The sequence below is a fragment of the Triticum aestivum genome, chromosome 7B (genome assembly GCF_018294505.1).
Source record: "Triticum aestivum cultivar Chinese Spring chromosome 7B, IWGSC CS RefSeq v2.1, whole genome shotgun sequence".
NCBI lineage: Eukaryota > Viridiplantae > Streptophyta > Magnoliopsida > Poales > Poaceae > Triticum > Triticum aestivum.
Genome location: NC_057813.1, coordinates 596145743 through 596217831, shown reverse-complemented (window position 1 = coordinate 596217831; position 72089 = coordinate 596145743). Strand labels below are relative to the sequence as shown.

The 72089-nt window shown below is 44.5% G+C and overlaps 1 protein-coding gene, 1 long non-coding RNA gene and 2 pseudogenes across 2 annotated transcripts; all 4 read right to left on the bottom strand.

The window, feature by feature from the left end:
• Positions 1-40814: 40814 nt before the first annotated feature.
• LOC123158226 (protein N-lysine methyltransferase METTL21A-like) lies at positions 40815-42660 on the bottom strand (annotated as a pseudogene).
• Positions 42661-50959: 8299 nt separating this feature from the next.
• LOC123162116 (F-box/LRR-repeat protein 14) lies at positions 50960-53777 on the bottom strand. The gene is made up of 2 exons (XM_044579914.1): positions 53609-53777; positions 50960-52754 (listed from the first exon to the last, which is right to left on the bottom strand). The coding sequence occupies exon 2, from the start codon at positions 52739-52741 to the stop codon at positions 51311-51313; it is 1431 nt and encodes a 476-aa protein (XP_044435849.1). The 5' UTR covers positions 52742-52754; positions 53609-53777; the 3' UTR covers positions 50960-51310.
• Positions 53778-56669: 2892 nt separating this feature from the next.
• On the bottom strand, positions 56670-58727 carry LOC123162846 (uncharacterized). The gene is made up of 3 exons (XR_006481503.1): positions 58372-58727; positions 58153-58297; positions 56670-58076 (listed from the first exon to the last, which is right to left on the bottom strand). It is a non-coding gene; the product is annotated as an uncharacterized lncRNA (long non-coding RNA).
• A 2227-nt stretch (positions 58728-60954) lies between these two features.
• On the bottom strand, positions 60955-61972 carry LOC123158225 (uncharacterized; annotated as a pseudogene).
• Positions 61973-72089: the final 10117 nt, after the last annotated feature.

Genomic DNA, 72089 nt, shown 5'->3' with positions numbered 1-72089 from the left:
ATGTGGGTATGGTTTGCAGGCCTCCCGGGGGTACTGTGGATTTGGCATATCTTGTCCAAGATTTTGTTTAGGTTGGATAGCTCGTCGCTGTTCTCCTTGAGAGGTAGTTTTTTGTTGTTCTGCCGAGAGCTTTTGAATCCGGCGTTGACTGTCGTGCTCTTTGGACCATTTCCTTTAGTCCAGCGCTGGTCCTTGTTGCGCCGTGGTTTCCCATTTCCATCTCTGACCTCGGATGTACTTGGGTCGCCGGTGCTGCATATTGCCAGCCAGCTATCCTCTCCCGTGCAAAAGCGGGTCATGAGGCTTGTTAGTGCGTCCATTGTTCTTGGCTTTTCCTGGCCGAGGTGTCTGGCGAGCCATTCGTCTCAGACGTTGTGCTTGAAAGCTGCTAAGGCTTCTGTGTCCGGACAGTCAACTATCTGGTTCTTTTTGGTGAGGAACCTATTCCAGAATTTGCGGGCTGACTCTCAGGGCTGTTGAGTTATGTGACTTAAATCGTCTGCATCCGGAGGGCGGACGTAAGTCCCCTGAAAATTTGCCCGAAATGCATCCTCGAGCTCTTCCCAACTTCCAATGGTATTTTCTGGGAGGCTTTTGAGCCAGTGCCGGGCTGGCCCTTTGAGTTTGAGGGGAAGTATTTTATGGCGTGGAGGTCATCTCCTCTAGCCATATGTATGTGCAGGATGTAATCCTCAATCCAGACTCCGGGGTCTGTTGTTCCGTCGTACGCCTCTATATTTATGGGCTTGAATCCCGTTGGAAATTCATGATCCAGCACCTCATCGGTGAAACATAGGGGGTGTGCGGTGCCCCTGTATTTGGGTGTGCCGTGATTTTCAAATACTCGACGTGTTGTGTTACCTTCTGGAGCTTGCTTTCTTGGCCCATAGATGGATCTAACCAGGCCATCCTTTTTGTGAGGATCCTTATGTTGATCGCGTGCCGATTTGTGTGCGGCGCCCCTTGCCGCTCTTTGTTTGTCATGTGGTCGTTTATCCGACCGGGCGGCCTATTTGTTTTTTGATTTTTAGGGCTCTACGGCCTCCTCGTCAAATTCGGGCAACAGTTTGCGCTTCGGGTAGCTCTTTGCTTGGTGACTGTCGCCGTCTTTGTCTGCGGTCTTGAGTACTTTGCTCCATCTCATTCTGAGTACGTCTTCCGCTGTTTTGAGCTTCCGCTTCTGCTTCTTCAGGCTTCCTGCAGTGGCGACGAGCCTTTTGTGGAGGTTCTTCTGTTCCAACGATGTGTCCGGCATGAGATCATCCGGACTGTTGTTTTCGTCAGAGATGGGTTGCCTCTCCAATTCATCCTGTTCGGATGGTTGCTTGGGGGCATGTTCGTCATCCACTGGTTCGCCCTGCTCTATGGCTGGGTCTTCATGGGTGTTGCCGCTGTCGAGGCGGGACTTTGGGCGGCGCTTGCGTCGCTGTTTCGGCTGTTTTTCGGGGGAATTTTCCTTCGCAGCGTCCCGTTGTTCCTCGTTATCGCTTCCTTTAGGTGTATCCACCATATATACATCGTGAGTTGAGGTGACCTTCCAGTGCCCTGTAGGCGCTGGTTCTTGGTCGTCTCCGGCATCTTCGTCCATACCGTCGATGTCTTCGAAGTCGAAGTCTAGCATATTGGTTAAGTCATCGACAGTGGCTACAAAGTGGGTGGTGGGTGGGCGTTGAATTTCTTTGTCGTCCGCATCCCAACCTACCTGACCATAGTCCGGCCAGTGCTCTCCTGATAAAGAGAGAGACTTTAGTGAATTCAGGATGTTGCCAAAAGGCGAGTGCTGAAAGATGTCTGCGGCAGTGAACTCCATGATCGGCGCCCAATCAGATTCGATTGGCAGGGGCGCGGAAGGTTCGGAGTCCGGAGAGGAGTCCGGCACCTTGGAGTCACAAGCTTCACGGAGGATAGGATTGGTATTCGGCTCTATCGCCGTAGAGGTAACAGCCCCCGAGGCGGTGTCCAGCCACCCGTCCTTGATCGGCGCAGTCGGCTCCGAGCTAAGGGTCGGAGCGGACACTTGTGCGGCCTCCAAGGCACTATCCGGCGGCAGAGCTAGATCATGCCCATCGTGACAGTGCGGCGCGCTTGGCTGTGGCTCGAATCCGTCAAAGATCAAGTCTCCGCGGATGTCAGCCGTGTAGTTCAAACTTCCAAATCTGACCTGATGGCCAGGGGCGTAGCTTTCGATCTGCTCCAGATGGCCAAGTGAATCGGCCCGCAGTGCAAAGCCGCCGAATATGAAGGTCTGTCCGGGGAGAAAAGTCTCACCCTGGACCGCGTTATTGTTGATGATCTAAGGAGCCGTCGGGCCTATGGGCGACGACACAGAGGAACTCTCAATGAAAGCACCAATGTCGGTGTCAAAACCGGTGGATCTCGGGTAGGGGGTCCCGAACTGTGCGTCTAGGCGGATGGTAACAGGAGACAAGGGACACGATGTTTTACCCAGGTTCGGGCCCTCTCGATGGAGGTAAAACCCTACGTCCTGCTTGATTAATATTGATGATATGGGTAGTACAAGAGTAGATCTACCACGAGATCAAGGAGGCTAAACCCTAGAAGCTAGCCTATGGTATGATTGTTGTTCGTCCTATGGACTAAAACCCTCCGGTTTATATAGACATGGGAGAGGGCTAGGGTTACACAGAGTCGGTTACAATGGTAGGAGATCTACATATCCGTATCGCCAAGCTTGCCTTCCACGCCAAGGAAAGTCCCATCCGGACACGGAACGAAGTCTTCAATCTTGTATCTTCGTAGTCTTGGAGTCCGGCCGATGATGATAGTCCGGCTATCCGGACACCCCCTAGTCCAGGACTCCCTCAGGCCCCCTTACACAACATTCATGATTATTAACTCAAACATTCAAAAGAGGATATATTATCTACCGTAGGCGTTCACCTCAGACACGACTAAAGTTCATCCTTTACTCCCCAAGAACTAATAGTTAAACAAGCATGCAGATGAAGAACATAGATGGGAGAGACATGTTACAAGCCAATGATGTCTACACAACTTGTTCTTGTAGACTCGTGTTGGGCCTCCAAGCGCAGAGTTTTGTAGAACAGTAGCGAATTTCCCTCAAGTGGATGACCTAAGATTTATCAATCCGTGGGAGGCGTAGGATGAAGATTGGTCTCCCTCAAACAACCCTGCAACCAAATAAGAAAAAGTCTCTTGTGTGCCCAACACACCAAATACAATGGAAATTTGTATAGGTGCACTAGTTCGGAGAAGAGATGGTAATGAAAGCATAGTAATGATAGTAGATATTGATTTTTGGGATAGGAACAATAAGAAAACAACAAGGTAGCAATTGATAAAATAGAGCACAAACGGTATTACAATGCTTGAAAATGAGGCCTACAGTCTGTACTTTCGCTAGTGCAATCTCTCAACAATGCTAATATAATTGGATCACATAACTATCCATCAACATGCGATGAAGAATCACTCCAAAGTTCCTAACTAGCATAGAACATAAGAAGAAATTGTTTGTAGCTATTCTTTCCGATCGATCTATCCAAGAGTTCCTATTAAAACAACAACAAGTTATTCTTTTCGATCGATCTATCAAGAGTTCGTACTAAAATAACACCAAGTTATTCTTTCCGATCGATCAATCAAGAGTTCGTACTAAAATAACACCAAGAGAAATTCAGATTCATAATACTCAATCCAACACAAAGAACCTCAAAGGATGCCCCAAGATTTCTACCGGAGAAACAAAAGACGAGAACGTGCATCAACCCCTATGCATAGATTACCGCACCTTGGGACTCCATGAGTTGAGTGCCAAAACATATCTCAAGTGAATCAATATAATACCCCATTGTCATCACAGGTATTCATATGCAAGACATATATCAAGTGCTCTCAAATCCATAAAAATATTCAATCCGATAAGAACAAAATCTCAAAGGGAAAACTCAATTCATCACAACAAGATAGAGAGGGGAAAAGAACATATGATCCAACTATATTAACAAAGCCCGCGATACATCAAGATTGTGACATCTCAAGAACACGAGAGAGAGAGAGTGATTAAACACATAGCTACTAGTATAAACCCTCAGCCTCGAGGGTGGACTACTCCCTCCTCATCATGGTGGTCGCCGAGATGATGAAGATGGCCACCGGCGATGATTTCCCCCTCCGACAGGGTGCTGGAACGAGGTCTAGATTGGTTTTTCGTGGCTACAGAGGCTTGCAGCGGTGGAACTTATGATCTAGGGTTATTTCTGATGGTTTCTCTATTTATAGGATTTTTGGCGTCGGTTTCACGCGAAGATGTGCCTCAAGGTGAGCACAACCCACCGGGGCAAGCTAGGCCCCTCTGGCGCGCCGTGGTGGGTTGTCCCCTCCTCGTGGCTCTTCTAACCCTCCCACGAAGCTTCGGGGGTCTCTTTTGTTCCAAAAAAATCGTCAAAAAGTTTCAGCTCATTTGGAGAACTTTCATTTCTACACAAAAACAACACCACGGTAGTTCTGTTGAAAACAACATTAGTCCGAGTTAGTTCCATGAAAATCATAGAAAAACCATATAATTTTTTTGGAAACATGGCATGAATACTTCATAAATTATAGATACGTTGGAGACGTATCAGCCAACATGACATTGGGGAAGGAGAGAGAGGCACGACGGTGTTGATGGTGATGGCACCGGTCCTCCAGCCGGTGTCGGATGTTGGCGGAGCCTCCTCCCTTCTTATCACTTGTCTAGGACCTTCCTCTATGGTGGAGATGGTGTGGTTGCTACAATGGAGGTGTGGTGGCACAAGGTGGAGTAGATGGCACTTGATGGTAATGATTGATGGCGACTAGGGTTGGAGATGAATATATAGGAGGCCTCCTGAGGTCTCCTCCATAGATCTTTTACCTAACCATTCATCGAATGGATCTAGGGATATAATTCCTCTCTCAATACCTCCCTTGGTTGCCAAGGAAGGCGCAGGAACAAACCGCGGAAATTGATGAAGAATCGTAGAAGATACGGTAGATTTCATAGCCTCAAAACGCTGGTACGACCATGCACGGCTATACTAGACATTGTTTTCTCCCGTGGAATCTACGGAAGTGTTTCGTATTTTGGTCGCCATTTGTTCATACAAACTCCAATCTAGGCATTCTTGGGCTTGTTAGGTTCGTCTCAAAAATCCTGATACATCTATGGTATTGGATCTTCAATTTGGATAGTTGAAAAATGTCAGTATATCTAACTCTCCATAGGGACTGAATCTGATGCCAGGAACTTCTCCAGTTTGGCCCCAACTTGGTCCATCTTATTTGAAAATTCCATGAACTTGCCAATACACCTTCAAAAACAAAAAAGGAAACTAATAAAAAACTAAAAGTTGTGCAATGAATTGGGTAAAATGGGTAAAGATTGGAAACTATGCATTATGGACATGAACATTGCTAGATGGATGCGGTATGAGGGATTTTTGGTATTTGAATAGGCCCTAAAAGTGTTGCAAAAGTCCACTCATCGGTACCCAACATGTAATGTCTTCACTTTGTATATCAATACAATAACCATATGAGCTAGTTAATCAGTAGTGCCAAGGGTTGCATTAGTTGGGTGTAATCTTGCAAGTAAACTGCTATAGAGACAAAAAGAGTGGATAAGTCTTGCATTGTAGTACTATCACTAATGATAAATGTTTGTATGAGGAAGGAAATGGAGCATACGAGCAACAGTATGTCATCTTACTTAAGGCAATCATTCATGTTTACACATAATGTTGGATGGTGCAAAGGGCATCTCGACCTGCAAACAAATTATTAGCTATAGATGTAGGGAGGGTCACAATCTATAGATTTATTGACATACTACATATATAATATCAACACGCCACATATAGTCTGGCATGAGCATGAGATATTTCATTCTGCACTTTTTCATATGACTATGTCATTTTTATGTACTCGAGAGATACACTTGATGAACCTATGAACCTCAGTCCAATTTTTCGCAAAAGAATCACTTTCCAACAACTTTTACTTGTAATTCTTCTTTTAGTTATATTTTATTCCAAAAAATAAAATATTATCTACCACATTATGTTTTAATTATCTTGTACAACAAGCAACACTAACAAAGGTTGACACCCTTGTTGGAATTGTTGGGGGCACAAGTGAACTTTTATTTGCGTTGTAGAAATTTACCATTGTTGCAAAACGTCATTACCTCTACAGATTGATACCATGGTTTCGCACTAAGGGAAAATTATCTCTTGCTACAAACTCTGCACTTGGAAGTCAAACTAGTTGTTAGGTTATATACCTAGCCATCAACATATGGCTAATATGATAAATGTAGGATGTGGTATAGAATTAAGTAATTAAACCTAGCACTTATGTGCCATGGCTATGAACAGAGACTTCCATAGAATTTTCTTTTAATATGAGGAAGACCAAGGTAATTTGAAACATAGTGGTATATGCAAAAAAAATCCATGCAATAGTTGTTGACTAGTTTATATGTTATTGGCTACAAAGATGGGATGCTCGCATGGAGAGGATGATGAGTACATGAAATCTTATAGACAATATTGTTGCAAATATGCCTTAGAGGCAATAATATTGTATTATTTATTTCCAAGTGTTTATATTCTATGTTATAACTACTATGATTCTGAAATATGTGATTCAAAGGAAAACTCCTTAACACATGTGGAATGATAAACGGTAAAACCCGATTCCTAGTCTTTCCTCTAGGAGTAGCTCCAGTGTTGTATGTTGACATGTTTTTTCCGGATCTTGGGATTTTGTTAAGTGTAACAATAATACCAAAATAACAATGGGAGTATGATGTTAGAAGAACGATCATATTGAATTGACCCAACTTGTTTGTTATACTTTTAGGCATAATCGTCACAAGTCTATTGATATAACACAGAGAGTTAATGTATGATTTAGTTCCTTAGACCATGAGAGTATTGTAGTCACTTCATACTGGATGATGGACTTTGGGGTTGCTCAAACGTCATCTGTAACACGGTGATCATAACTAAAACTTTCATGTTCATCGGAAAGTGTGACAAGGGGCTAGATAGCTCAAGAGTGGGATTTGCTCATCTAACAATGCATAGATATTCTTAGGGCCCTCTCAGTGTGATGACATCGATCATCGTTTGGCCACACACAAGAGACTAGGTCACAGGGATGCCAGAACATGTCAACGACAAAGAAGAACAAAACAGGTAATGAGGAGACTGGTATAATGAACATGAGAATGACTCAAGAGGATACCAATATATCTCACCTCGGGTTCTATAAAGTATCGCAAAGCAAAGGGAATATCATATGATAACCAAAGGTTCACTCGAATATCATTCGCATATTCATAGGGATCAATATGGATGTCCATGGTTCCGCTATTGACCACAAAATGAAAGGGAGTTTCGTTCATGTCTATGTCTTACCAAACCTACAGGGTGACACACTTAAGGGAATCATGATCTTCTGAGTGTTAGTGGAGTAAGAGTTCTGAGAAAATATTCATGAAATAGTTTTGGGAATATTTGAAATAGTTTCGAGAGAAATCGGAAGCTTTTGGGGATTTACCGGGTAATACCGGGAAATGATATATCGGTGGAAAATGTTTCTAGGGATGTTATATAAATGATAAAAGGTTCTAATATTGATTAGGAGGCTTTTAGAATATATTTAATATCAACAGGCTAAAGAAAATACAAAAATGCCTAGTGGTGGAGAGGGGCCCAATAACAAAGGTGCCCCCCTTAGCCTTTTCGGAGGCCTAAAGGAGGTCGAATTGTAAGGGGAGCCTGTGCTTTCAGTCTTCGAGGGATCATCCATGAACAGTTCGAGGGAATTCATCAATGGTCTACACGAACTCTTCTTCCGCTGCAACTCAAAGTTGGTAACGACCGGATCCAAACCTCTTATGCATCTTCATAGTGTTCCTGGAATCGTGATTGTAGGACGATTTTTTTTTGCTTTCTACTACGTTTCCCAACAAAAATATAGTGAAAAATGGAAGAATAATTGATTGCAAAACCATTGTTGCTTTGTTAGCCAAGAATTTAATCACTCTAACCACATACCATTGCTATTGAATAGTGTACAAGTTAGCAACCAATAATAGAGCGGGCGAGAAGATTTTGATAGTGATGCCAACATAGAAGAAATTTAAAGATGTGGTCCAACATGCATGTTAAGAGGCGTTTCTAGACGTGCATGGGGTTGAAGTGACAGTCAAGTTACGGTTGCTGCATGACATACTCAATAATTGGGGGAAGTTACTACTAAAGAACTCAAATAAAAGTATGAGCCACACCCAAAGAGATTGCAACAAAGTGATGGCCGACTATGGAATGACCACAATCATGAAAACAAAGTGGAGCTTGCAAATATAATTGAGGATCTGGTAGAACAAGAATAAGTATAGTGGCTAAAAATTATATAGGTTGTGTAATAATCATAGAACATGTCATGTTTTCATATGTTTGCATAAGTCCCAAAGAAGCTGAATTTAATAAATAAACTGAAACCATGGTAGTGAGCAAATGGCGCGGACACTTAAAACATGTTGGTTTTGTCGCATTTGACCGATCCCTTTATTTGGAAATAAATAATACATGTCTTTGAGAAAATTCATCCAATGGTCACAAAGTCCATCAATGAGGTGCTCTTGTAGATTGTAGAACAGGAAGTTAAGACAGTAGCGCTTAGTATTGATTGAAAGGTGCTACAACAGGATGGTTCATGGGTTATTTGTAAAAATAATTTGGCATCTTATTGGGGAGGCGATCACATGTAAAGTGGTTCATGTGGTAAACTACTTACTAAGTCTAGGATATTGGAGAAACATGAGGGGATCCTAACCCCTAAGGTCAAGACACTGAATTTTACCACACAATTCTAGGCCAATCGTCTTGTGTAATGTAATCCACAATATCATCTCGAATATGCTACATGTTAGATTGGGGAGGATTCTACCCGAGGTCATATCACTACCCAAACTATGTATGTCCTATGAAGGCTTACTACAATTTACACATAACATACTAGTAGCCTATGAGTATATCCTTGTGATCAAGAGTAGGTGTAGGAAAATATTATCTTTGTTCATGAAGTTTGATATGCACAAATAATATGATGCAATGGATTCTTTTTGGAAAATAGGATGTAGATATTTAAATTCCATCGCATATGGATAAACTTGATGATGGATTGGGTTAGATCCCACAAGTATTTAGGAAGGTTTAAATCACAGGAAACTAATTTCTACACAACACTAAGGGAATTTCACCAACGAATGTTTTATCCTTGATACCCACAACCATAGGGGGTTGCCTATATCCCTTTCAACAAGTAAGAGTGTTTAAACCAACAAGGAGCAAGAATGAAGTGGCTTATGTTAATATCATGAAATTAGCAGCAACCTATGCAAAAGATGGTTGAGTAGTATTTGTGTGTTTGAGATATGCATTTAAAGTTAATACTAATATAAGTAAATGATGTCTAGAGATATCCCGATCCTCAAGATCAATTCAATAACGAGCGGTGTACTGAACTTATTAAGTCTGCTAGGTATTCTCATGGACATATGTACTTGGTTTTTCAATATGCTCTCATGTGTGTGGTCCCAATGCTTATTGCACCACAATACCCAAACCTAATATACTACTTATGATTAATATACCAATGACTTACCAAGTTTCCATTGGAACCAACTAGAGTAAAATTAAATTTCTAAAAACTTACCAAAGTTTCCATTTGAAACGACTAAAGTACATTAAATTTCTAACGACTTGTCAAATTTTTGTTGGCAACAACTAAACTAAAATTTATTTTCTATTGATTTACCAAGTTTTTATCAAAAACAACTAAATTAAACTACAACCATAGTATTAACATTTCTAGGGTGCCCGTTACTCCAATATGCCATGAATCCAAGATTCTCACTGGGGCCTACCCTCTTAATTCATCATAACATAGTGCCCTCCTCCAAAACCATAAACTGTGAAGTAACATTCGGCAAGTGTTCACACATAACCATTAGAGAATTACACAACACAAGCGCAAACGTTAATGCATTGACATCTCATATGCAACCCATTAACTAGGGCTCCCCCAATGTCCTCAACAACTTGAGTATTAAAAATCACAAACATGGGCATTAGTAGAGGTGTAATCTATTGGTGTTAAAGTAAACCATAATTTATTGTCATAATCTACAATTTGAAGTTATAAATACCCACCAATAAATACACAACTTCGATTATAACAACACAAAGAATGAGACATGCTTCAAGATATAAAAATAGCATATGCACCATGTGAACAATGGAGATGAGGATGTGTTTTTTTCGATAAAGACGGTGCTCCCCATGTTATCTTGGTGTTATAGATGAAGATGGCAAAGAAATCCACCTACAGAAAATACGAAGGACATAGAATATACTCTTGTCAATTATGAAAGGGCATTTTTTGTTCCACTTTTGTATCCTTTGGCGTAGCCAAAAATTAGGTGTGGCTTCATCTTCATGTATAAACAATATCCTATTATTATTTAATTTTCATAAATTACATAAATCTCTTGATTATTGCTCCTATTCCTAAATGCCCTGTCCCAGCAATTAGCTAGTGTAATCTTTAAATACAAACATGATTTCTCACACGGTATCTTCAATCAAGATCAACTAATAATTAAGTGAAAATATACATGTTTACCTACTAAATTTATGACATAATATACATGTATCATCATTCCTTTTTTGGGTTGAAGGCCTAGTATGGTTGTTTTTGAAGAAGTATTTGGAGGCATTGACTAGATTCGTATGTAAAGGATTTCAACATCAGTTTCACTCATTTTATTTGTTGACGACTTCATAATTATCATGAAAGCAAATATATTGAGTGCAACTACCTACACCACATATATGGTGCCTAATGTGCATGCAATCTTGGAACAAGTGGTGTTTTTACAAAAAAATGAGCATTTTCTTAGTCATAATACTAATATTAACACAAGAGTCGATATTCACGTAAATTTACATTGAGGCACTAATGGGTCTATTTTATGTAGAGTTTTCTCGGAGATTTCTTATTGCTTACTCCAGCCCTTTGTCGGTTTTCACTCTCAAATTATTATTTATTTGTCAAAAATGGAGAAACCTTGGTTTTCTTATTACACGATATTACGCTTATGAAAGGATTTGGAGCCATATTTAAGTAAATGGGAGGACATCTTTCAGCTTACCTTTTGGAAAAAAATTTCATTTGGGCGAAAGAAAGGGGAAGACAATACTGGTATGAGGGCACCCCACTTGTAAAAATGGTTGTTTCGTCTAGCAATCCCAACAACTTTCATGAAGGAACCAGATAGAACATATCAGCATGGGGAGAAGAACATAAACCATACCAGAGGAGGCGAGATCCAAAAGGGAATTGCTTCCCTTATATCCATCACAGACTCCTCCATTCCACCATCGATAACACCACCATTAGATAGACTCATATTTGTAAGACTAGGGTCATAAACTCCATTTAAACCTTTACTCCAAGACCATGATATAGATATTCATGCATATTGTGGTGGTGATCTATGTATTATCGATATGACTTCCTTTTAAATGAACTACATGTTTAGTTGTGACCCCTCTCTCATCTCTAAGTAATTGCCTATGGGCGTGGGGTATATAGGGGAGTGGTAAGGTGTAAATGTGCATAATGAATATTTATAATTATCTATGGTTACTTTGATGATTGATTGTAAAGTTGATTATCCATGGCGTACTCAATGCTTGTTGCCTAATTTAAAGGCACGTGCAGCACGATCTAGAGACCTACATGGGTAAGCACGTGTTGTCTACAATTGTACAACCTCCATGTGACATGTATTGGTATCCATGCCGAGAGAAGTCAATATGAGTAGCATAAGAAGCCTTGTCACCTAAAGCATTGGTCCGATCTAAGAATCTTAATTCTTGAGCCAACCTTTGATGATGGTAATGAAAAGCAGTATAATGGAGTCAAACATTCGTGACAGGCGGAGTTTGGCTATTCTAGAGTGACTCGCCTACCAAACACTAGATACGAAGGCTAAGACCACACTACCACTGCAAAATGCACTTTCACTATTTAACAGGAACGAAAGTGCTCCGTGCCTAACCTCTTCATTGCAAGAAACATGGTTACTTTACGTTTTTTAATTGTAGTACTTTATTCTCTTATTGTCTTATTATCCTTTGCAACCCACTATTTCTTCAATGACCATCTCAAGTCTTGTAGATACCAGACTAGTCAATTCACTCGAGACTCATCGAACCTCGGGTGTTTGGCCAAAGCACTCACCATAATACTCGCATACGCTCTTCGTTGGCACGATATAAATGGGGAAAATACTCTCCGAAAGTGTTCTTAAACTAGCACCATGCACTTGCAGGACATCAGAAACTACCTAAAAATGTGGGGCTACTTGGTGAAAATTATGCCATACAAAGCAAGAAAGAAAGAGCAATAAGGTTTTAATATGTCCAATCTTTTAACATGGCCATGTTAGCAAGACAATGATATCATCTACACATAAACCAAATTTACTTTGTGCTTGGGTCCAAGGAATAAATGTGAGTCGCAAAGCAATATTAATATGGAAACAAGGTACCATCACTAACCTATCAGAGTATCATTGCAGGAATTCATACCTTCAAGAGAAGATATATATAGGCTTGATATGGGTGATCCTAAGATATGATACATGAAGTTTCATAGCAGTGTCAAGCCTAATTTTCCCTAACATAGTGAGTGCTACAAATTTAGGCGGAATGAGATTTTACAGATTTTGTAGAAGTGTGTGTTGGCCAACAGATAGTATGGAAGGCAACCGGGAACATCGATTAAAAGAATTGTGCTAAAGGGCGAAATAAAGCAACTCACAAGGTAACTAAGGATTGCATCATGTGCAAAACTATATTTACTTGGGTTGAGTGACCCATGTAATTTACTTTGGTTACTTTCATCAACAAAGTAGATATTATTAAAGCATATCCTGATGGGCTTTACTACAAGGAACATAAGTACTAGTATGACGCACATATACATATGCAACTTTATTCTTGTAGACTCGTGTTGGGCCTCCAAGCGTAGAGTTTTGTAGGACAGTAGCAATTTTCCCTCAAGTGGATGACCTAAGGTTTGTCAATCCGTGGGAGGTGTAGGATGAAGATGGTCTCTCTCAAACAACCCTGCAACCAAATAACAAAGAGCCTCTTGTGTCCCCCAACACACCAAATACAATGGTAAATTGTATAGGTGCACTAGTTTGGTGAAGAGATGGTGATACAAGTGTAATATGGACAGTAGATATAGATTTTTGTAACAAGAACAATAAAAAACAACAAGGTAACAAGTAACAAAAGTGAGCACAAAGGGTATTGCAATTCTTGAAAATAAGGCCTAGGGTTCATACTTTCACTAGTGCAACTCAACAATGTAATATAGTTGAATCATATAACAATCCCTCAATGTGCGACAAAGAATCACTCCAAAGTTCTTATCTAGCGGAGAACATAAGATGAAATTGTTTGTAGGGTACGAAACCACCTCAAAGCTATTCTTTCTGATCAATCCATTGAGCTACTCCTATAAGTGTCACAAATAGCCCTAGAGTTCGTACTAAAATAACACCATATGATTCACATCAACCAACTCTCTAATGTCACCTAGATACTCCAATGTCACCACAAGTACTCGCGATTTGATTATACGATATGCATCAAACAACTTCAGATTCATAATCAATCCAACACAAAGAACTTCAAAGAGTGCCCCAAGATTTCTACCGAAGAAAGTAGGACGAAAATGTGCATCAAACCCTATGCATAGATTACCCCAATGTCACCTCGGGAATCCGCGAGTTGAGTGCCAAAACATACATCAAGTGGATCAATATAATACCCCATTGTCACCATGGGTATTCATATGCAAGACATACATCAAGTGTTTGTCAAATCCAACAAAGTATTCAATCCGATAAAAGTGAAACCTCAAAGGTAAAAACTCAATTCATCACAACAAGATAGAGGGGGATAAACACCATATGATTCAACTATATTAACAAAGCTCATGGTACATCAAGATCATGCCAAATCAAGAACACAAGAGAGAGGGAGAGGGAGAGAGAGAGAGAGACCAAACACATAGCTACTAGTACAAACCCTTAGCCCCGAGGGTGGATGTGGCACTCCGATCTGCATGGAGCAAGGGGCTTCGCACGTCAGCCCAGGATAACACCTGACGCACGATAGGTCCATGATACAGCATTCCAGGTACAAGAATGTTCATCAAATACATGTATATAAGATTACATCATTGATGAATACAATCATCTGGCATAGCTCTAAGTCTATCTAAATGGCGGCGGAAGCCTTGGTTTGGCAGCATATCGACTCTGGCTGGGCTCCACAACTCATAGGACTACCAAGGTTACGGCCTCGCACGATGGAACAAGCGTACAATTCGGGCACTACAAAACTGGCATGACACGACAGGTCAGTACATTGAATGTACTTGCAAGATAACCAAATACATAGCATCCAAACAAACAGATGACAAAGCAAGAACCAAGTGTCTGTAACAACCTATCTCATAGCAAAAACTAAGCATGGCATGATATTAACAAGAGACATAGATCAAAATAAGCATGCATCCTAGCATCTACTAGCATGGCAATAAATTGGCATATCAAAGTTTACGTCTAACATGGCAATAGCAAAATATGGCATATCATAGCATTTCAAAGCATGGCATGGCATCATGAAACTATGCTGAAAATAAACTACCATTTACCTCCCATGCAGACATATCGTATTAACTTTATGCAACAGTCTCTTACCCTACCACGGCTCCTCGGAGCAAACTCATGACTCACCGAGATCTCGTCTCGTGATCATATCAAAACATCACCGTGACTTCTCACGACTATCTCATAGTCCACGTCACCATATTCTTTATCACACTTTAGTTATCACATTAGTTATTTCAGGTTTATCCTCCATTTCGACCAAGACCCGATAGTGTGACCTACTACAAACTATGCCCATGACCGAGGACGTGGCTATCAATAGATTAAACACACACTCTGCAGAGGTAGTGCACTTTACCCACACCACGGAACCCATGGCCTCGCACTCCCATTCGGGTGGACCAACGGCGTTTCGACAAAACCGATCTATTGCCCATGACACTCTCCCGGCCACTCCGACCAACTCCCCTCTGGGATAGGTCCTGGATGGCCTCGTGCCTAGCAAAGCCATCAACGACCACCGTTGTGGCAAAACAAAAATGGTCCCAAACGGGGACATGAGCTCAAAAACCAAACATGGGAACATAAGGCTTATGTCCGCCTACCTGATCAGGGTAGCGCGCGCCCATAACCTTCCCTTGTTGGAGGCACCGGCGAGAGGCATGACAACAGACCCAGCTAGGGCCTTCCCATAAAAGGCAAATGTGGCTGCACTGGAGAAAGCTCGATTTGGTGGCACTATGACTCGATCCCATTGATGACAGAGGAGGTTTGTTATTATTAAGTCATATTATTATCTTCTCCACCATCATCAACATTATGAGAATATTTAACAAGTATGTAACAATGAGCATGCAGCATACAAATGCATTAACAAATACCAAGCTTCTCAAGTGAACGGCTATAGCATATGGAACATGACAATACAGGTACTAGCATATTGACAAGGTAACAGAATCATCGTGGCATCAAGTCTACTGACATAAATCAAAACAGAGGCATGATATTACTAACAACAACATGCAACTAGCATGTCCAAAGATATCCTGAAAGCACAAGCATGCAAGGCACACAACACCAATATAAAGCACGACTGAAATAACGACAGACGAAACAGGCAAGAAACTACTGCAAAGTCAACATGCAAGTTCGGGGCTCATGATAAGAGGTTGGCTTGCCTGGGGGTCGAGGAATACTCCGGGAAGAAGTGCGATCACTTTGCGGAAAAATTTGTCGGAGAGGGGTTCGCTCTCAAAGGGGCTGGATTAGAGCAAGGTCAAAATGGGTATTTTCAGAATGTGCAGACATAAAGAAAATAGTCCCATCAAAAAGACCTCGATGAACAGAGAACGTGACCGTTGGAATCACCTCAATCGGGGTCACGGTTGAAAAGTTATGGACGTTCGTTCGATAAGCAAAAAAACAAACAGGATCTGTCCATTTTTGCTACTAACGGGTGAACGTTCACAATATAACCGGTTCAGCCGGCGGGCTAGGCAGTAAGCGCATTCTCCAGAGTACGCCTTCGTGATGAGAAAGCGTATTCCAGCCTGAGGCACAGCATAATACACCTTTTCCCAGGGAAAGCGTAAAGGACAGAATCCGTCTCCACTTATCCGACGTGGCCATCTGGGCCACGCCCTTCTCTCACTGACGAGCAGGCCACACGTCTCCTTCTCTCTCCTCCTTCTCTTCTTCCTTCTTCTCTCCTGGTCCCGACTCGGCGGCGAGGGAGTCCGGCCCCGGCGCGGTCCTGGCGCTCCGGCGAGAAGCTTGACCAGGAGATGGCGCGGGTGAGGTCACCGGCGAGCACCGCCTCCATCTGTGGTGGTCCGGGCAGTGAGGGTGGCTGGAAAGCGCAACATCAAGCTGAACTAGAGCGCGGCGGAGTCGAGCGATTTGATGGCTCCAGTGGGGGAAATGGATGGGCGGCGGGTCCGGGAGGACCGCCGGAGGTGTGGTGGTTCGCTGGTGGTGGAAGCATAGAGGGGGAGGCGCTCTGTGGTTCCGACCTCAACGGGAACCGAGGCGGCGGCCATGGCGATGGCGGGGGTCCGGGAGAGCTGCTCTAGCTTGCTGGAGTGGTTTGGAAGGGTTGAGGACTGCGAGGGAGCTCAGGGGCTTGCTTAAATAGCCGCATGGAAGGCTCGAGAAGGGGGGCCAGGTGGCACGTGGCCCGGCTACGTGTCCGTGCTCCGGCGACGGGCACGCGCGGCCAAGGGTCACGGGGCGGGAAGGCGATGAGGGGGAAGCAGACGAGTGGCAGAAGCTCACGGAGATGAGCGGCGCTCGGGTACAAGGGGAGGAAGAGGACACCGAGGAGGAAGATGACGATGCCCATAGGAGCGCACTATTCGGTGATGGCGACGGCACGACGAGGAAGAAAACGAAGGGGAAAGGAGTCCAGGGGGAAGACGATGCCGAAGCCGAGCTATTGGACACGCTGGGACGAGCCAGAACCGGCCAGAGTTGCTCTACCGACGCCAACAGTGGCTAGACCACCGTTTTGGCCGGCATCCCCTCATGATCACCACGGACATGGCGCACTCTGGCCTCCTACTTCGTGCCAAACCATGTCAGAAGTGGAGTCCTTCCAAGATTCACTAAAACTGAAGTGATGGCACGGGAAGACATACAGAGAGTAAAGTAAACCAAGCTCCAAAAGTTTGTTGTAGCAAACTTGACCGCATCTTGATGATCAAACTAGGGAGGTTTAGGAGTAAACTTGATGTCTGCGAGGATTAGGTTAGCAAGGACCACGGTCTTGATAAGTTAGAGGTGATTTGGACCAGTATTTAACATAGTTGCAGTTCAACTGCTAAATCTGGTCCAGAAGCTAAATGTGGAAGAAGCACTCACTAGGAGTGTTTGATGGGGCTATGACTTGGCAAATCTTGATTATTTGGACATATGTAGATTATGTAAAAAGATCATACCAAATGGACTTGCCAAAATGGTACTTGTATCACAAACATCTCCTCTGTCCAGAAGCTTGGGAAAATTCTAGGAAAATATTGGCTAAATGAAATGAGCCAAACTCTTGTGGAGGTGGATCATATGGATAGGAGAAGGCTTAGGAATATTTTCAGCCATAATGGAGCAAGATAAAATATACTTGCTTCACAAACTGAAAATTGGGATAGAAACCAATAATTGCTCCTGTTCTCACATAGTTCACTGGACTGAGCTGAATTTTGGTGGAGTCTAATGATTTGGGATATTTGAGAAGCTGGCAAAGTTTTATCCCATTTGGAAACTCTCTGAAGGTACTTCCTTCACAAAGTTGCATTCCGGTCAGAAACTTTGAAAAATTGCACAGGGAGCTGGGATGAAGGTATTGAGTTGATTTATGGTATTCATGGGTGATTTATTAATGTTAATCACCCTGCCAAATTGCAGCTCAATTGGGATTAGGAATAAAGCACTTCCTTTGCAAAATTTCAAAGAAGACAAAAATTTGCATTGGATCATGTACCCAGTTTTTCAACTGTGGAACATGAGATTAGGATGGAACTAGTGATTATATAGCAGGGACAAGCTCCATAATTTATGTGGGAATTTTCTCTGCTATAGAAATGGTAGTTCCTTTAGAAAGTGGCAGAAATGGAATGTTGGCATTAAATAGGAAAATGCAATTTTTCTTATTTAATTATAACCAATATTTTTGCCAAAGCTTGAATTAGGCATAAATATCAACTACTCCACAAATTCTCATGAATTTAGGAGATGGCTAGCTATGCCGTTGGATTTTATTCCTCAGAAAGACAAGAAAGGGAATAAATCACAAGTGAAAAATATTGCATAGGACTTAGCAATATCTTTTCATATCCAAGGTTTAGAAAGGTAGGAGTGTAACGCCCCAAGACCGGCGCACCAGCCGCCTTCCATGTTTTGCGTGACCGTTGTGTGTTTTATTTGTTTGTTGCATTTCATCAACGCATCATTCGCATTGCATTCGCATGTTTTCATTAAACTTGCATCCGTTTCTAGTTCCGGCTTCTCCTCAATGCCTTTGTTGTTGACTCTTTCGAGACCATCCATTCCTTTGTTGTCCGACCGTTTGAGCCTCTCTGCACAACCACCGACCACCTTCGCAACCTAGTCCGATAACTTCTCCCTGACCCAAACCGGGCAGTCGTGACCGACGGGTCCGGTTCATCTTCAAACAACCATTAAACATCTTCATTTATTTGTTGGACTCCTCCAACCTATTAATCTCCGATCGTCCAATTTTAATCGGATGGTCCAGAATCCCCCTTCTATTTACATCCTAGTATATATAGTAGTCCACTCCCTAGTCCAACCCTAAAATCTAGGGCATTTGTCCCTCGCCCCGCTGCCACCGCATCTTCCTCGGGATCCCCATCGCCCAACCCAGCGCCTCCACTATTTTCTCCGATCCAATCCCCTCCGCCTCCACTCTCTGCCTCCACCAGACCAATCCATCCCAGCCATCCTGATCCCCATGAAGGTCCTCCTCGCCACTGCACGCAGCCTCCCCTCCTTGCTACGCTAGCTGCACGAGCGCGGCAGCCGCTCGGGCACCAGGCCCCGCTCCCGTCTGGATCGAGACCACCGGCGAGTCTCGCAACACCCGCGCGTTCTCTGTCTCACCGTCGTCTCCGCGTGCCACGCCAGAGTTCCACCTCGCTGGAGCGGAGCTCCTCCTGCCGACGCCCTCTGCTACCCAGGCGAGCCCCCCTTCGCGCCCTCTCCTTCCCTTCCTCCTTTCCTGTTCTTCTCTCTCTCATATGGAGCTCTCTGTCTCCCAGAAACCATCCACGACCGACGACCTTGAGTTGCCATGGATGGGTGCCGCCACATTCAGCCACAAATGCCGGGAACCGCTCCGCCACGACCTCCTCCGCCGTTGCTAAGACCCTCCCCGTCGCGCACCTGCTTCCTCCGCTTTGAGGACGAGGCCAGTGCCAAGTCCTCCTCGAGTCCCCTGCCTCGGATCCATGCTCGTCGCGCCAAGTTCTGCAGCTATACAAAGCCACCAGGAAATCGTCGCCCCGCCAAGTCCCTCGCCGGAGTGAGCTCGTCCCCAAGTCCCCGCGCCAAGTCCCACTGCCGCCGTCTTCTGCATCGCCATGGGTGTGCTGTTGTTTCTGTTCTTCAGAAACGAGCAGAGCAGCTCGCCCGACCCCTCGCTCGCCCGTTGACCGATCCGGCTGGGTCACAGCCACCCCAGGCCCAGCGCCCCTTCCGGCCTCACCTCCTCCACCGACTGGGCCATGGCCCATGGTGAGCAGCGCCCAGCCCCTCTTCTATGCATGTTGGGCCAGCTAGTTTCGGCCCATGTATTTTTTCCATGCGCTGCGAATTTTGTCATTTAACCAAAGACTGCCTGTTTTACAGAAAAACCCCTAAGCATCATGCATATAATAACTCATTAACCGTGCATCGGATTAAAATGATTTAAACATGTAAGATGCTTAGAATTTTGTGTAGATTAATTATATGCCATTTTCATCCATGTTTAAAACGTTTAAAATGCTGTTTGCTTTAATTTGCTTAAATGACATGTTAAAATGATTTATTTCATAACTAAATAACCGTAGCTCGGTTTTAAATAAACTTTATATGTAAATGGGGTGGAAAAATGCCTAGTTTAACATGGTCCACTTTATTTTCCTGTTTAACAACAATAAAATATGTTTTAGGGCAGAACAGTACCAAATTCGAAATATGCACATGGGGATTTTCCGGAATTATTGTTTGTTGTTCCGGCCTCGTTTAAACTTGCCTAGATAGGTAGTTTTATTGTGCTTCACCTCTTGCCATGTTTAACAACATTTAATATTGTTTGGTAGCTTATACGAGATTAAACTAAATATGTCAATGTGGTGTTTTGTCAATATGCAACTCGTGGCATATTGAGCTCCACTTAACTTGTAGTATTGTTTGTTGCACTTTGCCATGCCATGCCTCATTAAACCGGACATGCATCATGCTTGTTTGTGCATCATGCCATGATTATGCTTGTGTGTTTACCATGTTGTTTGTTTCTTTCCGGTGTTACTTCTTAGTTCCGATAACGTTGCGATTGTGAGGATTCGTTCGACTACACCCGTTCGTCTTCTTCATGGACTCGTTCTTCTTCCTAGCGGGATTTCAGGCAAGATGACCGCTACCCTGGATCTCACTACTATAATTGCTATGCTAGTTGCTTCGTTCTATCGCTTTGCTGTGCTACCTATCAATTGCTCTTCAAGCCTCCCAAATCGCCATGTCAGCCTCTAACCTTTTCACCCTTCCTAGCAAACCGTTGCTTGGCTATGTTACCGCTTTGCTCAGCCCCTCTTATAGTGTGGTTAGTTGCAGGTGAAGTTGAAGATTGCTCCATGGTGGACAGGATTATATTGGGATATCACAATATCTCTTATTTAATTTAATGCATCTATATACTTGGTAAAGGGTGGAAGACTCGGCCTTATGCCTGGTGTTTTGTTCCACTCTTGCCGCCCTAGTTTCCGTCATACCGGTGTTATGTTCCTGGATTTTGTGTTCCTTACGCGGTTGGGTGATTTATGGGACCCCCTTGACGGTTCGCTTTGAATAAAACTCCTCCAGCAAGGCCCAACCTTGGTTTTACCATTTGCCTCACCTACCCCTTTTCCCCTTGGGTTTCCGGAGCCCGAGGGTCATCTTTATTTTAGCCCCCCCGGGCCAGTGCTTGTCTAAGTGTTGGTCCGAACCGAGCCGCCTGCGGGGCCCCCTCGGGGAAACTCGAGGTCTGGTTTTACTCGTAGCCTGTCTCATCCGGTGTTGCCCTGAGAACGATATATGTGCAGCTCCTATCGGGATTGTCGGCGCATCGGGCGGTCTTGCTGGTCTTGTTTTACCATTGTCGAAATGTCTTGTAAACCGGGATTCCGAGATTGATCGGGTCTTCCTGGGAGAAGGAATATCCTTCGTTGATCGCGAGAGCTTATCATGGGCTAAGTTGGGACACCCCTGCAGGGTATAAACTTTCGAGAGCCGTGCCCGCGGTTATGTGGCAGATGGGAATTTGTTAATGTCCGGTTGTAGACAACTTGACACTAGATCCGAATTAAAACGCATCAACCGCGTGTGTAGCCGTGATGGTCTCTTTTCGGTGGAGTCCGGGAAGTGAACACGGTTTTGGGTTATGTTTGACGTAAGTAGGAGTTCAGGATCACCTCTTGATCATTTCTAGCTTCACGACTCTTCCGCTTGCTCTCTTCTCGCTCTCATTTGTGTATGTTAGCCACCATATATGCTTAGTCGCTGCTGCAACCTCACCACTTTACCCCTTCCTTACCCTTTAAGCTTTGCTAGTCTTGATACCCATGGTAATGGGATTGCTGAGTCCTCGTGGCTCACAGATTACTACAACAACAGTTGCAGGTACAGGTTACGCGATGATCATGACGCGAGAGCGATGTTTGCTTGTTTGGAGTTCTTCTTCTGCTTCTTCTTCGATCAGGGGATAGGTTCCAGGTCGGCAGCCTGGGCTAGCAGGGTGGATGTCGTTTGAGTTTCTATTTGTGTTTCATCCGTAGTCGGATGGTGATCTTATGTAAGATGATGTTGTATTCGTGTGGCATTGTATGCCTTTTGTATGTATCCCCATCTATTATGTAATGTTGATGTAATGATATCCACCTTGCAAAAGCGTTTCAATATGCGGGTCTATCCTTGGTGGGACCTTCCAGTTCCTCTTGGATAGGGTCGCATATTGGGCGTGACAAGTTGGTATTAGAGCCTCGACCGACCATAGGAGCCCCCTTGTTTGTTGGCCGTTGTTGAGTCTAGAAAAAAACTATTTTGAGTCTTAGGATTATATATATCGGAGAGTAGGATTCTTTTTACTGCTCAACCCCCTTCTTCGCTCTGGTGAGGTCTCCTGACGTAGATGTTTTGACTTTCCTCTCCTCAAATTTCACTAATTTTTTTTAGGATCACGCGGGTATCTTGGAATCGTACCGATAGTCTTGTGACAAGAACATTGTTCTTGGTACCTCCTGACATTTAGGGGTTGTGGCAGTGTCCCGGGGAGTTGAGCTCCGAGGTGTTGTCGTCACAATTTTATCGTTGCAGTTCTGGAATACCTGAGTTTTGCCGACATCGAAAATCTCTTTTATGCAGTTGTTGATGAGATAACCTCGACGCCACCCAGTACTGGGGAGTTCGGGAGTATTGCCATAGCTCATATAACGGATGCTTTTCGAAGGTTGAGGTACACGATTTCCGGAGTTTTCTTGGTTATGTGTTGATGGATGGATACAGCTGGATGTAGGGATTATTAGTTTGGGTGAGATATATTGCTTCCCCTGTATCCCCAACACCAGATTGCATAACCAGAAAGTTTCGGGAGTTTTATAGGTGGGAATTCAAGTAGCTCCTAGAATATCTTTCCGACAGATGCATGATATAAGATTGGGTAAATCTCTATCATATGTATTTGTTCCGGCTTATTCTGCAAGCCAATCCTTTGTTTTGTTTTATTTGTGGTATTCGAGTTGCTTCGAAGTCAAATGTTGAATCCATACCTTTCCTAAACGATGTTCTCATATTGCTATATGAATACTAATCCTTTTGATCATTGAGGTTGTCATGTTAATTCTTTTCCAACCGGTGCGCTTCTCTTCGAGATGATCCCATCATTCTCCCCATCCGCAAGATCAATTCTAAGTTTTCTCAACGGTGTTTGTTTCGTTCATCCCAAGTTGTCTTTGTTTTTCCCCACCCTCCCATCCTTTTCTTCAAGGACTCATTTATTTTAATCAAGTATCCATTTATTCATGTGAAGTCACTTCACTCTTTTCAATCAATGTTCTGATCCAGTGATCCCTCGTGAAGATGCTCACGAGCTTCAAGTTCATCATCCTTTGTTCCTTTTTCTTCTCCGGTGGATCCAATTCAAGCTTTCAGTGTTGATCATATTCCTTTCCTCGTGTCAAATGCTTTCTCATGCCGGTGCACCTCTTAGTCACTCACCTCTTGCTATTCATTTGTTCCGGAGTGTTGAAGATATCTCGGAAGATTGGTGTTTCCATTCTTAATCCGTTCAAGCCATTTAATTCAACCGGTGCAATTTCTCTTTAAAATCATTTCCAACGGTGTTTCTTTTGAGTGGGCCCTAACCCATAGGTCTTTTCCCAGGATCTTACCTGACTCTTCTAATTATTAGGAGCCATTCCCAAATTCTTTTCCAAGTTTGATGTAAGAATAAATTTTCATCAGTCACATGCCTTCTCCAAGGTCTCTTTCAAATTATTTTCAGCTTTGGCTCAACCTTTTCCTCTTTTAACCCTTCCGGGGTTTCTCAGCAATTTGGTGGTGTTTCTCGTCGTCATTCTCGAATTTTGAAGACCGAAGAAGAGTTCCTTTTAAATCCTTACCCGTTCTTCCAGAGATTCATGGTTCTAGCTTCATGCCATCCTCATAGTTGTTTTTGATTGTGACAATTCTTTTCTTACCATCCGGAGCATTTCATGAGTTGTTTCCATTTCTTTCCTCTAAAGGCCATCATGTCAAAATTCTTCATTCTCAGCGTGTAGCTATCATTCTCCAAATCTTACCGGTGAATCATTCTAATATCCTCTAATCAGTTCATGATCTCTTCGTTCTCAGGTAGCTAAATCCCCTCAAGTATCTTCATTTGTTTTCCAATTCTTCCCGGTGAATCGTGCCTTTGCTACTTTCATTTTCTATTATTACGGTCGTTCGTTCAAGATTTCACTTCCTTCGTTATCATATCAAATATTCGTTGTTTCCAAATCACACCAGTGGTTCCATCAATACCTTCTCAAGTTTGTGCTATATCTCTCTTAATCCTTTCTACGGGAATAAGTAGTATGCCAAATCCATTGCTTGGCATCAATTTAATTTGATGAAGGATAAGCATACAATAAATCTTATTCTTATTTCCTCGAGGTGATTCAATTCTTTTCTTTTGGAGATTGTTCATGATGAAGTAATTCTCGGTTCTAGTGTTTCATCTTTTCCTTTTTCGGAATTCCAAGTTTTCTTGGTTATATCGTCGCGAAGCTCCATCTAAATCATTGCAAAGCTTCACCTTGTGTTTTCAACTTCTCTTTCTTTTTATCATCCTTTTATTACCGGAGTTCTTCATGGAGGCTCTACATGGTGGTTCGTCAAGGATTCCTTTCATTCTTCAGTTGTTCTTCAAGATTTCTCTCGAAGTTATGATCCGCCAAGCTATACTCAAAATTAAACATGGTGCTCAACACATGTTTGTTTGAGGAGATCAAGTATTCTTCTTCTTGCATTTCAAAGTGTAATTCTTTCTACCTTATCTTTTGAGGTGGTGTTATATCATTCTTGACAATTTCCATTCATGTTTCGTGATTCACATGTCGTCAAGAATGAGGTATTTTAAATCCATCGATCTCTTCGTTGGAGTTATCTTGGTATAGATTTCACCTAAAAGCCTTCCCGAAGGAATGTTGCTAATTGTGGTGCTTGCCGATGACCCAAGTTCTCCAATTATCCTCTGGGTGAAAGAAGTTTCTCTTATCTTCGTTGATCTCAAGCAAGCAATTGTTTCTGTTAGTGGCCGGTTGTCACCTCATCATTTTGAGATGTTTTCCATAAACCCATAACAAGCTTGTGCTTTTCGTTGTTGATTTTCCAACAACTCCGTTCAATTCTTCTTTGCAAGGATGCTTTTCAAGTTCATTTGTGGAAGAAGATGTCGTTTTCTTCTCCATTCTGTTATTCCAATGATCTATCTTCTATTCTTTCTTCCGGAGGCATTGTGATGTTGCTCTTTTCACTCATCATCTCGAATTGTGAGGATCATGTTTTTCGTGCTTATCCGTTAAACCAGAGTGTTGTGTCTTCTCTTCAAGTTCTTTTCATCTTATCAAGTTTTCCTTTATCTATCAGTCGGAGTGCTGCCCAAATTATATCAATCTTATTCCTTCTCTAGCTAGTTTTAACCGGAGTGTTGTCTAAATTCTGTCATTCTTGTTCCTTGGCTATCTCATTATACTGAGGTGGTCATATTCTTTTCGCTCATGAAGCTCTTATTTCCATGTCTTTCAACCTTCAAGTTCTCGTAATACTCCTTGTCCCTCTTTTCTAACGGATTGGTTACAATCTCGTTCATCTCTGTTGTTACTCTTTCTTTTAAATTGCTCAACCTCTCAAGGTTCGTGGTTTCACTCATTGGTCAAAGAAGCAACTTAGTTTTACCTCTTCTCTTCCTCTTACTTTTCCCTCCGGTGCCATCATTAGATCTCGGGACGAGATCCTCTCGTAGTGGTGGAGTGTTGTAACGCCCCAAGGCCGACGCTCCAGCCGCCTTCCATGTTTTGCGTGACCGTTGTGTGTTTTATTTGTTTGTTGCATTTCATCACCGCATCATTCGCATTGCATTCGCAGTTTTTCATTAAACTTGCATCCGTTTCTAGTTCTGGCTTCTCCTCAATGCCTTTGTTGTTGCCTCTTTCGAGACCATCCGTTCTTTTGTTGTCTGACCGTTTGAGCCTCTCTGCACAACCACCGACCACCTTCGCAACCTAGTCCAAAAACTTCTCCCGAACCCAAACCGGGCAGTTGTGACCGATGGGTCCGGTTCATCCTCAAACAACCCTTAAACATCTTCAATTATTTGTTGGACTCCTCCAACCTATTAATCTCCGATCGTCCAATTTTAATCGGATGGTACAGAATCCCCCTTTTATTTACATCCTAGTATATATAGTAGTCCACTCCCTAGTCCAACCCTAAAATCTAGGACATTTGTCCCTCGCCCCGCCACCGCCGCATCTTCCTCGGGATCCCCATCACCCAACCCAGCGCCTCCACTGTTTTCTCCGATCCAATCCCCTTCGCCTCCACTCTCTGCCTCCACCAGACCAATCCATCCCAGCCATACCGATCCCCACGAAGGTCCTCCTCGCCACTGCACGCAGCCTCCCCTCCTTGCTACGCCAGCTGGACGAGCGCAGCAGCCGCTCGGGCACCAAGCCCCGCTCCCGTCTGGATCGAGACCACCGGCGAGTCTCGCAACACCCGCGCGTTCTCTGTCTCACCGTCGTCTTCGTGTGCCATGCCGGAGTTCCACCTCGCCGGAGTGGAGCTCCTCCTGTCGACACCCTCTGCTACCCAGGCGAGCCCCCCTTCGCGCCCTCTCCTTCCCTTCCTCCTTTCCTGTTCTTCTCTCTCTCATATGGAGCTCTCTGTCTCCCAGAAACCATCCACGACCGACGACCTCGAGTTGCCATGGACGGGTGCTGCCACGTTCAGCCACAAACGCCGGGAACCGCTCCGCCACGACCTCCTCCGCCGTTGCCAAGACCCTCCCCGTCGCGCACCTGCTTCCTCCGCTTCGAGGACGAGGCCAGCGCCAAGTCCTCCTCGAGTCCCCTGCCTCGGATCCATGCTCGCCGCGCCAAGTTCTGCAGCTGTACAAAGCCACCAGGGAGTCGTCGCCCCGCCAAGTCCCTCGCTGGAGTGAGCTCGTCCCCAAGTCCCCGCGCCAAGTCCCGCTGCCGCCGTCTTCTGCATCGCCATGGGTGTGCTGCTGTTTCTGTTCTTCAGAAATGAGCAAAGCAGCTCGCCCGACCCCTCGCTCGCCCCTTGACCGATCCGGCTGGGTCACAGCCACCCCAGGCCCAGCACCCCTTCCGGCCTCACCTCCTCCACCGACTGGGCCATGGCCCATGGTGAGCAGCGCCCAGCCCCTCTTCTGTGCATGTTGGGCCAGCTAGTTTTGGCCCATGTATTTTTTCCATGCGCTGCGAATTTTGTCATTTAACCAGAGACTGCCTGTTTTACAGAAAAACCCCTAAGCATCATGCATATAATAACTCATTAACCGTGCATCGGATTAAAATGATTTAAACATGTAAGATGCTTAGAATTTTGTGTAGATTAATTATATGCCATTTTCATCCATGTTTAAAACGTTTAAAATGCTGTTTGCTTTAATTTGCTTAAATGCCATGTTAAAATGATTTATTTCATAACTAAATAACCGTAGCTCGGTTTTAAATAAACTTTATATGTAAATGGGGTGGAAAAATGCCTAGTTTAACATGGTCCACTTTATTTTCCTGTTTAACAACAATAAAATATGTTTTAGGGCAGAATACCAAATTCGAAATATGCACATGGGGATTTTCCGGAATTATTGTTTGTTGTTCCGGCCTCGTTTAAACTTGCCTAGATAGGTAGTTTTATTGTGCTTCACCTCTTGCCATGTTTAACAACATTTAATATTGTTTGGTAGCTTATACGAGATTAAACTAAATATGTCAATGTGGTGTTTTGTCAATATGCAACTCGTGGCATATTGAGCTCCACTTAACTTGTAGTATTGTTTGTTGCACTTTGCCATGCCATGCCTCATTAAACCGGACATGCATCATGCTTGTTTGTGCATCATGCCATGATTATGCTCGTGTGTTTACCATGTTGTTTGTTTCTTTCCGGTGTTACTTCTTAGTTCCGGTAACGTTGCGATTGTGAGGATTCGTTCGACTACGCCCGTTCGTCTTCTTCATGTAGCGGGATTTCAGGCAAGATGACTGCTACCCTAGATCTCACTACTATCATTGCTATGCTAGTTGCTTCGTTCTATCGCTTTGCTGCGCTACCTATCAATTGCTCTTCAAGCCTCCCAAATCGCCATGTCAGCCTCTAACCTTTTCACCCTTCCTAGCAAACCGTTGCTTGGCTATGTTACCGCTTTGCTCAGCCCCTCTTATAGCGTTGTGAGTTGCAGGTGAAGTTGAAGATTGCTCCATGGTGGACAGGATTATGTTGGGATATCACAATATCTCTTATTTAATTTAATGCATCTATATACTTGGTAAAGGATGGAAGACTCGGCCTTATGCCTGGTGTTTTGTTCCACTCTTGTCGCCCTAGTTTCCGTCATACCGGTGTTATGTTCCCGGATTTTGCGTTCCTTACGCGGTTGGGTGATTTATGGGACCCCCTTGACAGTTTGCTTTGAATAAAACTCCTCCAGCAAGGCCCAACCTTGGTTTTACCATTTGCCTCACCTACCCCTTTTTCCCTTGCGTTTCCAGAGCCCGAGGGTCATCTTTATTTTAGCCACCCCGGGCCAGTGCTTGTCTAAGTGTTGGTCCGAACCGAGCCGCCTGCGGGGCCCCCTCGGGGAAACTCGAGGTCTGGTTTTACTCGTAGCCTATCTCATCCGGTGTTGCCCTGAGAACGAGATATGTGCAGCTCCTATCGGGATTGTCGGCGCATCGGGCGGTCTTGCTGGTCTTGTTTACCATTGTCGAAATGTCTTGTAAACCGGGATTCCGAGACTGATCGGGTCTTCCTGGGAGAAGGAATATCCTTTGTTGATCGCGAGAGCTTATCATGGGCTAAGTTGGGACACCCCTGCAGGGTATAAAATTTCGAGAGCCGTGCCCGTGGTTATGTGGCAGATGGGAATTTGTTAATGTCCGGTTGTAGACAACTTGACACCAGATCCGAATTAAAATGCATCAACCGCGTGTGTAGCCGTGATGGTCTCTTTTCGGCGAAGTCCGGGAAGTGAACACGGTTTTGGGTTATGTTTGACGTAAGTAGGAGTTCAGGATCACCTCTTGATCATTTCTAGCTTCACGACCGTTCTGCTTGCTCTCTTCTCGCTCTCATTTGCGTATGTTAGCCACCATATATGCTTAGTCGCTGCTGCAACCTCACCACTTTACCCCTTCCTTACCCTTTAAGCTTTGCGTGTCTTGATACCCATGGTAATGGGATTGCCGAGTCCTCGTGGCTTACAGATTACTACAACAACAGTTGCAGGTACAGGTTACGCGATGATCATGACGCGAGAGCGATGTTTGCCTGTTTGGAGTTCTTCTTCTGCTTCTTCTTCGATCAGGGGATAGGTTCCAGGTCAGCAGCCTGGGCTAGCAGGGTGGATGTCGTTTGAGTTTCTGTTTGTGTTCATCCGTAGTCAGATGGTGATCTTATGTAAGATGATGTTGTATTCGTGTGGCATTGTATGCCTTTTGTATGTATCGCCATCTATTATGTAATGTTGATGTAATGATATCCACCTTGCAGAAGCGTTTCAATATGCGGGTCTATCCTTGGTGGGACCTTCCAGTTCCTCTTGGATAGGGTCGCATATTGGGCGTGACAAGGAGGGTCTCTGGGAACAATTGGGATGATCAACAGATCAAGGAAAATGATGGCTCCTTTGTATTCACAAAGAGCGTATTCAAATTCCAAAAATTTGGAATTAGGGTTTGAATGGGTTCGAGAGGATGCAAATGAGGTCCTGCCCACTGACAAAGACATGAGCAAGGTTTTGAAAGGTTGGAAAGACAAGAATTCTCAGAGTCATCAAACTCAGGAGAAAGATTTTGAAAATGATTGCCAGGAAGGAATAACAGCACAAAAATTGATAACCCAATTTTGGGGTTGTTACAGTGGACTACTCCCTCCTCATCATGGTGGCCGCCGAGATGATGAAGATGGCCTTCGGTGATGATTTACCCCTTCAGTAGAGTGCCGGAAAAGGGCTCTAGATTGGAGCATGGAGGTACAGAGGCTTGCAGCGGCGGAGTCGAAGTTCTAGGGTTATTTCTGGGGGGTTCTCTATTTATAGGATTTTTGGTGTCGGTCTCATAGATGGACCACGAGGTACCCACTACCCACCAGCCCACCACTCTGGCCCTTGGCGCGCCCTGATAGGTAGTGGCCACCTCATGTTTCTTCTGGCCCTCCCACGAAGCTTCGGGGGTCTCTTTTGTTCAAAAGAAATCGTCAAAAAGTTTTGCTGCGTTTGGACTTCATTTGATATGGATTTTCTGGAAAACCAAAAAACAAACAAAAAACAGCAACTGGCACTGGGCACTAGATCAATATGTTTGTCCATAAAAATCGTATAAAATTCATATAAAAGTGCATCAAAATCATACAAAACTATAATAAACATGGCATGAATACTTCATAAGTTATAGATATGTTGGAGACATATCAAGGCGCCATAGGCTGAAAGTAACTCCCTCGCCTTCTATTAGCATCTTATATATTTAATGGTCAGATATAGACTATATTGCTCTCAATGGAGGATTGGGATGTAATTAATGCAATACCAAGGTATACAAAATAAATTTGGTGCACAATTAATAACCTAAAGAAAAGGATAACCATTGGTTATGCAATTAAATAAAATTCTATTGTATGTGGATGCCTCGCGTAAAAACACAATAGTGGTTCCAATTTAGCATGTCCTCGCATATGTTATGTTTTAGCAAATAATAATGGAAACCATAAGTTAGCAAGTTTGTTCACTACATATCTTGGTGCCCATTGAAGACTTGAACACTTTTACTCATTCAAATAACAAACGGGTAAGTTTGGATCTTAATTAATGTGAGTAATTGGATAAGGAGTGTGACATATGAGAAGAGAGCAAAACTCTCCCTCGAGCGTATCAAAAATATCCGAGACGAGAACCCGGGTATTGTAACAAATTTAATCTTCTCCAGGGAAGAAGATCTGAGTCTTGAAGATCTCAACAATCTCTTCAATGAACTTTTACGGGTCCCGGAGGACATTAGACGTTGTATGCCTCCACTTCATCCTGGCAGTGAACCCAAGACTGGTGGTCCAAGCATACCAAGGAACGAGTTGACGCTAAGAGGCCCATCATTGGATTACTTGAAGACTCGTTTTTCGTCCCAACAACCATCGTCATCTCATTGTATTCCCACTCAAGTGTTGTCGTCGGTTCCACTACCATCAAAACCACAAGACACGATGGAACCACATTTTCCTATGCAAGTATCGCTCCGGTCTACACCACCAGCTTTGGCACCTCATTTAACGTCCAACCTACAACCAATTGTTCATCAGGTATAAGATTTACCACCACAACTTCAGCTACATGATTAGAACTATACACATGTCCTTGCCGTAAATCATACTACCTTTTCATGTGCAGGTGCCACAAATATTTCAGTCAGCACCACCATCTTTGGGTTCCCATTTGACATCCCTTGCACAACGCATTCCTAATCCGGTACAAGATTTACCTCCACACCTTCAGAACTATCCAAATTCTTACAGCGCAATGGAGCCACCACTGAAAAACACAATCACTAACTCAACCATTGGGAGCATCGTGGAGGCCCATCCACAGTTGTTCTACTCCAATGGCAATGAATTTTCTATCGGCAAATCCTCTAGCAATGGTACCTTGGCCTACGCTTCGTCGAACCAACCACACTACAATGGGAACCTAGTGATGAAGGCTTATTTGGGATATAATGGCAATAATGTAGGCCAATATAACATGGACTATGATGAGTTTGTCAATGCACCGCTGCAGTCTTCCAATGGGAATGATGATTATGTTCATTCATGGTTTGAAGGACTTCTTTAGAAGCGAGTTAATGTTTCCCTTTGAATGCTACATCAAAATAATAAAATGTTACATTTCCATTAGGTGCAATTGTCGATTGTATATTTTGTTAAGCACATCAGGAAAACATTAAACATTTCATGTTTAGGGTATTGGTTCATGAAGTTTGTTTCAATATTACAATAAATCTTTCTAATGTTTCTCATTCTGATTGAGTAGTTAGTGTTTTTATTGAACAACAAACATGTCATTTTGCACCCTCTATTGGTGAACCGGGGGAATATGAATTTACAAATTATGTTGCACTTTATTAACACAAAGAAGACCTTGTTATTTCAACGAGAACATGGGGTACGCCCGTCAAACAACTGAATGCTAGCACAAGTCCAAATTTAGCTCAATAGACAAACTTTTATTAATACATTTAGACTTGACTACCAACAAATGACAACAACCGAATAATATATTCATGTGAGTTAATAGTAAGATGAGAATTCACAACCACATGTAATTAAATGAATGCATATATGCACCTGCACGTGAATACACAACCAAACCATTACTACCATATATGAGTTGTTACTAACATACAAATATGTCACGTGAACGTATAAATCTCCTCGAATGCATTGCAAACCAACTTCTTATTAACATATGGCATTAGCTCTCCTCCTTAATGACAAAATAGACAAATATCCAAAGATGTACTAGTTAGCGTATGCCATATTAGCTAACATACACAAACACCATGTTTCTTGGACTCAAGTAAAACACATGTATACCCAATTCATCTTTATGGTAGTGTGGTTTTTAGTCATTGCCTGAAGTAAGAATAGTCAATATCTCGCCGCTACATCATGTAATCACTAGAGGAATGCCACATACACCAAGGAAAAGGGAGAAAACACAAGCCCACCTAGCACTTTGAGGAGGGCAGGTTGCTGCCGGTAGCAACGATCGAAGCATAGCTACCAATGAGGAGTGGAGATTGCAATGGCGAAAGCTAGGGTTGGGGGAGATGGGTCATCCCCGGCCCGCCTGCTCGGAATGACACTTTTTTCCTCATGCATTAATCTCTTCCCATGGAGAACGCTGTCATGTTAGACCTGAAAGATTAATGGATAGTATGGTGTTGCGGGAGCTGAATCAAAAAGCATGATCTCATGACGAGAAAGATGTGTGTTTTATAGACACACTTGGGGTATATGACACGGCCGTACTTAAATCAATAATGACATGCACTTTATTCTTTAGGAATATTATAGGTGAGGCCAGGGTGCACAGCTGGTAATGAGGAACTCGATCACCAATTAATAGTTTGCCTAGAAATTGAATTGCGGTATACACTTCAATCCTTGACTAATCAATGCAACATAGGGCAATCTTGGCCTCTGCAATCTCCTGCAACATGATTGATCACATAAGTCGGCTCAACCCCGTACATACGCGGATGGCGTCCCACTACCTACATGGAGTCATTCATACATACAGAGTACATTTTTTCCGAACCAGGCCATTCCCCTTTCCATTTCATAGCGGAAATACAGAGTTCTTACACATTGTAGGAGACGAAGAAAGAGAGAAAAGTGAGTTTGATGCACTATTAGGAAAGCCACTGCTAGGTGCCCCGCACTCAAAACGCCTACTACGACACAAAACCCTAATAGTACAAGCACGACTATAAGTTCAGCGTAGGAACCATGCACACAACAGAACATCTGCTCCATTCCAGCAAGATGAAGATTTGCTACTCCAGCCTGAATGTGCGCCAGCTCCAAAGCTTTATGCATGAACCGTGAAGTACCCAGCTTCAGCATCTTTTGATCCTACCCTTTCCGGAGACCTCTCCAAGAAGTTAGCAGCGAGCATTTACAGAGGAGAATGCATGGTATGTTCATCAAAGGTGGCTCTATTCGTTGTAATACATATAGGCCAACATATAGCAGCAATCCCCACCGAGGAGGAAAGCATAAAACCATGAGAAAGCTTTCCAAAGAGAAGAGGGGCAATGGTGAGTGTTAAGAACCACAAAAGGAGCTCGTCCACAGGACAACCGATGAGCAAATGACACACGGTTTCAACATCATTACAGAATCAAGGAAGAGCTGCCACATACAAAGACTTCAATCTTTAAAGGAATTCCTGTGCACCAAATCTATCTATTGTGAGCGCCAGCAATATCTTTTTGCATCCACTGGTATAAAGGTTTAATAGTATAAAGGCTCCTTTACTATGAAGAGACCAGGAAACCTCATCAGCTCCAGGTTCCTAAGAACTACATTGCATGTTATTAACAATATTGTTCCACTGTTCTGATTGCAAGATATACATACACAGTACATGCACACATAACATTGTCCTGGCTCCCAGCACGTGGCGCCCATTACACGGTATGAACGGCCCAGGCAGAGCTAAGGCACTCGGCCGTTTCCGGGCGTCGTGACCGGTCAGCCATAGTGACTTTCATCTTTCCTTCCTCCTTCACCCCGATAGGCAGGCCCCTGCAAAGGAAGCGGTTGGTATGATCCGGCTCCTGGTCATCGACAACCACTCTAATGCTTCCATGTCCAACTTGAAGAACCTGAAAACACAACATGTCATTGTCGCGGGAGCACACGATACAATCACAACTTCCCCACTGGACGCAATAAGGTAGTGAGCTTTTTGTATGCTGCACTAATCTGGGCAAGAGTCCCTTCTCTAGGTCATTTATTTGACGTCGAAGATCAAGGTTTTCCCAAAGAATTCGGTGCAAATAGCCTGTGTCCTGATTAGAGATTACTGGTATGCTTGTGACGCACAGTATGTGCCCCTGGGACAAGCGACATAGACCGTTGATGATCAACATAGAAAGCAAAATAACCTTTGTTCAAGAGTGAAAATCTGCTCTCCAAAATAAAATAGATCGAGTCAAGCCATGAGAAGCCAGCCATAACTCCAAATTCAACAAAAGCATCTGGAAACAATATGGTGGTTGTTCTGCGGACATTTCCACTCAAAACTTCGAGCGCCATCTGTTTCTTGATGTGCATTCCATAACAAACAAAGGCCAATGGCACCCTCACCTCTTTGTAACCACTATTCTCGTTGACAACATTTACTTCCATTGCTCAAGGATATCTGGCAGAAGCAATGTGGACAGATTAGAACACCAGTGGAGTATGTGGTTTACAAGATGATAGTAACCCTATACTAGAGTAGAGTGTTGTGATTTAGCAAACTCTTCCTATCAATGTGATAAACCTGCAAACCTCTAATGTGTGAATAATTGTTTACTAACATCATTCTACAAAGAAGAAATAATCAAGTTCTGTCGGGGACCAAACTAGGTGTAGATGTAGTGCCCTTCCCATACCGTGAGTACATATGTGGCATCTGCCACTTATAATGGATTTATGATCCAACTTAGTTTGCTAGCCCAAACTTAACAGAAACCAACACTGAAAGCTACCACTTCACGTGTGTTTTGAATATTTGTCAAAAGGTCATAAGGAACATAAAAGGTGCCAATTAACTGGTAAAATTTCTTTCCAACTTGTCATACGGCAAGCAGGATTAAACTTAACAACCAACTAATTTGGCATGAAAAAATTGTGAAATAAACTAACTACATTGTGCCAATGATAACTAAGACATCAACATCAAATACATAATTCAAGTATTTATAATGATGCATATTGTGCACACATATCAGTGGTGAACATCACGCTATGAAAAACAAACCTGCCACATCCTAATACTCTAATCATGCTCACCCCTTGAAATATCATGTCTTACACATTTCATCAAAACTTATGTAATCTTAGGAACAATGAAGGCTCCACGGATCATAATTTATTTTATCTAGTTTGAGAAGGATGTGCCAATGTGAAAAATGGAGATGATCTTTGGCATTCAAAAGAATAATCTTTCTATGAATAACCAATGTTTGCAAGCACAAAGATTATAACTAGTCTGATTACTAATTTTATAATTCGATCCCTAATATTCCTAATGCTCTGTTTGGATGTCTGTATTGGTGGCCTTTGAATTGGTTTCAATACCGATTCAGTGCGGAAACTGTAATAGACATGAATACGAATTCATTTGTTTGGATGCTGATGGAATTGGTTGATGGAATCTCGGTAAGGTTCCAATACCAAATCTTGTTTGGATGGCAAACTATTGAATTGTTTTTTTCTATATGCATCAAATCAAAATTTGTACAATGTGCAACTATAATCAATTGGTTGTATAGCAATAAAAAATAAAAAATATTTGAGAAAGGCATGACCGACACGTGTATCATCTCTCTCTGAAGTCTAACAGTATCCTAAATAATGTCCATCTCCCTCTGAATAAAATACAGCAGCAACAAAAATCCACAATCCCCAAAGCATCTCTTTCTCTCTAAATAACTAGTAGACTGTCCGTGCGTTGCCACGGGCCGAAAATGAGTATGTAAACAATGCTCATTTTATATCTGCAATCATCTTCCGTTGTAACCATTCTTGAGGGCCTCGTTGTAAGCTTTTCTTCTTGTTCCTCCATTTTATAGGTGCAATCATCTTTTATTCCTAGACATGCTTCCAATCCTATGTTTTGGATACCTCCGGATCGAACGCATCCCAATTCTTTCTATCCTTGTTTTTCTTCTCATCGAGGCAACATCTTCTTAACCATCAGTGAAAAATAAAGCGGCCTATTTCTTGTCGTCCCTCCTCCCCATACACCTATATCTATTTTTTTTTGAAACGAGGCAAAAGAGAGCGTGAATTGCCTAGTTAATTGACGGAAAACCAGGCTAAAACCGATATAATCCAACCCACATAACGTGGGTACATCAGTCAACCTGGCTATCGACATAGAACATAGAGCTACAAATAGGAAAAGACATCTGCCGAGTAGTCGCAAGCGTCACGTCATCACTGGTTACCTTAGAACGGGCAACTCCGACTTCACCATAAACCTTCATCGAGCCAACCCGCAAACAGTTGCACAAAAACCATGACGACACATGCCAACAGAAGGCCACACGTGCAAACAACCGACAACTCCGACTCTAATGACGAGCATCACAAGGGAAATGTGTAGGACTTGCGACGCTACAACTTTGACTTCAAAGCAACCAAGCAATAGACGAAAGAGCACCTCGGACACGTCGAGAAGATCCAAGTACCAAAGCCCGAGCCACGAACGAAGCTCCTCTTGACTCCACCATCATTGCCAAACAGACACCATCGCCCCTGAAATGGCCACCTTAACAAACTACACGGCGAAGATGCCGCAAAGCATGCAACGAAGATGCCGCCATCCACCAGTCTCTAGGTTGTGGCTGGCTCTGAGACGATGCCCCCAAGAAGGAAGAAGACATGAAGGCGCCTTCATCTCCCGATCCTGAGGATCTGAGCTTTCCCTCCGGAGCCAAGGCCGCGGGGACGGGGATGAGCACCACACAACAACAACGCTTCCAGGAAAGAGCACGACACCCACGGGCATCGTCGTTGCCTGATCCGGCAAAGGCCGAGCATAGAATTTCTCCCGGAGATACTCAACCATCAACTGCTCGCACTGGCACAGGCAAGAAACCCCATCCTACCGAGGGCGACAACGAACTGGTCATGGGGTCCCACGACCCACCATGTCTAGACACACGCACCACCCCCCAGCCGAAGCCGCTAGAACCAAATTTGGGGCCACTGCTCCAATAGCCTCCACCATGCCACAACCACGTCAGGCTAGCAAGATGGCCAGATTCGTCGCACCAAGCCTGGAGGGGGCCGCCACACCCCGCCCCATCCCGCCGAGCAGAGTTGCTGGGTAGAAGCCTGAGCAGCCCGCAGCAACCGCAGCACCACCGATGGAGTGAGTGGCAAGCAGCCAAGAGCCACCAGCCGCATCACTACCCGCCGGATCCACACGCGAGAAGCCGATGGAGCGCCGCCAACCGCCAAGCCGTCCCTGCCGGATCTCATCGAGGCGCCCCAAGGCCGCTTCCCAAGCCACATGAAGAAGGACACACATCTCCCGGCTACCTTGTCACTGCCCACGCAGCCGAAGGGGACTACCGCATCTGCAGCCGCACCGACCAGACTGGCGTCACGACTAACCTTGGGGTCGCCGCCGTGAGCTCCCAGCACCACTGTCAGAACAACGTATGGTGCCCCGCCGGCACCGCGCGAGTGCCAGCAGCAGTGGCGGCTGGCTGCTTGATTTGGCCCATCCTCTGGCATCTAGGTTTGGCGCACTGGTGCGTCCAAGAGCGGCACTCGAGAAAGGACATACCATTCTGTACAAAAATTTGGACAACCTTTGTGTAGGTAATGTTCATATTAATGTGCGAAAAAAAATGTTAACAACTTTCAACATGATAACTGACATGGCGTACTGACCGGGAACTATTAATATGCGACTTTTGGCATTTAATGAAGAAGAAACAAAATGTATTCACAATCAGAGAGGTATGTTCCGGTTCTTATACGATTATGGGTTATAATTTGACCGTTCTTATCACGGGTTATAAAACTGAAAATATTATTAATTATATGCATAAACTAAATAAATGAATGTGAAACTTCATTGTAAATTCATCTTTGCCACTCCATGTAATCGAAAACAAAAAAAATATTAACACGTTGATGCATAAGACAAGCGATGGTCTTGAGGCAGGAGGGTCAGAGGAGGGCGACGAGACCTAGTCTCCACGGTGGTCTTCTCGTATGGTCCTATGGCGATACGACGTAAATCCAATGGTGAAAAGTAATCAAAGTGGGTTCTCCCTAAATCCAATGGTCCAAATCAGAATATCTAACAAATTTAATTACAAAGTTCTATAGATTAAAGATAACTGAGAGACAATAGTACAAGAGCATACATGTTTGTTGACGGCAACTATAATCTGAAATCCAAAAGCTTAAATAATCTTAAAGTTGAAATACCGCATCCTTGCAGCTATATCTGCACTGACAAATTGACTTCTTGCTAATAGAGAAGCCCAACGATTAGTGGTAAGCAACAAAAATGCCCGCACTATCGTTACCGCACCGAGACATTCTTCTTGATCATATGCCCACAGTATCGTACATGAACACACTGGTAGTATCCACTTCATCTGCAAATAGCAGCAATAAAATTTAGCACGAAAGAGCATAATTTATATATGACAAACTGTTTCGGTTGTACAATCTTTTATTTTGAGGCAAACATTATACAGTCTGTACTATGTACTACTTGCCAATTCACAAGATATACAGTGCAGTAGCAGCAATCGATCATCATTCTCTGCTCACCCTCTTTCTCTGGACCAGAGCAAGCATACCACCGGTCAATCAACCTTATATAAGGCCCTAATGAAAAGTGAAAACTGGGAAGAAAGAGCATCACCTACAATAGTTAGTAATCTGATCATCTGATGTAAACTTGGGTACGAACCGCGGTAGTAGAATTTTCAATGTCAACGTGGACAATAGCCCAACTGAAGCAGCATGACTAATCAATATATTTATTGGGTGTCATGCGACTTAGAATCATTTTAAAGTACTTTTCATGTTTTTGTAACAACCCAATTGAACCAGCATGAGTAATCAATATATTTATTGGATCTAGCAAAGTGGTGCATATATATCTTACACCTGCTATTTTTCACAATTGATGATCATGTCTTGTTACTATTATGTCTTGTTACTGTTAATTAAACGATGTTCTCTCCCTCATTATCATGGAGACTACGTCAGTGCGATCTCAAGGAATTCGAGGATCGTACAGAAATGCTCATCCACTTCTAGCTTGCGTGCCTGGTGTAAAATATAGCGCAAAGTCTGCAGGTAAGCGATTATAGAAATCCGGCAGATATAAACCTTGGTCACCCACAAACGTGAAGTACATCAGTACTCTATGCTATGTCCGTTGGACGATCTAATAAGCCGGTCTAATTGAGAAAAGTTTATTAGAATTTACAAAGCCTGACCTCGGCAGAGCTAATGCTCGTCTATGATCCAGGAGGAGCATGCCAACACAGCGGAAGTGGCATCCATGTCGGTTCGTACGAATGGCGGCGACATCGCCCACCTCCTTACCGAATAAGGCGGCTCTCACCTCGTGGCAGCCGCCATGTGTCCTCAACATTGAGTCCAACTCCTGTGTCCTTGCCAGAGGAGGTCCTCAGATGCGGCAGATACATGGGGAATCAATGCGCCATAGTGATAGAGAGGCCACCATCGACGGCGGTCTACACGATCTGCGCGGCCATGGCCACAGAGATGCCCGATGTGTCGGAGGCAAAGGTGACCACGACTCTTAATCGAACAACGTCGGATCAGACCGGGATCTTGGAACCCTTGATACCTAGCGAAGGTGCCGACAACACGATGCCAAGGAGGATGGTGGCAGCCTGCGGGGAGCGGCCGAGCAGCCCATCCCATGCATGAGCATGCACAAGAGACAGCGAGGGGGAAGAGGGAGGAATCCGGGATGGGGTAGGGCACGGGGCTACATGGTGGCGACGGCACTCGGACTCTTCGAGTGGTAGGGCAGGACGGCAGAAGTGAGATGAGGCATCCGCTTTTTTCTTGTTGGTGCCGTTGAATAATCAAATTAAGTAGGTACATAAATTAAGTAGCTGGAGAATCACAGAGCCCTCAATCAAAAAGCTAAATGTCAGTGAAACATATTATGTGGACTGAAGGCATCACGTACACCATGAGACATATAGCTTGATAATCATAGATGATTGATGTCTACCACTGAGCTGCAGCCAATGTGTGCACTGGCTTCGGTATAATAATAATGTTAATTGTTACAACAATGAGTCTGCACCGGACCAACCCTTCATGCTTGTACCGACTGACTTACTTCTGCAGACAAGCTATGGCAGTGAGACGGGGAGCGGCGGCGGTGTCCTCTTGAATCTTGAGGAGGATGAAGATGGCGACGCGGTTGGTGCAGAAGTCGGGGTGCCACTGCGCCTGCTCCACGCACCCGATCTCGAACTCCCCCATGGCTGCCTCCAAGAAGCACTCCACCACGGCACCACCACGTCCGGTCCTTCATTCACACTTCATCATTACTTTAGCAATCAGCAGCAAGGCATTCAACATCGGATTGGACGGGATTGGATCGCTCACCGTTGCGGAGCTCGCCGGCGAGCAGCACGCTGGTGCCCGGCCCGGCCAGCCGAGTGAGCGTGGCCAGCAGGTCGCCGACGGCTTCTACACCACGTCCGACCCCAGCACAAGCTCCAACGGCGGGTCCAGCAGCTCGGGGTCGAGCTCGTACTCATCGCCCACACCAGCTCCGCCCCCGTTGCCGACCCGCCCCCCACATCCCCACCACCCCCGACGTTCTCCTCGAGGTTCTTCCGGAGCAGCCGGACGCGGTCGGGCAGGTCGGTGGCCACGACACGCGCGCCGAGCAGTGCCGCCACGACGGCCACGAGCCCGCACCCAGCACCGAGGTCCATCGCGCGCGCGCCACACACCGACAGCAGGCCGCTGTCGGCCGCGTGCCGGAGGAACTTGGCGAGCATGACGCCGCTGTCTCACACCACGGCGCCCGTGACCCTCGACGTGTCCGTGAAGGACGACAACTGCTGGTGGAGCGTCAGGCGGCGGCCGCACGCGTCGATGGGGAAGGTGACCAGCGCCCCACCTCGCCTTCGTCCAGACAATCTATGAGAGAAGGCATTTCTCGCACCTGATTCTTGCGCCTGATTTTTTTCTCAATGCTTGATTGTGTTTCCGTTTATTAGGGGCGAACGAAGGCGAGGGATCACTCGTTGATGGAAGGTTGGATCGTTGATGGATTGGTGTGAGAAATAGGGAGGTGATCTGTTTGTATGGTATTATTTTTAAATTCTTAATTATCAAATATTTACATGATTGAATTGAATCGGCACCTGCCGAAGAAAGCATGAATAAATGGAAGGAGTATCAGACGCGATTCGGTTTTACGTGCGAAGAAGAAAAAAATTAACGTGAGAGGTGAGACAAAATAAACCGGACGAAAATTAACCAGACGAAAATAAATCGTGAAGACTATTCACCAACTCAGACATTAGGAATAGAGATATCCTCACATGCCTCATGTTGTTGCAGCTAGCTAGCCTCTCTCTCGTTTCTTTCGTCGCTCGAACACATGAGATAACAACCACAAGATAAATTGGTGATGCGTACGTACAACGAGATGCATCATTTTCTTCTCTGTTTATTTGTAGGCGGTTACAACAACCAAACATCCTAGTCTACCGGCCATGATTTGAGCTAAAGGTCGTGCCATCAAGGCATCAACGGCCACTCTCACGCGCCACCACGTCCGCCATGATCTCGCGCCATCCCACGGGGACGAACAACGCGGCATGCACTTGTTATTCTCTGATGAAACCGAAGAAAACTAACACTGACCTAACTGAAACAAGCAGCATGATTAATGCAGCTAACACCTCATCCTTGCGCACACACGCGTGGGCACGGGCCTGCAGACATCGACACAGAAGGAGGGGGTCCAGTGGGAGGCACGGCGATGCACGAGAAGAGGAGGAGCGGCGGCGAAACGGGGAGGGCCAGGCCATGGAGATAGACATGAAAGCAACATAACTTAGCAGAGACAATATCATGTGAAAACCACATCTTCAGTGGAAGCTTGGAAACCTAAGTGCAGGCCGTTGGATCCTATATATATGGACTAGATCCATACAGAACTGCTACGTGCTATTTGCATTAAAACGCCCGCTGGCTACGTGCTATTACAAAGCCATGGCTGACCCACACGACCAATTCACATCACAGCCGCAACTCTGGAAGGAATCCTCTCTCAATCATAGCTCACAGCCTCACACTAAAAGGGGTCTGTGGAGGCACATGAGCAGGGTGGATTTACACCATTCACGTAGATATTCTCGACACCTTTCTCCTCCTTGTTGAGAACAGCATGGCATGAAAAGAAATGCCACATCCTAATACTCTAATCATGCTCAGCCCTTGAAGCATTCTGTCTTCCACGTTTTTGAGAACTTAAGAATTCTAAGGGCAACGTAGGCTGCAAGGATCGTGGTTTACTTTATCCAGTTTGAGATGTGCCGATGATAAAAAAATACAGATGGTTGTCGACAAGCTAAAGAAAAACTTTTTATGAGTAACCAGTGTTTGCAAGCATAAAGATTTGCTTGTAACTGCTCTAGTTAAACATATACTTCAATTCTCAATATTCCTAGGTAGAAATGTTAAGCAAAGGAGCTAGGCATGAAAGCAGCAGAACTTTGGCATGTCTATACATTTCATGCAAGACACTAGACAAAGACAACAAACTATTTAGCTTCGGATCATGCTAACAATATCTGTCGCAAAGCCATGTCTAACCCATCACAACCACAACTCTAGCAGGAAACACCCTTCTCCTCTTTGTTGAGGACCTAAAACCCAAATTTCTCGCCCCCCCCCCCCCCCCTCCTGCAGCTGTCCTGGGAAGCATCGACGAATCTTCCTCCCGCATTTGCCCCTCCGTCGTCGTGGGAAAAGAACATCGACGATTCTTTCATGACATCGGACCTCCTCCTCCCCCTCTGTGATCGCCACTAGTCCGATCTCCTCCACTGTCTAGCAGGGCAAGAAGCAGCATCCCGTCGAGCTGCGCCCTGGCGGTACGGCGAAAGGCCCGGGATGAGGAAGGACGGCATGTGCCTCTCGGGGGAAGGAATGGGGCACCGCCAGCAGAGGTGGAGGAGCTCCGGTGGACGACATGGGTTTTGGAAGATGAGAGGTGGGAGGAGAGCTCGGGGTTGGAGTAAACAACTCGGTGCTACTGATGCGATATGCTCGGCATTACTGGGCTCAAATAGATGCGGCCCAACGTGCGGCTTGTAATCGGAAGGTGGCCTCACTCATTAGCACAAGCCTTATAGCAGAATCCTGTTGCGTCGGAAGGGCTGATCCTGAGATTTTGGGGGCTCGGGGCGAACCTAAAATTTGGAGCCCTTGATATAAAAAACATGACTATAATCTTCAATGTGCATATCTCTCTATATATGAAAATGTTATCAATATACATTTAGGATCTGTGTCAATGTGATCTCGCAGGTAGACGGAGGTATATATTATGACCAATGGAGAAAATAGACAAAGAGTGTGTATGCACTCCCTCCGTCTTAAAATAAATGTCTCAAGTTTAGTACAACTTTGTAGTAAAGTTGGTATAAAGTTGAGACATTTATTTTGGACGGAGGGAGTATAACATAATTCACAATACATCCTTAGAAATACAAACTACGTTTGATGTCACGGGTACTAAAACTATAAGAGAACATTGTATGTTTGAGGTACAAAAGGTTCTGAGGTAGAAGAGACCGGTTCATATTTGCTAACTTGCCGTGGCAAAGGTAGCGACGCTACAGTACCACTACCTTTGGCCAGTCTCATCCGTCGGATTGAAAAGCGGCGGACCAGATCGGGTGCTATAGTGTGGTCAACAGTGATTTGCGTAACAGTGGTTTATGTGAATATTGTTTGTGAACAGTGATTTGGCGAATCTCAGCCTTCGATTCTTGATCCTACGACAAAGTCAGCGGAGACTTGATGTGGCTAAGTCAGCGAATCTGGATCCAGAAGAGACTATGTATAGTCCTATAAGAATTTAATCCAAAATGCAGAGTATTTCTTGGGCGAACTAATAGTAAAATTATTAGTTTGAATAGCAGTATATCTGAGAAATTAAGATAAATAAGCAAGTGGATACGATTGAAACACGAAATATTCTTTCAGATTTTCAGAGATAGTGCAAAGTTGCTCTTACGAGTTGTGCAAACGACTAAATCAAGAGGCAACAACCCCATTTATGCGTCATCGCACAGTTCACGCAAAAGCTACTCGCCAAGATTAGCATACAGAACATCACTTTATTCTTAATCTATTTAAGATCTACTCCCTCCGTCTCATAATATAAAAGTGTTTTTATACTAGTGAAACATAATACGTATGGATAGGAAAACGTCGATCGGTAGCCGGCGTAAAATCCATAGACCACACGCAGCCGTTGGTGCACCATCGGCTCCGGCGCCGAGCCGTGTCCCATCGAATCTGGGTCTCCTCTTCTAACAGGCTTTTCTAGTTTTTCTGTCACGATCTCTAGTTTTCTGTCACGATCTCTAATACTCTGTTTGAATGTTGATATTTAGCGTCATGGAATTGGATTGGGCTCAATATCAAATCTCCGTGACTTTGGTATTGAACCCGAATTGTCTTGTTCGCATGTGCACAGTATTCAGACTTGGAATTCGCATGACATGCTCAATTCGAAAGCTTGTTTGGATGGTCATTCTCTACAATGGAATTGCCCATTTGTCATAGGATGAACATTGTACTTTGATGCAATTTTTAAACTAAATCAAGCATGAAAGGACCAAAAGCAAATTGTATCTCAACATCACATGGCTAACAGACCAACATCATGCACAGGCCACATCAAATACTTCGGGTCCCCCCCCCTCCCCCGCGCAAAAAAAAATACTTCGGGTCTGGCTGTTGGGCATCTATGCTCAAATCTATTGACCTGCAAAGGGAAAAACATCTCAGCATACAAGCACATACGCGAAGGAATTAAAGGAGCTTAGGCAATTAGGTGGGTTTTTGTGCAGGGTTAGGGCGGGGGCTAGGGAATGGTGGCCATGGGGCTAGAGGAAGAAGCAACCATGCCATGCCATCGACCATGGGAGGCGGGCGCGGGGTTGTTCAGACTGACAGCGGCCAGGGGAGGTGAGCGCGCGCAGAGATGGGCGCACGCGAGGAGCTCCGCCTCGCGCCTCGTGCGCATGATACTTGGCTCCTAGATCCTAGATCTGGCCGGTGTGTAGGCGAACCCTATTTGGCGATGCATGCGCTGGTTATTACTGTTTCAAACCGGCGCCTGCAGCTGCGTTAGCTGGGCTCGGCCCATATACCGTATTTTTAATCCACAAGAAACATCGCCAATTTCATGTAACGAACCCGCGACCTCCGACGCAGAGGTACGCTCATCTAACCACCCCGCCACAAAGCGGGATCTGCTAAGTAGCAACTTTTTCCTTCTTTTATTCCTTCGTTTTCCTTTTTCCTTTTTCTTTTTTCCTTTTTCCGTTTCAGTTTTTTTCTTCATCCTGGTTCGATGAATTGCTTTTGTATATACATGAACCTTTTCTTCAAATCGATAAACTTTTTTAAAATTTGATGAACTTCTTTTCAAATCGTTGAGCTACTTTTAAATATCGATGAACTTTTCTTCAATTTTGATGACCTTTTTCCTAAACCGCGGAACTTTTTTTACAATGTGATGAACTTTTTCCAAAATAGATGACATTTGTTACAATTCGATGACCTTTTTCAAATTCTACGAAAAAGATTCAAAATTGATGGACTTTTTCAAATTAGATGAGCTTTTTACCAAATTCGATGAACTTTTTTGAAATTTGATGAACATTTTTCCGAATTAGATGAACTTTTTTCAAAATCTTTGAATTTTTTCTTTAAACCGATGAACTTTTTCATTTCCGATGAACTTTTTTTTGAAAATCGATGAAATTTTTTCAGTTCAACTAATTTGAAAATCGATGAACTTTTTTTAAAATTTGATGAACTTTTAAAAAAATTGATGACCTATTTTCAAATTCAACAATTTATTTAAAAAATCATGATTTTTTTCAAATTTGATAATTTTTGCCAAGTTTGTCTATGTTTTGAAGTTTGTGAACGTTTTTCAAAATCTATGTATATTTTTAAATTCATGATTTTTTATTTCTTCTGGATTTTTTTCATAAAATGTCAACAATTGACCACTCAACGGTTGACCGGTGAACCTCAACCGTGACTGAAGAAGGAACGAGCAAACCATCGAGCGACCTACCGACCGAGCGAACCATCGGGAAGCTCCTATTGGGCGTTGTAGGCTCCCGTCGGAGAAGTGGCGCCTATGGTGACCATCAGCGGGCCATGGCTCATTAAAAAATGGTTCCCTCGCTCGCTTTAGGTTCACCTTTGGTCGCCTCGCTGGCTTTCTTGTTCGCCTGTGCCGCGTTGCTGGTTCAGAAAAAAGACCGGCCTCCGTTTTTACAATTTTGTATATATCCATGAAAAAAAGGTTCATCGATTTATTAAAAAATGAAAAAAAAAAGGTTCATCGATTTTGAAGAAAAAGTTCACCGGATTTGAAAAAAGGTTCACCGAATTGAAAAAAGTTCATCGGACTTGAAAAAAGTACATCCATTTTGAAAAAGTGTTCATCGGATTTGAAAAAAAAATCACCAAATTTAGAAAAGTTCATCGGATTTAAAAGAAATTCATCAAATTGAAAAAGTTCATCGGATTTAAAAAGAAACTCATTGGTTTTTTTTAAATCACCAAATTTTTTTAAAAAGTTCATTCATTTCGGAAAAAGGTAACTGAATTTAAAAAAAGTTCATTGAAAATTGAAAAAATCATCTATTTAAAAATGGTTCACGAATTAAAAAAACATAGTAAAGAAAACAAAAAGGATAAAAAGAGAAAAAACCGAAGTGAAGAACAAACAAAAAAACGAGGTACCTGTGGTGTTGGTCTGGTGGTTGGAGTTGACCGCTCGTAACGAAGGGGTCAGGGGTCCGAATCCTTGTGCACGCACATTTTTGCTGTTTCTACTAATGGTAAGAAGAATAGAATGGGCCGGCCCAACTGTAACTGCTTCAGGTGCCCGTTTGAGAATTGCACTGTAACGGACTCCTAAAGCGCCAAATAGGATTTTCCAAACCATCGAGGGACCTGCTGATATTACTACTTGGGCTAGGTTGGACGAACGTATTATTTACTCCAGCTGATGCAAGCCCAACTACCCCCGTCGGTTAACATGAATTAGTTTGAAATTACTAATTGAGAAGTCCTCCTTTCAAAAATCACTTCCACATCCCCAGGTTGTGACAGGTGGCTAGGCTGCATGTGTTCCACTTGTCGCAAGCGGAAGATTCTCTTTTTTCATAGATCCGTTTATTTTAAATGTTTTATCTCTTAAATCGTGCGTTCAAATCTCAAACCGTTTTCGCAGTTGGATTACTCGCGTTGAGATCTTCAAAACTACTCCCTCCATCCCATAATTTAAGACGTTATGGGACGAAGGGAGTAGATCCCATGTTGATAGGTTTTAACAGAACCGGACAAAAAAACCCGAATTGAGAGCATTTTTTTCCTTTTCCGAAAGAGGCACGACCATGCCTCTCGTGAAAGCAAATCCCTGTCTCTCAGTGAAGGAAAAAATGCGTTTTTCGTTTCTGAGAGGCAGGGCCGTGGCTCTCGCGGAAGCAAATCTGTCCCTCTCGCGGAATCAACCCCTGCCTCTCGCGGAAGGAAAAAAATATGTTTTGTCGTTTTTGTGAGACACGCTCGTGCCTCTTGCGGAAGAAAAACGTGTCTCTTGTGGAAGCAAACTCGTACCTCTCGTGGAAGAAAAAAAAGGATTATTTCCGTTTTCGAGAGGCACGATCGTGCCTCTCATGGAAGAGAAAAAAATAAAATATATATATTTTTTCATTTCTGAGAGGTACGTTTGTGCCTCTCGCGGAAGCAAAGCCCTGCCTCTTGAGGAAGCAAATCCGTACCTCTCGGGAAAGCAAAAAAACGCGTTTCTTTGCCCAAAAAAATTGAATTTTTCCATTGTTCAAATGTTATGAAAGACCAGTGAAAAACCGAAAAGCCGAAAAAACCATCAAAAAACAATCTAAAAAGTCGAAAATGCATGTGAAAAAAACAAAAAACAAAAATCGGAGTGAGCGCCTAGAGCACGACACATGGCGTTGGCTGAGAGCGCCCGTGACCTTTGAGGAGGCTCCCGAACGAGCGCTCCTTAATTAGTTGCTCCCTCACTTGAATCCCTATTTGCCGCGCTCTGCGGCAAATTGTTGCCGCATAGCACAGGGAAGCGCACTAGCGAACTGACTGGGTTGGCCCACTTCACAAGTTCATTTGTTCCAGTTTGGAACATCCCCCACCCCTCCGATTTTAGTTTTCCTTTTTTTCCTATTTCCTTTCTCTTCTGTTTTATTTTCATTTCCTTTTTTCTGTTTTCAGTTTTTTTACTATTTAAAAAATACATGGAAATTTCAAATATTATTTGCAATTCAAAAGTTTGTTCCAATTTTTCAATTATGTTCAAAATCTTGTACAAATGTTTGCTAATTTTATGAAATGTTTGGAATTTCAGAACAACTTGCGCTTTCCGATATTTTTTTGTTTGAGATTCACACAAAAGTTTCAAAAATGTTTCCATTTTCAAAATTTGTTCACAAATTTAAAAACTCTTCCCATTTTCAATTTTTTTACAAATTCACAAAGTGTTCACATTTTTTGAAAACTTGCTCCTAGTTTTCTTAAATTGTTTGTAATTTTAAAAAATGTTTCGTTGTGCAACTGTTCACAAATGTTAAAAAGTTCGTGTTTTCCAAAATTTGTACACAAATTCACAAATTATTCCCATTTTTGTTCAAAACTTGTTTGTGATTGTCCAAAATTATTCAGAATTTTAAAAAATGTTCCCATGTTTCAAGATTTGTTCAAAAATTTGAAAAATTTCTTGGTTTCAAAATTTATTCAGAAACTGAAATTTTGGTCACATATTTTAAAAACATGTTCGTGTTTATCAAAAATGGTCGGAATTTTAAAATGTTCATTTAAAAAAATTGTTCACAACTTCAAAATTGTCGCCGCTTTTAAAATTTGGTTAAAAATTAAAACATTGTCAAATAATATTCAAAACTTATGCGTGTTTGTCAAAATGGTTCAGATTTTTTTTGAAAAATTATTCAGAATTTTCAAAAAATGATTAAGAAAATGAAAAATAATCCAATCTGCGGTTGTAACTAGTTCTAAAGTAATCGCGCCACATATTCATCATGAACTCTAATCGGCCACAGTGGCTAGCTACCTCTGTCTACGATGGCGCAACCTTGAGCTTGAATGCTATCTGACGCTTAGTACTTTTTTTACACCGCTCGCAGCTCCCGCATGGCCTGCCCAGTCGAAGGACAGCCTTGTGCGAGGCCACGACATTCTGCCGCAGAATGCGGCTGGTATAAGATCCCTAATAATTGAGAGATACCCTGCAAAGATCACTCCCACCTTCCCAGCTTGCAACAAATGGCGCACATACAGTGCGCCACTCCCGCCTTCTTTTAAGCATGCGTCCAAATCGCAAACTGTTTTCACCATTTAATATCTTGCCTCGCGATCTTTGAAACTAGATCCATGTTAATAGGTTTTGATAAACTTTTTTTTTCACAAAAAACCCGGGAAAAACAGAGCCTCCACGAGAAGCAAATATGTGCCTCTCGCAGAAGGAAAAACGTGTTTTTTCTCACTTTCAGATATACACAGTTGTGCATATATTTTCGAACAGAGGTAATACTTTTTAGAGTTCAATTTTTTCAGCCAGATTAGAACTTAGTACGCGACAATCACAACAAAAGTTCAGCCCTGGCTTCTCCAATTTTAGGACACGATCTTCTCAAATGGTGTACCCAATTCTGATTTTCCATACACTCATCATACTCTTGTGATATGTAAAAGAAACACGACCCCCTCTAAATTTCTAGTAGAAGCCTGTAATTAGCACACAGCTATGTTATTTGCCTTCAGTGGGTCAAGTTTCAGTTGTACCTCAACTTCCATGAGATGAGTACATTGCATTTGTAATCTTGGAATCTAAAAACCCAAATTATGGTACGTAGTAACTACTCGTAACTTATATTTTGAGAAGCAAATGAAAAGACATTCCCAAACAGAATCAACATCAACAAAACAAGCATGTCGCCTTTGTAGTAGAGGTCTCCATGTGAAACATTGACCATTACTACACTGATCCATACCAAAGTTGCCACACGCAAATAACAGGCAGATATACATGTCTTCAGAATCCCGTAGTAAAAAGGGTTCCCGACATTTCTTAAGAGTAGAAACCAAACAGCAAAAATAGGTAATCTTGGGGCCAATTTTTGTGGATTACAAAACAGCGGTATAGAGAGAGTAAGAAATTAAGCAACAAGAATTACAGTACACGAGTTGTGCCTACTATAAAAGTTTCATACAGAAAAATTATAGCAGTGAAGGTAGAAGCAATAGAAAGTCCAGAGAAGTGAATCTACGTCTGATAATGCACAGCCTTGTCCAATGATGCACACTGAACAAGCTAATGGCTTCAGCAGCAAATTCATACTGAAAATTTTGGAGACCACTTCATCAATACATAAGGTAATCTGGAAACTTGCTGGAGTAGTGAACTGACTTGGCAACACCCTGCGCAGCTTGCAGAGAGATCTCACCACAATACTCAATGACCAAAGACTCTAACTTATGTGCACTTCCCAGTTCAGCTAATCCAACATCAGTAACCTTATGACACACCCGAAGTGTGAGATGACTCAAGCATGGGGTGTGCGCAAGGAAGCGCATCCCAGCATCAGTTACTGCAAAACACGCTATAAGCTCGAGTGTCTCCAGATGTGGTGAGGATGAGAGGGCCTTCATCCCCTCGTCATCAAAGAAGTTGGCGGTGTTTAGCAGGAGAACACGAATTGGGCAGGACTGAATGAGTGCCAGAAAACCCTGCTGTGTGAATCCAATTTCTGATGGCCAGTCAGGGGAACATGGTGTAAAGCTGAGGTCTACGACCTGAAGCATGGGACAGTTGAGGGCTAGAGCGTAAAGGCTGTTATCAGTAAATGACGTCCTGGTTTCCCAATCGCTGACATCAATAGAGTAGCGCTGCAGGTTGAGCCAAAGTTTGATGCTTTTAAGGTTGCTGCAGCTCCGAGATAATGCAATCATGTCATTGTCATTTAGGGCATGAACATACTCAAGGCAAAGCTTCTCCAATGCTTTACACTTCCCTAGGACAACACGAAGTCCTAATTCTGGCCAAGTTCTAATATGCGCCAACCTTAAAACCTTCAAACTCTCACAGCAGAAATCATATATATCCATGCTGTGAGCATCGTACGAGGAGTCATAGACCACATCACCTGGAAGACGATCATGTCTTTCCATTTCAAACTCAAACTTCTGGAGCTTCATCCATCCTGAACCAAACTTTAGGAAGTCATGATGATTGATTCCTCTGCAATTCTTCACTACAAGCTCTTCCAACGATCCATCCCTACCAAGGTATTCCAGCCATTCTACACTAGCGATTTTTTCGCAATCAATAAGGTGGAGAGCAGATAGACTTGTACAACCAACTGCAACCGAGAAAAGCCCACTTGAAGTTATTTTTGGTATGGAGTTCAGCCTGAGAGACACCAATGTCTTGCAATAAGTTAAACAACCAAGCCCAGAGTCATCAATGCATGAGCAGGAGCTCAAAGTGAGGTCAATCAGCGAGGAACAGTGAGATGAAAACACAAAAAGGCCTTTGTTGTCCAACTGCTTTCCATGTCCAGGTATACAACCAGAGTAATCGATTTCCACTTTCTGCAAATTTGGGAACCGGGCGCACAATGACGTCAGTGCTTTTGTAGCAGTGCAAAGACCGGCACCAACATGGATAGCACCCCTTTGATTCCCCTCTATCTTGTAGAGCTGCTTTGACACAAGGGAAAGAGAATTCAGATCACTTGTCCTGGTGATCCTCTTGAGAATCTCTGTCAGCAGAGCCTCCGGTAGGTCCTCCATCGAACAAATTCAGCTGTACAAATCAGGTAATGTATATATGAAGGTTCAGAAAACAACCGAAGAGCTGGACTCAAACTTATGATATATCAAAATAATGCATGTGAAGTTAGATGGAGATTACACCGGCGACACTCATTGCTACGAAGAAAATACTGATGAAGTTTGAGCATTTTCTGTATCCATCCAAAACTTGTGTGTTCTTCATAAGCAAGGAGATTTATTAAAGTAGCTAGCACCTTATCTGTCTCTAGGTTGTTGGAAAGAAAAAATGACGCTACAGGCAGGCCACATCATTGAATTAAACTAGAACCATAATTAAGCACCAGAGCCTGAACAATGAACTAGCTAAGAGAATACAACGAAACGAGCTAGAATTGACGCAAGCAATTCCGCAAGAAGACCCACGTGCTTAATCTGAACCAACTTTTTTATTTTTTTTGAGAACTTATTCGGAGGCACCTAACAATTAATAACATCAAAACCAGAGCATATATGCAAATTAGTTAGTACTTGTAGCTCTTGCTTGGGCAATAAAGAAAGTAGGGAAATCATTTTGCCACAGCCGATGAGTTCACAGGGTGCAGTTATTATTACTAATAGATAACGACAGTCTAATGTCTGTTCAACTAGAAATATACGGAGTAGAGTAGTATTTGCTGCAACCCTAGGCTAGTCCTCAGCTGCAAAAGGCTACTTTCTAATTCTACCTAGAAGAATGGCTTTATACACCATTAAATCTATGGATGATACTACCGGTTTGGTTTCCCCTATCAATCAAGAGAGGAATCGAAAAATCAACCGTGTACATGTAGAATCGGGGAACCAACGCAACGAACAGGGGCCAGGAGAAGCGAAAAACGGCGGTACCTTGAGCACGACCGGGAGATAGAAACAGCGGCGAAGACCGTAGGAGAGGAGGGTATCTCCGCCGCCGCTCGACCTCGGCCCGAAGCGGAGAATGCCGCCGCTTCTTTGATTCGGAGGAGAGGAGAGGAGAGTGTAAGCCCTAGCCTCTTTTCCAGCGGAAGCGGAGGAAGATGTGGGGCGCATTGCGAGCTGCAGCGGTGGTGCCGCGCTCACATGGGCCACACCAGGAATGCCTGCGGGCCGACGCGCGCTATTTTTGGCCTTCTAGACCCTTTTTTTCAAAAACACGGAAATATTTAAAGTAACATAAGAAAATATAGGAACAAAATATAAAATGTTCATATAATCGTTTCAGTAAATAACTAAAATGTTAAGGCGTTGTAAAAAAAATCCATGGCCACGAAAACAAAATTTCATGTATGTACCTATTAAAATGTCTAGTGATTTTTAAAAACGTTCCTGTATGCAAAAGGAAATGTTCATGTGTGACAAAAAAATGTTCACAGGCATCAAAATAAATGTTTGCGTTTATCAAAAGTGGACATGTATTTTCATAAATGTTCTTGCATGTAGAAATAAATGTACATGTACATCACTAAGAATTACGTCATATTTAATTATCAAAAAAAGAATTATCTCCTACTATTTCGGAAGGATTCTTGCATGTGAAGGAAATGTTCATATACCTTAAAGAGATGTTCATGTTTTGAAAAAACAAACATGTGTTCAAAAAGAAGTGCTCATGTATCTCATACCGATAGTCATTATTTACCTAGGACAATAATAACAATAAAACTAGACATAAAATATAAATGATGAAAAATAGGTGTGGCACAATATAGAATTAGAATAAGAAAAAAAATATAAGATGGACAACGTTATAGTGCCACGACCCATGCGGAAGGGTGCATGGTGAAATGACCATGTCGCATAGATAAGCAAAATAGGTGTTATAAAACAATTAAGGATTTGGTTTCAAGAAATGTATAAATAAACTACTCGTTTAGTTCTCAAACACAAATACTCAACTAAGGAGTACTAAATATGTTGAGGCTCAACTAAGTGTACCAACAACTTCAATTAAATGAGTTGAGCACAAGATATATAATAATACAAGTGATAAAGAACCTATAAGAAGATAAATAACTTGAAGCTACAAGACTATCAAATATAAAGCATAAGTAAATAAACTCGGGTATAAGGATAATCGAGACACGAGGAGATGAAGATTTATCTCGGTGTTCGCTTCTTGATAATTAAGGAATCTAATCACAGTTAAAGTGGTGCAGGTAACCATGAAGTTCCTCGAACGCCACTGAAGGCTCGCATTTTTTTCTCCTTTAGCCTCCACCACAAGTTGGTTCTCAATCCTTATGGCTAGCTTCTTCCTCCACTTCGGAGATGGCAAGTTTCACAATGAAATTGCATGGTGCTGGCATGTGTGGTTGTGGTAATTAAGGACAATCCATATGGACTAGTGTTTGTGTTGAGTTATACTTGAAAGTTTATCCATAGGCAAATACTTGGAGACCGTATGTTGGATTCAAGGTTGAAAGAAGAGGAAAGTGAAAGAAGATGGAGTTCTTGTGTGCGACTCAAATGTTGTCTTACTCTAGCTTATGAGTTAAGCGATGGAGGATCAAGATCTTGAAAATGATTACAAGAGAAGAGTTCGAGTGAAGAATTTATTATGTATCTCAAGAGATTGAGATAGAAAAAGAAGAAGATTAAATGATGACCAAAGTGATATGCAAGGCGTGGTCCAAAGAATGCTCATGAGAGTGTTGGGCCTATAGCAAGTGTCGGTGTCCCGGTTTAGGGGGCCTCTCACCATGACGGTTCCCTGTCCGGTGGGTCGGGATGAGGACCCCTAAGTCGGTTCGGCCCTCGGCCGCGTTGGGAGGCCCATGGCGAGATACGTGAAGATTCCATAAGACTTGGAGTGGAATCCAAGTATATGGTAGATGTGGAGGACTCTACCTTCGCCGACGTAGCCTGGTGAGTTCTATAACCCTAGGACCCCTAGTGTGTTATATAAACCGGGGGCCAGGCTCATTGTTAGGACACACTAGATCATCGATGGCGCGCGTTGCTGCGCCCATATTTTTGTAATATTGAATGTTAGGGTTTGATGCAATTATGTGGAGCATTTTATCTAAAAGCTAAAGCAATAATAGTATCATATATAATTTTGTGTAATTTTCATTTACCTGAAAATTAGAGCAGTAGTAGTATTGTATATAATTATGTCTAATTTCATTTTACCTGAAAGTTAATGTGGTGGTAGTATTATCAACAAGGTAAGAGAGAGAATTCTGGACATGCAGCATTAACACCAAAATTCTGCAGTCCCTCTCATACTATCTTTTTTTTTGCGGTTGGAGTCCCTCTCATACTAACGGAAGCAAGCATGACACAATCAATTTCTTATGCAAGGATTCAGTTTGCTATTCCATGCATGTGGAATTTCCCAGCAGCTGTTGAACAATATCACAACTGTTCTTTTTAAGACCCTCTTTCTCATGACCAAGATAGGGTTTTGGGATAGCTGATTACACACCTTCTTTCCGGGACTTATTATGATTTTGGATCAAAGCTATGCATGATCTAAAAATAAGCATGAATCTCATAAAAGAATATCTACTAAAACTGAATCAACACAAATCTTGGTATTTTAACTTGTTAGGTGCAACGTCATGAACCTATGGAATACTTGCTCGGCTATCTTGGCACCAGTTTATGTAGTGCTTCCTCAAGACGGGGAAAGGGTACTAAAAGATATTGATCTAATTTTAAAAAAATATTGAAAAAGGCATAGCACGTAAAAATTTGCCAATATTGTGGGTTCTTTTGATATGATTGAGTTAAACTAATTCAGATCTATATGAGAATTCCACTGCATAGCAATTGCTACAGAAAAATTGGCTCCCGCCGGAGCGTGGAATATACTCCCTCCGTTCCATATTACTTGTCGCTGAAATCAGCGACAAGTAATATGGAATGGAGGGAGTAGCAACTACCGTCATGCGTAGGTGAAATCACTCCCAAATCCTTGCTTACAAATACCAGGAAACAAGAAAGCATCACAACATCTAGAAATTGAATAATTACAAGCTAAAGAGGACTCGTCTTATTTCGCCAATAATATCACTTAAGTATCTTAAGTATTTTGACTGGTTACGCAAAAATAATAATCTCTAGAGGACAAAGAAAGCTTCTATAGCCGCAAAGGTAAGGTAACAAAACTGGCAGATAGATGACTCACAGTCAGTGTTTAGCATTAAAATGGAAACTCTCTGGCGCCATTTCATCATCCCTGAGGACCAGGGCCATATCCAACTGATCCCTCAACCTATCCTTCTCAGCAGCAACATTCATAGGACGTCTCACAACTGATATCTTCTCTCACAGCATATGCTTTACAGTAGACACTGAATACAAAAGGTTGCAGGTCTTTATAATGGCTTCTTTCTTCTCCTGCACTTCTTGCCGGGTTGGTATGCACACACCATTCTTTTCAGCCTCTTGAAGCCACTCCTTGAACTCTTCAAGGGCTGGAGAGTTAAGAGACCTGAGTCATCTGCCATTGAGCAGCATTAGCTTCATTATCCCATAAAACATTGAGATACCTGCATGTTTTGTAACTCTCCAGCTTGTACGGCCGCTTTGGGTCACCGGCATCCATGTTTCTAACTATACACAGCATGTACTTGGGGGTGCCTGATTTTATCTTGCCAACCCTAAGTCGCACAAAGCAACCAGATACGTGGTCCTCAAAAATGGGGTTCGATGAACCATTTCACCAGCTTGTACCTCTGAAGGGTTATGCTGTTCACATCATCAAACATGAGAGGATCAAGTATACTTGGTGATTCGTCAAACTCATCATTCCGATTATCATCAGCGATCCAAACATGGTCATTCATGCCCCCATCATTGCTACGGTCGCTCGGGGGGCTTCCAGCCTTGCATCTATTAGGCGAGCAGCCGCCCTTGGCGACCAGATCCTTGAACCTGTTATGGTACCCATCCAGATCCTGTTTTCCTCATCCTCTTGGCCCATAGCTTGTCAAGTGTGCTCTTAGTGGTGGACCTGACCATCATGGTGGAGGCCTGCAGCATAACAAGTTGCATTCATCTGCACACTACAAGTCCACTAAGGCAAAAAGGTAGTTTAAATACGCACATTGAAGTTTGATCATGATAAATTCAGAGAGACCGAGCACATAACCATCAGCTAGATGGATGAATTGAAACCACTAATTTATGGCCAACTACTGACAGTGTGATGAGCATATAAAGATCCATGATTTCAATTGCATCAAATCAACTGTAAAAGTGTTACTCTGATTTATATATAGGCCTGCAGAGGACCTTCAGTCCATCAATTCAAGCATCCCCACCAGTTCAGTTTCTTATCATGTCTTCTTTAGAGCCACTGAGACCAAGATGGATGCCATTTATTCTTCTATTATAAAAGAGGCAAAGTTTAGTCTGATCAGTGAGTATTAACATGGTCATAATTTTCACGAGGAAGAAATTACCTTATAAGAACTGACATGAATTTGCACATCACCATGGTTGGAATTTCATCAAATAACCATAGCCCAGATCCCCAGGGGTCAAACCGCCATCTCCGATACAAGGAAATGAAGGTTATAGTTGAAGTTGCCATGTCTAATTCGCGTCCTGAACAAAGCGAATGTCAGTCAGCTGTGTAGCAAGTGGAGGTGAACCGGGAGGTTGCCATCAATCACGCCTACGGGAGTGCAGTGATGAGGAGGACAGGGTGCAAGGAGCTGCACGCCGGCCGCCTTTGCAGCAAGGAAGGACGGCATTCGCGTGACTCTACCACCGCCCCAACCACCCCTTCCTCCCTCACGGCGGCCCTCGCCATCGGCGACTCCGGCTTCAACTCCCTTCCCACGCCGCCAGGAGCGCCTCGCCTTATTCGCCTTTCTCTCGGACGATACCCAACTGAGAAGCACCTATGTTTCACCCTAGACTGGGATCGGAGAGGTGGGCGTGGGAGGCGGCGGCGACCTACCCAGGGTTCTCGATGGAGAGAGACGAGAGGTTGGGGATCGGGAGCGGAGCGCCGCCGCCAGGCCAGCTGACGAGTCGCAAGGAGAGATCAGAAATTCGTCTCGGTATACTAAGGCCCAATCAACCTCAGTTCGGCCCAATCAACCACAGGCCTCCAATTCTGCTACCGGAGTAGCGTCCCTATAGGACAGTTGGCCCATTTGCTGAGAAACGTGAGAGACGGTACACTAATGGTAATCTGACGGCCAGAAACTCTCAGATCGTGAAAACGGACGGCCAAAAATCCAAATCGCTGTGAGGGCTCGCTTTAGGTGCGGTTATACTGTCCTTAATTACAATCCCTTGGTACATTGTACTTTCTATACACTCCAACGCAGTAAAACCAAGAGCAAGGCATAGGGTATTATCTCCTCCTTGAGAGCCCAAACCTAGGTAAACCCTTGTCCATGTTACCCTCATGCCAAGTCACCTAGCTAGGATAACCTAGCGAGGGATCTGACAGATTTAGCTCCGACAGTGGTGGTCCTGCTAGGTGAATGTCGCGGCTCGATGGAAGTTTGGATCAACCATTAGATCGATTTCGACATGACCTTTCTACCGGGACAATTGTTCGTCTTCGACTGCGTCACCCCATCACCACTCGACTGGCCACCTTGACTAGGTCGAGACCTTCTCTCCAGGTCGAGTCGTAAGATTCAACGACCGCGGACTACCGCGGAGAGTTGATCTTCACGGGTTTGGCATCTCGCCATATCCAAAGCAGCAAACGTCGGTTCTCCTGATCTTGATGTCACATCGGATCTTGAAACTACCGGAAGAAGTCAATTTTTCGACCCACCCACCACCCATATCGTCTCCAACATCGAAGATCTCACAAACATCCTCGAAGGAGCCTCCAAGGAAGAAGAAGACACAGAAGAGGAAGTCGGTGATTCTGCAGACTGCCGACGAGCAGCCATGGTGCCCTTGGGTAAGTGGCAGGCGACCTCGACCTATGAGTTCTACATGGTGGACACAACCAATGGCGACGGTGTTGGCAACTATAACAACCCTGAGGACGACCCCGATTATGACCTCGAGAGGGAGAGTCCACCACGTGCTAAAACATGTGGCAAAGAGGGGGAACCTCGGTCACTAAGTGAGTCGGCCCCTACGACGAGGAAATACTGAACGAATCATTGGGTAACTCTCACCACGATGAAGCTCGGCTGAGGCTACTCAAGTCACCAAGGACGGTAACCAAAAATAATAATGAGTTGCTCAGGCAGATTCAAGATGTTGAGGATCGCTGGCAGCAGATCCTCCAATACGAGGAGAACCTGAAGGATGATCACAATCCGAAGGCACCGGGCGGGGCATGGCCAAAACCTGATCAAGGACTTGGATGCCACAACGGACAACAATGTGATCTTCAAAAGCACGTGGGCGAAAACCTGAACCCGGTGCGGGAGATCCCCCCCCCCCCGGGTCCGCCATGACAAGCGGCGAACTGATACCGGCAAACACACTCATGAAGCGGGGAGACATCGCATGACCACGCCAAAGCATATCGCGGAGAAGTCGAGTTCCCACCCCAAAGAGCAAGGTCAGACCCCATCTCGAGGAGGAGGCTCCTTGGATGATCTACCAGGGCAAGAATGATGCACACCATCCCACGTCACTACGAGGCTGCTATCGAGCGAGCGGCTCAACATCGCCACCAAAACTAGATCCCAGTTAAATATGTTTTGCCGACAACCCAGGATTCAACCTAGAGAGATAGTGATAATACTTGGGGTGGCACCACCCTATTGATGAGCCGAGCGGATGCCCTGGCCCCTAGGTCTCTAGAGGTAGCTCTGGTACACCCTGACCTACCCCAGTCACATTATATGGAGATTTCTCATGATAACAGAGGGAAAAGGACCCCCTGTCTTATTCTTATAGAATAGAAGATGAGTCCTATAGAATAGAAGATGAGTCCTCGAACCCGGGTCAGCGACAGCTCACCTTGGAGCTTTCTACCACTAGACCAAAGGAGAGTTCTCAGCTTTTCCTTTTACAAACATTCAAACTATGCTTGCTATCAATTGCTTATAAATGATACAACCAAATTTACAAGAAGATTTCATAACAATAATAAAGATTAGTCCCTATCATTTGTTGAGGAGTACAAAGCTGCTTCAGCTAAAAGAAGGAAGATGCTCTCTAAAGAGTGAGAAAAAAAAAAGCAAAAGTAAACCAACTTCATGGAGACCTTTTTTTTTGCATGGAACTTCATGGAGACCTTGTACTCACAAATATTTATGCAATATATTGATTTATTTTGGAGTAGCGAATGTACTAGGCCGAACCCAGCAGCTCACTTCCGTGAAGATCGACGCTGGTATAACCGTTTCGACAGTCCCAGCAACTAAATCATATGCATAAATATTTGTGATGGTCTTCAATGTGGCAGGCCCTGATGTTATTGTCCATCCATCCGAGCTCTCTGTCTCTAAGTTACCACGTCCTCTTGGATGGAAAGTGTAGACTTTATTCCTGTCTTCCTCCTTCACACGGATGGACTGGCCCTGGGGAAGAAACCAGCTGGTGTCCTCAAGCTCCTGGTCATCGAGGGGCGACCACGCCAGCGCTTCCATGTCCAGCTGTAAGAACTTGAAAGCACTCGCACGGGGACACGATACAATCACAACTTTCCCAACGGACGCAACAAGGTAGTGGGCGTCTTGTATGCTCCACTCTGGACAAGAGGCCGCTCTCCAGGTCATTTCCGTGATGTCGAAGATCAGGATCTGCCCGAGAAACTCGGCGCAGACAGCCCGTGTCCCGACCAGTGCCATGTCCATGACCGAAAGTGTGGAAGGATCTGCACATTGCTTCCGACAGGTGCAGTTGACAGGTATGCTTGTGGACGCACCAGTACACGTCTCCAGGGCACGCGACATGGACAGTCGGAACGACGCTCATGATCTGGATGCACGCAACAACCAGGGGAGCTCCACTTCCACACGAGGATCAGCGTAGAAAACGAAGTAGCACTTGTCGGGGGAGCGAAGCACCGGCATGTCGATCCGCCTGCCGGTGCTAGGGTGGACTAGGAAGACGACCTGCTCCTGGAAGTGGAATGGCTTGTGCCGGACCATGAGAAGCCAGCCGCAGCTCTCGAATTCGACAAATGCATCTGGAAACAGCGCGCTGGTTATCCCGCGGATGTTTCCGCTGGAAACATCGAACAGCAGCCGCTTCTTGCTGTTGTGTTCCACGGCAAAACAGGGCCAGTGGCAGCACCCTCGCCTCTTCAGAAGCGTTGTCTCTGTCGACAGCATGTGATTCCATTACCCAAGGATATCTGGCAGAAGCAATGTGGACATATTAGAACATCAGCGGAGTACTGTATGGTGGTAAACATTGCCAACATTTGATCTGTGAACAATTTTTTACTAACATCGTTCTACCAAAATGAAAATCAAGTTTTGCCAGGCACCAAACTGGGTGTAGACGCATTTTCCACTTATAGCTGATTAAGATAAGAAATAACATAGTTTTGCTAAAAAAATCCTGCCAGAAACCAATGCTCGTACTGAATATATACAGTTAAACTTATAGCCCTAGGCCTTTGGTCTTGAACTCTAAACCTTCTATCTTAATCATTGAAAATGACAAATCTTTTGCCTAGTTTTAAAAAAAAAACAGGCCTCCACCTCCCAAAGGCTTTAGTTAACAAGGCTACTCTGAGTGCAACCAACTGTTAATCCAGCAGCTCTAATTCTTTTACCCAGATTATACTGGCAACTTCACAAGGAGGTGCAAGAAGAATCCAATCTGGCTGCAAGGGAGCAAGCAGCTCTAATTCCAATGATCGATGAAGCAACGCCGAACACAGAAGGTGGATGCTGAGCACAATCCTGTACCTGAAATCGGGCGGAGAGAGACGCCGGCGGAAGACGGTGCACCGTGTAGGCGTGTAGTACGTATGGACGGTGCGGTTCGTATATAAATTGGCAAAGGGCTTGTCAGGCATCAGCTGTTCTGAACCCAAACCAAGTGTCATCTTCAGTTAACGTCTTAACAACCTCCATCGAGCTGGTATCGCTTCGAGCCCCATCGGACGGTCGCCATCGAGCAGCTCAAGTTACTTACGCTGTCGACCGTCGATGCATCTACTGTTTTACTTTTCACCTTATGTTGTCGCTACAGTGAACTATAACTTTCTCGCCTATAAGTGAGCCGGGCTGTGGCTGAGTAGGTAGCGTGATTGATCCTATTCTTGCCTTTAAGCAGAAGAAATACCCTATAAACATATATCTTACAGTATCCATACAAATTCTGGATCTCAGATCCCCTTCCTCTAGTTCGATCTCTCTAGAATTCGCTTAGTTGACACCCGGGATCTGACAAATTGGTATCATGAGCATCGGTTTCTCGGCAACGACTTCCGATTCCCAGTAGAAAATCGAGAGGAGAGCCAATTCCCACCATAATCCCTCCCTTTTCTGCATGGATGGTGATGAGATCGGTGGTGGCCTGAGGGGGCGGAGTCTCTTCTCCAACATGGCGGCGGCGCGGCGATTTGGCGGCGCAGGCAACAGTGATTATTCGGGTACAGACCAGCAGAGAGGAATGGTTGCGTGGGAACCCTTCTCACGCGGTAAAATCCCACGTCTATCGCTGATCTGTGTACCATCGGTATCGGGGGGATGAACCCCGGGCAGGCAATGGAACCCGGATCCTCTTCAAAAATAGTGGGGCCCGCATCACCCCTCAAACCGGCACGCGCCCGGCCGGGTCGCTCGACTCGGCAAGGCCCGCAGCCCGGCCAAACCCTCTGACCCGGCAAGGTACGTCGACCCGGCCTCAGCAACTGGCGTAAGGCAGCCGAACCCGGCATGACCAAGGCTTCCCCAACAAGCCGACCCCACCCGTGGCGTGCGCCGCAATCCAGCCACGGGTCAAGCTCCCGTCCCATCCAGGCCGTACGATGGGACGAGACCTCAATCACCGATGACCAAGACAACAGTGTTTCCGCCCATGCCTATGGTCAGCCGGAGCGTGGCGACAGTGCCCCTTACCTACCCGCTGACCGGGGCTGGCGTGGCAACAGTGCTCCCGCCCTCACCGGTGAGGACAGCAAGCGGCAACCTGACGGAGAGCACTGTACACGACTCGACTCGGCCACGCTCTGACGATCGACAAGACGGCACACAGTCCCCCTAGGCACGCGAGGCCCGCACCTAGGGGAACCCGGCGAACCACAAGCCCTCAAGCGGGACCCAGCCGGTATCCTGGGCACTGACAATATGGACCCACCGACTCGGCATATTACCATTGTAACCCTAGGTGGGTTGATCTATAAAACCCCCCAGGAACCCAGCCTACAGAGAGAGAGAGAGAGGTGTGTGAGATATACGAGAGGAAAACGAGCAAGCATAGGACTAGCCACCAAACCGCAACACCGGAGAGAAGGAGCAGCCCAAGCCTTGGTCAGCTTCCTTCCTCCTCATACAGCTCCAGGAGCAACATTGTACTATCGATCATCCAACTACACTCGGCAGGACTAGGGGTATTATCTCTCCGAAGAGCCCCGAACCTGGGTATGTCCGGCATCCCACGCCCGCTCATGCCAACCTCGCCTATGGAGCCCACCAGCGCCCTCGAGCCTCCTCCTCTCTTTAGCCATCCCTTGGTATCTGCCGTGCGCCCATCACGACAGTTGGCGCCCACTGTGGGGCAGCTCGAGGAGATGGCCGGGAGCATGCTTCAGACGGGGCCCTTCTCCTACACCAACGAGTCCGTCACGCTGGCGGACGACGTCGTCGGCGTGCTTGCCGCCTCCTTCGCCGCGCTGCGCATCTCCAATGCGTTCGCGGCCGACGAGTACCCCAGCGAGGTGCTCAGCTACTCCGACTCTCCGCTTTCCCTCGGCGGTGGCATTGTCGCCAGGGCGATGGACGTCCACGTGGAGGTCTTCGTCACTGGCGACTATGCCTCCTCCTCGTCGAGCAAGACGAGGAAGACCGCGGAAGCCAGGGCCGCTGCGGAACGGACCGAGTCGTCCGATCCGCTGCGCGCCACGATGCAGAGCCTCCGCATCCCCATTGGCACCAACGTCGACGCCACCAACGTCGCCGAGGCCCGATCTCAACTCGAAGAAAGGCACCAGCAGATGCTGGACCTGTCCGAGACGCTCGCCGCCACCAAGCTTCGCCCGGAGGCCGCTCAGATGGAGCACGATGCCGCCCATGGATTCGCGCCCGCCGCGGCCGAGCCAAGCTGGGTCGCCGATGTGCGCACTCGGGAAGGAGCGATCGGCCGAGCCCTCGGTGCCGTCTGAACCGTCTACGAGACCCCACTGAAGAACATGCCCGCTGCGGAGGCAGCCGCGGTCGGCCTCGACCAGCTCACGGATGAGGAGCTAAAAGAGCGCATCGAGCGGATGCGCGAGCTCCTCCACGCCACCAACGCCCAGCAGGATCGCCTCCACCAGCTCGCCAAGCCGGCGGGGTCCAGCTCCGCCCGCCTTGGCGGACCCGGCGAACTTCTGCACATGGCTTCCTCGCCGCCCGGCGAGGCGCACTCCGGCCAAGCCCGGACTCGGCGCAACCCGGCCGCCACAGCCGCCGACGTCCTGGGCAACGAGCCCGCAGTGGAGACTCAGCGCGGACCCGACCAGCATGGCCGGCGTTCGGCTCTCACTGACCCAGCCCCTCGGGGCCTGGCCGCCAGTCGACTCGGCCCGCGCGCCATCGACGAGACCGACGCTCGTCACTGCCTCGATCAGCTCGCTCGCTCCTTGGAGGTGGAGGAGAGCGGCGCTATCGGGCCGGCCTGCTTCGGCCCACGCATCCGGGAGGAGCCCTTCCCCAAAGGGTTCATGCTTCCCCGCGACACCCCTAAGTACAACGGGACCGTGAAGCCAAAAGACTGGCTCACCGACTACACCACGGCCATCGGCATCACCGGTGCCAATCGTCGTCTCGCTGTGCGTTACGCACCGCTCATGCTCCAGGGGTCGGCCCGCACGTAGTTGAACAGTCTGCCGATGGGCAACATCAATGCGTGGGTCGACTTCGAGGAGGCCTTTGTCCGCAACTTCACGGGGACCTACAAGCGACCTGGTCGCCCTAGCCAGCTCGCCATGTGCGTGCAGGGGCCGACGGAGATGGGTCGCGAGTACCTCGCACGCTGGACCGAGCTTCGAAACAGCTGCGAGGGCGTCCATGAAGTCCAGGCGATCCAGTACTTCGTCAGCGGGTGCCGAGACGGCACCCTCCTCAAGCACAAGCTCTTACGCTCCGAGCCAGCCACCATGGCCGCACTCATGGTGACGGCGGACAAGTACGCCAACGCCGACTCTGCCATGAAGATCCAGGTGGCGCTGGATGAAGTTGGCAAGGCGAAGCCGGTTCCTCCCCCGAAGCCGGCCGGCGAAAGCAGCCGGCACCAGCATCACCAGAACAACAAGCACAAGGTCGACCAGCCGACGCAGCGTCACGATAACCGACTCATCGTGGCCGCAGAGCCCGCGGCAGATCCGGCGGCGAAGCGCCAACAGACCGGCAAGATAGCATGGCAACCCGCCGTGAGTTTCGAAGAGATGCTCGACGCCCCATGCAAGCACCACAGCGGCGCAAGACCCTCCATGCACACACTTCGGCAGTGCACCATCACCAAGCGCATCATGAGGGGAGACGTCCCGCCTCCTCTGGCTCCGGCTCCAGCTCCAGGCGCAGGACAGCCGCCTCCGCCTCCACCACCGCCCCCTGCTGGCGGCGCGATGCGGAACGACGCCTACCAGGACCAGAACGCGGCCTACGTCGTCTTCACCAGCCTCGGCAACGACAAGCGCAGCGAGCAACTTCTTCGCAGGAGGTGAACACTGTCATCCCGGCCAAGCCGGATTTCATGCACTGGTTGGATCGCCCGATCACCTGGACCCGGGAGGATCACCTGGCAGTCATGCCGAGTCCGGGTGGTTACACCCTCGTCCTCAACCCCACCATCGTCGCGCGGCGTGATGACCCACAAGTATAGGGGATCTATCGTAGTCCTTTCAATAAGTAAGAGTGTCGAACCCAACGAGGAGCAGAAGGAAATGATAAGCGGTTTTCAGTAAGGTTTTCTCTGCAAGCACTGAAATAGTAGGTGATAGATAGTTTTGTGATAAGATAAATAGTAACGAGCAAAAAGTAAATAAAGTAAATAAAGTGCAGCAAGGTGGCCAATCCTTTATGTAGCAAAGGATAAGCCTGGACAAATTCTAATAATGAAGAAGGAGCTCCCGAGGACACATTGGGAATTATCAGTTTTCATCACGTTCATAAGATTCGTGTTCGGTACTTTGATAATTTGATATGTGGGTGGACCGGCACTTGGGTACTGCCCTAACATGGACAAGCATCCCACTTATGATTAACCCCTATTGCAAGCATCCGCAACTACAAAAAGGAGTATTAAGGTAAACCTAACCACATCATTAAACATATGGGTCCATATCAACCCCTAACGAAGCAACGCATAAACTAGGGTTTAAGCTTCTGTCACTCTAGCAACCCATCATCTACTTATTACTTCCCCATGTCTTCCTCTAGGCCCAAATAATGGTGAAGTGTCATGTAGTCGACGTTCACATAACACCACTAGAGGAGAGACAACATACATCTCATCAAAATATCGAACGAATACCAAATTCACATGACTACTAATAGCAAGACTTTACCCATGTCCTCAGGAACAAACGTAACTACTCACAAAGCATATTCATGTTCATAATTAGAGGGATAATAATATGCATGAAGGATCTAAACATATGATCTTCCACCAAGTAAACCAAATAGCATCAACTACAAGGAGTAATCAACACTACTAGCAACCCACAGGTACCAATTTGTGGTTTTGATACAAGATTGGATACAAGAGATGAACTAGGATTTTGAGATGAGATGGTGCTGGTGAAGATGTTGATGGAGATTGACCCCCTCCCGATGAGAGGATCGTTGGTGATGACGTTGGTGATTATTTCCCCCTCCCGGAGGGAAGTGTCCCCGGCAGAACAGCTCCGCTAGAGCCCTAGATTGATTCCGCCAAGGTTCCGCCTCGTGGCGGCGGAGTTTCGTCCCGTAAGCTTGCCCACGATTTTTTCCATGAGAAAACCCTTCATATAGTAGAAGATAGACGCCAGAAGCCCACCAGGGGGCCCAGGAGATAGGGGGTCGCGCCTAGGGGGGCGCCCCCTGTCTCCTGGACAGGGTGTGGGCCCCCTGGCCTATTTCTTTTGTCCAAAAATTCTTATTAAGTCTAAAAAGTTGTTTCGTGGAGTCTCAGGTCTTTTGGAGTTGTGCAGAATAGGTTTCCAACGTTTGCTCCTTTTCCAGCCAGAATTCCAGCTGCCGGCATCCCCCCTCTTCATGGTAAACCTTGTAAAATAAGAGAGAATAGCCATAAGTATTGAGATATAATGTGTAATAATAGCCCATAATGCAATAAATATTGATATAAAAGCATGATGCAAAATGGACGTATCAACTCCCCCAAGCTTAGACCTCACTTGTCCTCAAGCGGAAGCCGAAATCGAAAAATATGTCCACATGTTTAGAGATAGAGGTGTCAATAAAAATAAAATACGGACATGAGGGCATCATGATCATTCTAATAACAGCAACATATATGGATTTTGTCATATGATTTCCTATGTTCAAGTAATAAGCAATTCACAATGTCAAGTATGGTTCAAAAACTTCATTGGGAACTAACAAACTATAATCTCAGTCATTGAAGCAATTGCAATTTATCGTAACATCCGAAAGAGCCAATAATAGAGCTTTTCAGCAAGCTCACATACTCAACCATCTCGTAGTCCCCTATAATTGTTAACACTCACGCAATACTTGTGGTTATAAAGTTTCAGCCGGACACTGAGAAAGATAGGGGCTTATTGTGTTGCCTCCCAACATATTTACCTTTAGGTGATGTCAACAATAATAGCCTATGCCAACTTACATCCAATTGGATATATGTATCATGATCTTTCAAACACGAGGAGCTTGCCAAAGGATAAAAAAAAAGGAAAGGTGAGTATCACCTTGACTCAAGCAATAAAGTAAAAACATAAAGTAAAAGATAGGCCCTTTGTAGAGGGAAGCAGAGGTTGTCATGTGCGTTTAGGGTTGATGCATGAAATCTTAATGCAAAAGAATGTCACTTTATATTGCCCCTTGTATGTGGACCTTTATTATGCAGTCCGTCGCTTTTATTACTTCCACGACAAGTTCGTACAAATTTTATTTTCTCTGCACTAATAAGTCATACATATTTAGAGAGCAATTTTTATTGCTTGCACCGATGACAACTTACTTGAAGGATCTTACTCAATCCATAGGCAGGTATGGTGGACTCTCATGGCAAAACTGGGTTTAAAGATATTTGGAAGCACAAGTAGTATCTCTACTTGGTGCAAGGAATTTGGCTAGCATGAGGGGGAAAGGCAAGCTCAACATGTTTGGAAGGTCAATGACAATATACTTTAACTGAGATGTCGGAAAACATAAACCATTACGTTGTCTTCCTTGTCCAACGTCAACTCTTTTAGCATGTCATACTTAATGAGTGCTTCACAATCATAAAAGATGTCCAAGATAATATATTTATATGTGAACCCCTCTTTCCTTATTACTTCCTATTAATTGCAACGATGACCAAGGCTACGTTCATCAACTCTCAACAATTTTTATGCCTCATACTTTCTATGTGTGAAGTTATCACTATCCATAAGATCAATATGAACTCTTTTGTTCTTTCTACTTTCTCAAGATCATAGCAACATAGCAAAGCCCTTGACTCAACACTAATCTTTATTATAGATAGCACACGGACTCGATTACATAAAGAGATCACAACGAAAAACTCAAAACTACTTGATATCAAAACTTCAAACTAATAGATCAAGATACTACTAAAAGGATCGAACTAAATAAAGCGGTAAAGATAGGAGTGTGATGGTGATACGATACCGGAGCACCTCCCCCAAGCTTGGCAGTTGCCAAGGGGAGTGCCCATACCCATGTGATTATTTCTTTGGAGGTGGTGAAGTAGGAGTTGTTGATGAAGTAGGCTTGTCGTCCGTCTTCCAAGGCATAGGCTCTCCATCATAAAAGGATGATCGAGTCTCCGGGATCCTTAAATCTACATCCAAACTCATTCGCTTGAATCTATATTCATACTCACAGTTCTGGTTTTGCAGGTCATAAATCTGGGCTTGGAGGTGCTCGATTTTCTCTTGAAGCTTGAAGATGGTCTCCCCAATGACTTTGGTATCCAGCTTGTGATTGTTGGTGAACTCCGTGATCATCATCTGGTTGGCGTTGAGTCCACGCTCCACCATCCCTTGACACTTGAAAACTTCTTGTTCCATGGCTTCGAGCTTTGTCTCCACGCTCCCGGTACGCCTTGGTCCTTCCACATCACGGATGTGCAACACCCCCTCACGCATCTCAATGGTTTGAGGGTGATGCAGCACCTCCGCAAGATAGGGGTTGATAACCCTCTCGAAAAACTTGTCCTTGGGAGCGCTTGAAGACGACATGATGCTCTAGATCTGAAACAGAAACAGCTCGAAACGAAAACAGAGGATATTTGCGTGATACGGTGGTCAAAACCTTCGGGAGTATAAGTAATGAATTTTTACCGACCAAAATACGTAACATACAAGAAAACGGAGTCCAGGAGGCACACGAGGTGCCCATGAGACAGGGGGCGCGCCCTACAGGAGGGGGCGCGCCCTCCTATCTTGAGGGAGCCTCGTGTCCCTTTCGGACTACTTCTTTCTTCCTAAAATCCTTAAATAATCCAAAACTGATGAAAATTCCCATTAGAGTTGTTTTAGAGTCGGTTTACTTATCATACCACATACCTATGCCTTTTCGGAGTCTAGAACATTCTGGAAAGTGTCTCTTATGTATTCCTCAGGGGTTATGGTTTCAATAATATTAGTTTCAACATTGATAGGATTACCTGAAATATAATGTTTAATTCTTTGACTGTTTACCACCCTAGGATTTGTGCCTTCAAAGTTGTTGATTTTTATAGCACCAGAATGATAGACCTCCTCGATAACGTAGGGACCTTCCCATTTTGAGAGAAGTTTTCCTGCAAAAAATATTAAACGAGAGTTGAACAATAACACATAATCTCCTACGTTAAACTCACGCTTTTGTATCCTCTTATCATGCCAGCGTTTGACTTTTTCTTTGAAAAGCTTAGCATTCTCATATGCTTGGTTTTTCCATTCATCAAGTGAGCTAATATCAAATAACCTTTTCTCACCGGCAAGTTTGAAGTCATAATTAAGCTCTTTAATAGCCCAATATGCTTTATGTTCAAGTTCAATAGGTAAATGACATGCTTTTCCATAAACCATCTTATATGGAGACATACCCATAGGATTTTTGTATGCAGTTCTATAGGCCCATAATGCATCATCAAGTTTTTTTGACCAATTCTTTCTATATCTATTCACAGTCTTTTGCAAAATTAATTTGAGCTCTCTATTGCTCAACTCTACTTGACCACTAGACTGCGGGTGATAAGGAGATGCAATTCTATGATTGACATCATACTTAGCAAGCATCTTACGGAAAGCACCATGAATAAAGTGTGAACCACCATCAGTCATAAGATATCTAGGGACTCCAAACCTTGGAAAAATAACTTCTTTAAGCATTTTAATAGAAGTGTTATGATCATCACTACTAGTTGGAATAGCTTCTACCCACTTAGTAACGTAATCAACAACAACTAAAATATGTGTATAACCATTGGAGGCAGGAAAAGGTCCCATATAATCAAAGTCCCAAACATCAAATGGTTCAATAACAAGAGAACAATTCATAGGCATTTCTTGACGTCTACTGATGTTACCTATTCTTTGACATTCATCACAAGATACGACAAACTTACGAGCATCTTTGAAAAGAGTAGGCCAATAAAAACCAGATTGTAGTACCTTGTGTGCAGTTCTATCTCCAGCGTGGTGTCCTCCATAGGATTCAGAGTGACACTTGCGTAGGATTTGTTCCTGTTCATGCTCAGGCACACAACGTCTAATAATACCATCTACTCCTTCTTTATAAAGGTGTGGATCATCCCAGAAGTAATGTCTTAAATCATAAAAAAAACTTTTTCTTTTGCTGGTATGTGAAACTAGGCGGTATATATTTAGCAACAATGTAATTAGCATAGTCAGCATACCAAGAAGCAGTACAAGAAGCATTGACGATTGCTAATTTTTCATCAGGAAAGCTATCATTAATAGGCAGTGGGTCATCAAGAACATTTTCTAGCCTAGACAAGTTGTCTGCAACAGGGTTCTTAGCTCCTTTTCTATCAACAATATGCAAGTCAAATTCTTGGAGCAAGAGAACCCATCTAATGAGTCTAGGCTTAGCATCTTTCTTTTCCA

What these genes read in the sequence shown, in the direction of transcription:
- LOC123162116 (XM_044579914.1), bottom strand. Translation starts at nt 52,741, where the DNA reads ATGGAGGACCTACCGGAGGCTCTGCTGACAGAGATTCTCAAGAGGATC.